At 39.4% G+C, this 72,089-nt stretch overlaps 3 protein-coding genes across 5 annotated transcripts; all 3 read left to right on the forward strand.

The window, feature by feature from the left end:
• The first annotated feature begins 11,374 nt into the window (after positions 1–11,374).
• Positions 11,375–27,097, forward strand: LOC307028465 (sorting nexin-4-like). The gene is made up of 14 exons (XM_079663509.1): positions 11,375–11,533; positions 12,308–12,432; positions 13,192–13,333; positions 13,533–13,682; positions 14,205–14,252; positions 14,475–14,530; positions 14,691–14,763; positions 15,063–15,124; positions 17,548–17,613; positions 17,731–17,820; positions 23,886–23,985; positions 24,413–24,558; positions 25,025–25,139; positions 25,322–27,097. Exons 1-14 carry the CDS (start codon positions 11,441–11,443, stop codon positions 25,367–25,369), a joined length of 1,314 nt encoding a protein of 437 aa, XP_079519635.1. The 5' UTR covers positions 11,375–11,440; the 3' UTR covers positions 25,370–27,097.
• Positions 27,098–28,533: 1,436 nt separating this feature from the next.
• On the forward strand, positions 28,534–48,717 carry LOC307028308 (uncharacterized protein). Its single transcript, XM_079663225.1, has 11 exons — positions 28,534–28,823; positions 36,261–36,529; positions 37,295–37,427; positions 38,245–38,354; positions 38,516–38,615; positions 41,045–41,125; positions 42,440–42,466; positions 42,872–42,892; positions 44,697–44,813; positions 45,501–45,560; positions 45,809–48,717. Exons 1-11 carry the CDS (start codon positions 28,760–28,762, stop codon positions 45,835–45,837), a joined length of 1,011 nt encoding a protein of 336 aa, XP_079519351.1. The 5' UTR covers positions 28,534–28,759; the 3' UTR covers positions 45,838–48,717.
• Positions 48,718–50,074: 1,357 nt separating this feature from the next.
• arsh (arylsulfatase H) lies at positions 50,075–57,190 on the forward strand. Of its 3 annotated transcripts, none has more exons than XM_079666546.1 (11): positions 50,075–50,196; positions 51,344–51,484; positions 51,783–51,904; positions 52,022–52,156; positions 52,578–52,780; positions 53,764–53,984; positions 54,109–54,245; positions 54,506–54,643; positions 54,858–55,017; positions 55,489–55,610; positions 56,298–57,190. In XM_079666546.1, the coding sequence occupies exons 1-11, from the start codon at positions 50,192–50,194 to the stop codon at positions 56,705–56,707; spliced, it is 1,794 nt and encodes a 597-aa protein (XP_079522672.1). In that variant the 5' UTR covers positions 50,075–50,191; the 3' UTR covers positions 56,708–57,190. The 3 variants fall into 3 exon arrangements, with proteins under 3 accessions (XP_079522672.1, XP_079522673.1, XP_079522674.1); XM_079666547.1 differs by having other exon boundaries at positions 52,034–52,156; XM_079666548.1 differs by lacking the exon at positions 50,075–50,196 and having other exon boundaries at positions 51,349–51,468.
• The last annotated feature ends 14,899 nt before the right edge of the window (positions 57,191–72,089 follow it).

A 72,089-nucleotide genomic window follows, 5' to 3' on the forward strand; every position in this document is an offset into this window, starting at 1 on the left:
TGGCAGGTCCGTTGGCAAATAGTGTGTCAGTTTTCAAAATAAACAACACATTTATACTGGAATCAAAGGATAGCAGCTCTGTGAGGCTGTACTTATACAGTGACATTTTATCATGTTCAACATCCTAATTCAGCATGCCAAATGTGCTAAAAAGCACTGCACATACATTAAAGATTTAGTGGTTTTTGGTATTTGAACTAGTTATTGGACACATTCATTTGTTTTCCAGTTGATAGATGCTATATGAAATGTCAGGGGGTCACCAACATTATTGCAATATAATGTATTATAGGGGCAAGTTGGATGTCATACAGCAAAGGGCGACAGGCATTATTTAAACCACACTGCTGCAATAAGGATGTAGTCTTTGTACATGAGCACCTGAGATATAAAACTCATCTCTCCCGACTCCACTTCGAGCGATAGAATTACTAACAAAGCACTTATATACTAATAAAGGGCTGGCTTATCTAAAGCCAGTTGAGTAGCACTTGAAATGTTTGTCTCTATGAAACCTGATGTGCTTATATGATTCTGTTTTCTTCAAGGTTGTATCTTCCTGGTCGAATGTACTTATTGTAAGTCGCTTTGGGTAAAAGCGTCAGCTAAATGCAATGTAATGTATTGTAATAATGTAATGAGATGAGACACCCCTCAATCATAAGGTATGTTTTTAAGAAAAATTGTTGAATTTAATAAAAACTATAAATCTCTGTCACCTACTCTGAAGGTATTGTAAAAAACATAAAATAAGCAATTAGCCATCTAAATGAAAAACGATTTCATCCACATCAAATAAAACATAATTTTTTGGTTAACTGTCCAGGTAACCAACTAGCTGCCATGTTTGTCTGGATTAGTAAATGGAGTTGCTTTGGAAATTGAGTGTTTTATATATATATACATTTTACACCAAATGGTTACTTAAGGTCTTCAGATAAATGTATACAGCATATAGCTGATATGTGTTTTTCAAAGGAATCTGACAAAATAAAATAGATTTGTAATTTGACCTTGTTTAATACGACAATTGAGTCCCTAAAATACATAAAACCACCCAAAAGTAGATTTAATTTAACCATATTTATTCCTGTATGGGTTTCGAAATCCACATTTTGTCGTCATCTATTTGAGACCCACAGAAACATCATGTTTTCATATGTTGTTTGTAGATAGCGTGCTGCTCTTGTTTACGCTCTCACGAGCATCTTACATCATTACGACCACAGCAACATAATAATAGCATGCGCTTCAGACACACACACACACACACACACACACACACACACACACACACACACACACACACACACACACACACACACACACACACACACACACACACACACACACACACACACACACACACACACACAAACAGACATCCACACACACACCTCATCCCATCCTTTCATCGCAAACCACATTCACACTTCCCGTAAAACCCTGGCTTCTTAAACGATGGGACAGAACCCAAGATGGGTTTCAGCACTACTTCCGGTGGGTTGCCACATGATAAGCAGCTCTCATATTGTTTAATGAGGCTGCATCCCAGGCTATATTTCTCCTTTTGGCTTTAAAGGCAGAGAAGAAACTGCCATAAACATCCCCTTTTGGTCATAGATCTTTCTAATCCCCGTCTTCCGTTTATCCATCAAAAAGTTGTAGTCTCCAGCTTTAATTTCTTCAAATCTCTGTAATCTGTCCACCATGGAGATGACTACATCATTGTCCAATACACCTGGTATGGCGTTATTGTCCTATAAGTCTCATAATGGTAAACTGTACTCCACAACTGCATAGTGGTTCAGACTTCAGAGCTTGGTTCGTCATCAGACACTTTTTGGTAAACCAGCATGAATAATATCTCAGCTGGTAACATTTTCAATCAAAGAAGCGCTGTTTCTGAATCACTGGTGGAAATTGACTCATGCTGTGACAAACCTCATTTGATAAGCAGATGAAAAAGGTCTCAAGACAGCGGTGGAATGAAAATACAGTCAAACAGAAGAATACCTAAAGGGAACACTGATCCATTATAAAACGTGACTTTGTATATACCTTTAAATACTTTCTGAAAAAACATAAGAAATTATCTTAATAAAGCTACATGGATGGTATATATTTTTCGCACAGAGGTATACATTTAAAGAAAAGGAACAGTTATCCACATGGCATACATTTCAGAATAAAGAATTCCTTACTACACCAGTCTGTCAGTAGTCTTATTTATTCTTTTTGTATATAACAATAATTTGATTAACTTCACAGCAATTATGCTCAGGCTAGAAATTGAGACCATAACATCAAGGTCTTTGTTCCTATTTTGGAGCAACTCAGTAATTTCATGTTGAAGAAATCAGAGATTCAAATGTATGTTGTAGGGCAAGCAAAATAAGCCTGTGACCAAAAACAATCCGTCAACTCCAATTGTATCCGCTCAATCATTGCGATTTGAGCTTTCTAAGCTTAAAGATGCCAACACTCAGTGTAATTGTAATTCTCCACATTCCCAGGTCTCCTGAAATATCCTGCATGCTCAGTGCAACATTAAAGAAAGAGGTGGATGAAATTTTTCACTATAAAAAAACTTGCAGAAGAGCCTATTTATTGGACAGGTAGGCTAACTGTGATGTAGCTAATTTTAGCTTGCAATATTGTATTTGTAGATTCATCATAAACAAAGTCAGTTTGGCACTTTTTTTATTATTAATTACCACTGGTTGTAATTACATTGCATCTTATCTTGTCAGCTGGATAACTTCTGTAGGAATTATACAACTTTGAATGTAACGCTAACGTTAGCTTTTATTGTTTTATGTATCTGTGGGGGTTACCTCAAGTAAATAGAAGGCTAATCATTGAAAGTGTCCATGCTTAGCATATCATTTTGCAATGTTGGTAGATGGAGTAAACATCAGGGATGTTCTTTAAATCTGCAAGAATTATATCTCTATACATTTTCACAAGAATCACTAAAGAACAAACTTACCATCACATCTTTAGAATTGACTCAAAACTACAAAACAATGCTTGCATCTGATATGTATCTCCCTATCTCATACTATTTCGAAATCACTCAAACAGATCTGTAAACTTAAACAGGATGCCAGGGCAGTGTCCCTACATGCACATGCACATACACACACACTTACATACATCTTGCTCTCAGCAGATGTTTCGTCCACCACTGCCTTCCCAGAAACCCACAAGTGAGCGTATTTTCCCGCCGCAGGGTCGGGGAGCAAAACCACTGAAGAAGACCGCTGCACCCCAACATAAAACAAAACACCAGAGGGAAAAAAATGTACAGAAAACCTTTCAAAAAGGAAAGGAAGGGAAAAAGCAAAAGATTTTCTAATCCATCCTTTATTGAGGTGGCTGGTTTTCGGCAGCGCAACCTTTTTTATGTGTGAGAAGCCTGGCCTGTAATTTGGGTAGCCACGGCGACCAGAGGGACTTGTAATAAAACGAAACTCTATTCTGGGATGCTCTGTAATAATGGACGCCACCATCCACTCCTCTTGTTAGGGATGGAAGGACGGATGAAGGGATGAAGATGGATGGACAGATGGATGGATGGTAGCATCACATACTGTATGGACAGACTGAAAGACAGATGGACAGTGGATGGACATGAGCGCTTTATGTGGAATGACATACAGAGGAATGTAAAAAAGCAAAAACTTGAATTATTAGCAGTATTGAGTCTTGGAAGACGAATAAAAAGATTGAATTGATCGAAAGATGAATGGACAACTGGATACTCAGCGTAGAGGATAAATGATCTAATCACTAACTGAAGCTCACACCAACACTCTAATTCACCCCCAGCAACCCTCTCAAACGCACTAAGCTACCTGTTGTGATCAATACTTGGCAGGACTTCTGAGTGACCATTCGCCACTGTTACAAGTCCTTGTGGTTGCCGTTCTGCATTCAGACACCTCTCTATAATCTCCACGCCATGTTAACAGTCACCCATTATGCCAAGGCCATAATTAGGAAATCACATTGGCATATACATCCTGTCATTAGAAGTGTCTATTGCTATTGCATTGTAATTACATTTTAGTAGGTTGTTATTACACCATTTAGAAGCTGTCCGTTTTACCTCAATCTCCTCCTTAATTGGTCATGTTGGTCTGTCCCGCCCCCCGGGTCCGCCCACCTCTTTGACGGAACATTCCAGTGGTTTTAGCATTTTAAGCTGGAGAGTATTACAACTGAGTCTAATATGCCACAGAATGAAAGAAATGAAGGAGGAAAAAAAAGTGGGCAGAGAGAGAGAATTTGGTGAAAGACAGAACTTGGGAAGGGATTGAGAAGAAATTAAAGAGGGAAAAGGGTGAAAAACACAGTTTTCTTGTTGCATGACAGATTCCCTCCCAGTCAACCAAGGCTTGTCCTTTAATACCCAGAGACCTTCATGTGGCTTCTCAACGATTGCACATGGGGAAAAGCTGACCACATAGCTGCCACGCTGCTTATTATACTGCATTGCTCACACTCTGCATGTGTGTTGGCATGTGTGTGTGTGTGTGTGTGTGTGTGTGTGTGTGTGTGTGTGTGTGTGTGTGTGTGTGTGTGTGTGTGTGTGTGTGTGTGTGTGTGTGTGTGTGAGACTAAATGCACACATAATACAGTAAATGAGTACACATTCAAGTGTGCATATTGGAGAGCAACATCAGTCATACAGAGAAGCATTCAATGATTCTTGAACGTCTTAATTTGTCAACACTCTGGTGATGGATGGGAGAGAAAAAAAAGGAGAAACATATTTTAATGTTGAGGCAAAATGGGAAAGATGTGACACAAGTGAAGAATATTATTTTCAAGGCAATTTTGATTTGGCACAACTATTACAAGTGCTTAACACAAGAAAAAAATGTAAAAAGACAGGTGATCCACCCTCTTATGTAGCTAACTATAAGCATTTTGTTGACCTAGTCTTCTTATTTAAATATCACAAAGGTGCAATGCTGCTGTAATTAGAACATTTAACTTCGAAATATTAATTTGTTAATTTATCTGGATGTTTGTGTAAAACGTCATTTGTAATAACTACAAATGTCTTCCTAACTTGAAGGTCATCCTATGAGCAGGAGGCCTAGGTATACAGCAAGTTTTGGTAAAGGTAAATATAAAAGAACCAACCAACCTTCATTTCTGCATTTCACTCACGTGCATATACTACACCAGCTCACCCACACAAATAAAGGAACACTGGACACACTGCATGAGTTTTCCACCATGGTCAAAGGCAAGAATAGATGATTGAAGGAGAGGGAAATGAAGGAGAAGGACTACGACATGAAGCAAACCATGTGTTCCTTTCTACTGACCGCAAGGACTTCCTCTTTATGACCTTCGTGACCAGCCTCGTATGCACACACATGCACACATACTGTAAACACGCACATAAAGTTGACTTTCAAACACATCCTATATTTCAAATATCTGATAAAAAACACATATCTGGATTATGTTTGCACTTACAGTAGCTCATATTTGTGCAAAGTAGTGTTAATTGTATTTGACATTACTCTGTTAAATAAGATAATTGGCATATATTTGACTTATTGCATTGGTTCTTTAATTGTTCAAACATATATATTTAAACATTAAAGTATTTTTTCAATAAAATACATTTAGACAGGAAGTCAGGAAATAAAATGAACGATAGCAGAATTATATTAGGCTGCTTTATTTTTAGGGTCTGGGTATTGTAAACGCTGGCTTTGTGTCATATTTTACTGGAATAAAAGATTGGTGGTGGTATAGGTAACAAATTGTAATGGCTTTGAAAAATACCCATTATGCCATTATACAATTTATACTAATAGTATAGTTCCCAGACCCTCACACTGTGCTGCTGTGCTGCCCACTGCTGGTGAACATGTTAAAGTTCATAACATTATTGGATTGTTGCTGCCCTCTGCTGCAGTCAAATATCAACAGACAGCAAGCAAGCCAGTCATACAACAAACAATAGTCAAATAATTCAGTGAACTGGAAGAATTTCAAGACTACACACCTGAAAATATACAGTTAAATGTTTAAAACTCATGTATAGAACCATTTTATTTGCTATTTGGCTATTTTAAAATTGGCATCTACAATGTCCAGTTGATCAGTGTCATCAGCAAAAGTTGTTTTTAGACAGTTTTTCAAAATTATCATGAAATATACATCCGCAGAATTAGAGTCACTCAGCAGCTGTAGCGCAGTACTCAAATATAGACAAGACAGGAAGACACACACACACACACACACACACACACACACACACACACACACACACACACACACACACACACACACACACACACACACACACACACACACACACACACACACACACACACACACACACACACACACACACACTTATTGTAGCTAAGCGTCCAAGAACCTTTGTCAGAGGGTTTGAAAAAGTTGTTAAAAGGACGTTTATAGTAAGCCAAATAGGTTATAGGTGTGTGTGTGTGTGTGTGTGTGTGTGTGTGTGTGTGTGTGTGTGTGTGTGTGTGTGTGTGTGTGTGTGTGTGTGTGTGTGTGTGTGTGTGTGTGTGTGTGTGTGTGTGTGTGTGTGTGTGTGTGTGCATGCATGCGTGTATGTTTGTGTCTGTGTGCCCGTATATGAGGACAGGAAGTGGTGGTTGTTGGTCTGAGGTCCGTGGCAGGAAAGAATGGTAACTATGCTGTTGCTGGGACGACGGCCGGGCACAGCACAGACCTTTGGTTTTCCTGACACGCTGCAGCCTGAAACCGCATCCAAGCATCAATCCATCAATTTGCCCATACCTGCTGCATCCATGTCATTAATCATTTCATAATTAACCATTATGTTAATTAATCTCACCTTCATACCTGTTTGTATGATTTCCTTTCATCTTTTGTGGGTATTTTTCTCATCCACCCTACAACACCCCATTCCTTGCCAAGTGGCATCTATATAAAATGCTTCCTTACTAAATGCTGCTCCACCCTTCTCTTTAAACATTAGACGCTGCACAACAGCGTGACCACAGGAACTAAAAGGCCGTGTTTCTGTGCTGTTTACTACCCTGGGGCGAACCACATCCCTCTTATTCAAATCTGGGCCCACAACCATCGAAAACCAATGAGAGAGGGGCCAAATTATATCAACAACATTTGGAAATTCATCACCTTTTTGAGAATTTTGTTTTCAAACACTGTGAAAGCATTGATGCAATTCTGAACAAAAATATAATGTGTGCTTTTTCATAAGTGTATGGTGTAATATCTGATTATTATGATAAGAGAAACTCATCATCATCATTCTAAAGGATCTCTGATAGCATGTCCACGCATCAATGTATAATGACTGTTTAGGGTTGGTTGTCAACACAGTTATCACTCTAAATCTGGTTTTGATTACTTGGTCATTCCATAAACTGAATCAATAGGCATGTGCATTCACAAACATTTAAGGGTCATTCTTTTTTCTAGAGTTGCCCACATAAAAAAAATCACACAATATCAGTTTTCTCGAAAGGCAAAAGGGAAAATAAAAAAATGTCAAACCAAAATCCGACCAGTAGATGTCAGCCTTGCCAGAGGAAGGCCTCAAATGAAGATGCAAATGTTGCCAAGGGGGGTAATGGGTTCACCAATTCAGCCCAGCTGCATGCAAACTTTCAGAAACCATCAATTGATCTTCAAACGGGAAACAGTTTAAACCACAATGATGTTGGCTCATCCCATACCTTTGTAATACCTATTTTCACAAGATAATTAATTTTGGGCTGAACGGTTTATACTATGGATAGATACAATAATGGTCATTTGTAAGGTTGCAGCAGTTTTAAATGAATTATTAGTATTATTAATATTATTGATATTATTATTATTATACTATGTAATAGTATGTGTGTTCAATTCAAGTCTATGTGTTGATCTATTGGACACTGATTTAGATGATTTAGTTGAATCAAAAACTAATTGTCTATAGCAGCAAGTCCTCAAAAAAGGCTTTATTTTTCGAGATACCCCTACCCGAGGTAGAACAAAATACAACAATGATTTTTCTTATCTTTGGGGTCTCCCATTAATTACATTAATTGATGTCAAATGTTATTTTGGGGGAAAAAATGTTTTTTGGGTTGTTCTTTAGAACTACCCCAATCCCTGAAAAAGAGCCAAATTAGGCCAGGACGAATATGGGAGAGGTGACAGAAAAGGATCACTCTTCTCCTCTTCAGATTTGCTGAGGTATGAACCAGGTGGCTATCCTACATCACCAAATAGTCAGACAATTATTTACCTAAAAAAATACTGAATTATATTCCTGTAAACTTAGCTTTAGTTTAGACGGAAATTGTACTTTTTGGTGATAGGAACTAGGACTCAATAACTTTTCTATTATTTATCAGAAAAACAGTAATCCCTAAAAAAAAAAAAACATTAATGAATTGTCTAGGGTGCTATTGAACACTAACCAGTAGTTGTATGGAAATATCTGGTACAGTTCTATTGCAAATGAGATTTCTTTAGACATAGGCCTACCTCTTCTCTGATACAGTCAAACTCTGAATGGGGGATAAGTGGCATAATAGCCTATAAGTTAAGAATGCTCACTCTGATGGTCATTATATTTGGAGAGGGAAATACCAGGTGGCTGAACTACATCACCAAATAGTCAGAATAAGAGTAACCCAATACAATAAAGTGTATTAGTTCTAAATGGCAAGCCTCTAAAACATAGGTGTAAATAGTACAGGTTTTATTGAAACTCGAACCTTAATTCAAAGTAGAGTATACAATTCATCAAATAATTCTGTGAGAGGTCAAGTATATAGATATTAGAATAGAATGTTAAATGTCAGGTTCCTCAGAAACGTTAGGGGACACATTTTGACATTCTGCACAGCAGGTGCAGAACTCCGTACAGGGAAGGCCAACAGAGGCACTGGCACTTTCCACTCTCTCCACACTTTGCATCTTTGCAATACAAGTGAGTAATGTGTCTCACTTCTGTAGGTGCTGGCGTTTTTGTAAATAGCATTGGTTTAATGGACCCATCTCTGACAATCCACCCCTTGCCAACAGGACTCCTTAACAAGGGTTTGGGTTCGGGCTGTGACACCATATTGCTGTCCTGTAGTTTGGGAATTTTTTTTTGCCAGTGATAACATGTGCAGGCCTTCCATCACTTGCACCTCTCCTTTGCCTCTCCAGGTCTTTGATGGGCTGTGGGCCGTCATACCTGCATACCATAACCACACATTTAATTTCTTGTTTTCTATATATATATATATATATATATATATATATATATATATATATATATATATATATATATATATATAATATGTGCCAAACAGTCTGTATGATTTTGTGAACGGGCGTGTCAATGCAGGTGCATTTAAAAAAGTGCAGACCTGTAATGAGGACCCAGCTCTGAAGAATAACAGAAGTGTTATAACCTAGAGCAAAACTACAGGAAGTAAGCTAAATCGCTTCAGCTGATCCAAACTACAGGAAGTACTTGAGGAGTAGTGGAAACAAGACTGCACTGTGCATGTTTGTGAGCAACTACGTTGTCACTGCTGCCCCACAGACACTACATTCAGGATTTGACGAAGGAGACGTGGTGAAGAGCATCTGCACAGCAGCAGTAAGCAGTTTGACATCACTGTACAGTGATCAGGAGGAGGCAGACACAAGGATGGTGCTCCATGCCATACATCTTGCAGAGTCATATTCCCGCATCATTGTGAGGTCTGATGATACAGATGTGGAAGTACTGCTCATATATTATGCAAGCAAATACATGTTTGGTTCATAGTGGACATGCATGCAGGCCATGGAATGAGAGAGATATATGTCCCCATCAACACCATATGTGAGAAAATTGGAAAATACATGTCTAACTGTCTACCAGCATGTCATGCAATCACTGGCTGTGGCACAACAAGTAGTTTGTGTAGAATAGGAAAGACAATCAGCATTCACCAAACTCAAGACCCATCTCAGCGAGCTCAAAGATCTGGCCCATTTTGGACTCTCTGCCAGCTTGGAAGAGTCTTTGCCAGTCGCAAGAGAATTGGCGCTTCTGCTATATGGAAAAAAGGAAAATGGACTGATGTGCACAAACTTGGATGAACTGAGGTTCATAATTGCATCACCAACAGATGCAGCCTCGGAAAATCTGCCGCCAACAGAGGATGCATTTCAACAACATGTACAAAGAGTAATGTTTCAGACAGCGATATGGTGTCACAGCCCGAACCCAAACCCTTGTTATGGAGTCCTATTGGCAAGGGGTGGATTGTCAGAGATGGGGCCATTAAACCACAGCTATTTACAAAAACCCCAGCACCTACAGAAGTGAGAGACATGACTCACTTTTATTGCAAAGATGCAAAGTGTGGAGAGAGTGGAAAGTGCCAGTGCCTCTCTGTTGGTCTTTCCTGTACGGAGTTCTGCACTTGCTGTGCAGAATGTCAAAATGTGTCGCCTAACGTTTCTGAGGAACCTGACATTTAACATTCTATTCTAGTATCTATACTTGACCTCTCACAGAATTATTTGATGATTTGTATACTGTACTTCGAATTAAGGTTCCAGTTTCAATAAAACCTGTACTATTTACACCTATGTTTTAGAGGCTTGCAATTTAGAACTAATACACTTTACTTTATTGGGTTACACCTATTCTGACTATTTGGTGATGTAGTTCAGCCATCTGGTATTTCCCTTTCCAAATATAATGACCATCAGAGTGAGCATTCTTAACTTGCTATTGTGCCACTTCTCCCCGATTCGGAATTTGACTGTATCAGAGAAGAGGTAGGCCTATGTCTAAAGAAATCTAATTTGCAATATAACTAATGGTATATTTTTTAGGGATTTCTGTTTTTCTGATAAATGAGAGAAAAGTGATTGAGTCCTAGTTCCTATCAACAAAAAGTAAAATTTCCGTCTAAACTAAAGCTAAGTTTACAGGACTATAATTCAGTATTCTTTTAGGTCAATAATTGTCAGACTATTTGTTGATGTAGGAGAGCCACCTGGTTCATACCTCAGCAAATCTGAAGCGGAAAAGAGTGATCCTTCTCAAGTTATGGGCTTTTTAGTCACCTTTCCCATATTCGGCCTGGTCTAATTTGGCTCTTTTTCAGGGATTGGGCTAGTTCTAAAGAACAACCAAAAAAATGATTTTTTTCCCCCCAAATAAAATTTGACAACAATCAATTTCATTAATGGGAGACCCTAAAGATAAGAAAAATCATTGTTGTGTTTTGTTCTACCTCGGGTAGGGGTATCAGAAAATCTGAGTGCCCTTCCTGTTAGAGTAGACTATAAAGTGATAACTGATAACTAGCCTGAGTGCTAGACGCGCATGCGCAGACCAAAGGAACCACTGCTCTGCCAGCTCAGCTGACAACAGCAGCAGCTCGGCAGCCGGGGGATGATGGCAGACTCTGGAAGTAACGAAGAAGTGGCTGTGATCGGTAACACCGACATCACTTCAACAGAAACCGAGAGCAACATTATCAACACGGTCGTACATTTTCTAATTCTCTTTTACAAGCATTGTTGGAGTTATGTCTGTTTTAACAAGTGAAAACTTTCCCAATCAGGCCTAACGTTCACGTTATGTTAGCTAACCAAAGTGGAGTTTAGTGATTTAGTCAAACGATAGTTTTCCACTTACCTCTACAAAGAGCATTTACAATGTTTATAACTTTACCTGGCTTCAAAGCTAAAACGAGCTAGTAGTTCTGCGGTTAAGGTAACAACGCTAGCCAGAGTCCTGTTGCTAACAGTTGTTTCAAGCTACTTTGTAAACTTTACTCCTGATGTTAGCTTGCAAGCTAGCAAATCTGAAGTTTAGTTTAGTCATTTGCCAGTACTATTGAGTTCAGTCTTTATTACACTGTTTTCAAATGAGAAAGGAGCATTTCCGGATTCACAAGCGACGCTTTTTTAGTACTAAATAGTGGTTGTATGTTCATGTCTTGTGACCTGCATACGCCTGTCATACCCTTTGTAAAGAAGCAGTAATATGACGTTACCTTGAGTTGCAAACCAGCTGTCTGTTGCTCTGTGTCCATCTGGTGCTCTGCTCGATAGTCTCTTAGGATGGGATTGCATATTACTCTATTGTCCACCAGAGTGAAAAGGTTTCTAATTTCTCCCTTAATCACACACCTTTCTGTTCACCTGATGTAGTTGTTTATGATGTTTCCCCTTATATTTGACACATACCTTTTTTACCTTTCATTGACTGCATTGTTTTCTAATGCTAACACATGAAATGTCCTTGTCTGTGTAGATGGTGGAACGAGGGACAGCTCTGTTGAGGAAAATGGAGATAAATGTGGCAGAAGCAGAGAAGAGAACAGGGAAAAACACCGTTAACATGCAGGAAACCTATACTGTCTACCTCATAGAAACACGGTAGGCCAACAGCTGTCTGGTTACTGCCAGCTTTTATGTTATTTTGTTGTTTCTGAAAACAAAAAAGTGGTATAAAGTTTCAGTTTATTGGTACTAATTGTGAAATTAGTGTAAACGCATATGCAAAAACAGCATAATTTGGTGATGCTGAAAGAACAGCAGTAACAGGAAGAGTGGAGTAGGACCGTTTACTCCTACACTTCATCAATATAAAAGCCCACAGGACATATTTCATTTATCTTCCATCATTTATTTCTAAGTGTCCTTAAAGTAATTAAGTGAAATAGTTCCCTGAAGGTTTGCAATTTGGCCACCACAAACAGGACTGGGCTTCTCTGGGTATATTTCATTTGATTACTTGATTGGATTTTAATGCTACTTCAGCTGTGAGTTGATTGCTCAAAGATAAAATAGCCTTATTTAAATGTTAGTTTAAAGAAACAAAATCAGGGAGCAGAATAGCTTTCACTGATTACTTCACTATCCATTTCATTACTTGACTGTTCTCTTGGCGCTAAGGTAGCTCTCTGAATTCCAATTAAGTATTTTATCCCCTTGTGCTCACGCTTTTAATTATAACAATGCCTATGACAAGATTATTCTCCCCCACCATTTCTCAGAAAAGCCAACAGGCAATCTCAAAGGTAGATGTGGTACATTGCTCATGCTATCTCAGGTTTCTTTGAACAAGAACAGTTGATCCATTTCTATGATGACGCCTGATAATACTACTGTTTATTCCCATCCCTCTGTCTGCAGGCCAGCTGAAACTGTTCCAGGTGGGGCGGCGCCTGCAGCACCTGACACTCTGTGGAGACGCTACAGTGAGTTTGAGTTACTCAGAACATTCCTCCTGGTCACCTACCCCTACATCATCATCCCTCCACTCCCGGAGAAAAGGGTAAGTGACTCATAATGTGGGTGGGAGAAACATTGTAATAAATAAAAAAAGATGAATTACATGAAATGATTTTCTTGGTTATCACTAAGGACTTTTGGTGGAAGTTAATGACATTTATTTAGTCTTTTGGCTTGTGTAACCATTAGCCAATAACGAACCAAGGTAACACACCTTTATTTCCTTTATTACTTGTTTTTAGGCGGAGTTTCAGTGGCACAAGCTGGCAGCAGACAACCTGGACCCAGACTTTGTTGAGCGACGGAGGGTCGGCCTGGAAAACTTCCTGCTGCGTGTTGCATCACATTCTGTCCTTTCCAATGACAAGATCTACTTCCTCTTTCTGACAGAGGTTAGCACTCAACCATGATGTTTTACACAACATCGCATTGAATTATTCTGCAGTTCCTTTGCGAGAATGCACTCTTGTAGTCTTACAGTCATTTCCATATTATTAAAACTCTTCTGCAAAATAATGACGGAAGATACAGACAAAGAAGTGTGAAAGGAAAACTCCAGTCAGAAGAGATATCACACTGAAAAACTGCACACGCTGATGTCATTAAAAAGAATGAGAGGAATTGAAAGGGCTAAATAATTAAAACTAGCACTTTCTAATTTGCTGTTTGGAAATGACGGTTGCCCTGTTAAACTTTCACATGCAAAAAATGCATTGTGTGCAGCATTTTGATACTTGATACACCTTTTAACTGAACTTCCATATTTGTGTTTCTCCCTTTAACCCGTAGCACCATGCTTAGTCCAGCGCAACATCTTGTGGTGTTTTGTTGTAGTGTAATTGTCTGCTGAAAAGCTCCATTCAGACACAATGTCGTTAATGTTTCTGTCATCTGTCAATCTTCTGTTCTCTCAGGAGAAAGGATGGAGGGAGGCGGTTTTGGAGACGGGATTCCAGGATAAGGTATGCAGTTAATTTACAATGTCTCCTCCACACTTGATTGGGATAATACATTGCCTAATTATTTTTACAAACACGCCTCAAGTTCCTCTTTGCTGGATTGCTTGACTGAGAATCGTTTTTTAGAAGTATAATTTCTGTCCTTTTTCTATTAAAGTAGAACTTGATCATATGTGTGCAACTTTATACATTTTCCGTTAACTTGTTTTATTCTTTTCCACCCAGGTTGACTCCAGACTAAAGTCTCTGAGTGCCATGTTCAGAGTCAAAAACCCTGACAAGTAAGTGCAATACAAACAAAGATGATTTTTTCTTTTTTTACTTTCATTGGTTTGCCTGTGAAAGATGTTTGCAGGATTTGAACAAAGAGTGAAACAAAAAGGAACGTGTGGTTTTGGTTAAACACTGTTTGATTTATGATCCATGTGTTGTGTTTTCCAGAAGATTCACAGCAATGAAACAATACAGTGATGAACTGAACACTGTCATCTCTCAGTTACTGAGGGTGCGGGCGGTGAGTTCAGCATGTGCAAAACACACACACACACACCTGCGTTTAAATGTCTGTGTAGGTTCAGCCAGTCATTGACATTTTTTTTGCATGCTCTTGTGTAACACGGGCATCCATATTTCACTGACATCTGCTGACACACAGTGTAGTGTCCGCAGCAAGCTAGATTTTTTACTTTCTTCATTTACTTCATCTCCACCTTTGTCTTATTGAGAAAGTAGTTTTTTTCAGTCGCTTCTGCCTCTGGATTATTTTTTTGACTAGCCATGACATAATAATGAATTCAATGTCTTTTATTTTAGAGAGTAGCAGACAGGCTGTATGGAGTCTACAAGGTCCACGGTAACTACGGCAGAGTATTTAGGTGAGAAACATTTTTTTTAATAAAGCATAAAGGGCTCTGAGTTCAAATTTAAAAGACCTTACGTGCACATCCAATGCCTCTTACCCCGCTGCATACACAGTTACTATATCTCAGGACTTGATTAATAACTGTGAAGAGAACTAAATGAAATATTCCTTTTTAAAGTTTGGGTTAATATTAAAACTTTTTTAATAAACTTCGTAGGGAACATTGTTGACCCAAACGCATACTGGGCATCACTGGGCGCCGTACATAATGGCAGCCCACTGCTCCTAACACTAGGATGCGTCAAATGCAGAGAAACAATTTCCCCAAGGGGATTAATAAAGTATATCAAAATACAAATAAATACTGACAGAGCCTTCCTTAGCAGCCTTAATCTGCATTATAAAAGCATAAATAAGCCTGATGAATTACAACAAAATACAAATTTCCTAATATATTCAGAGACAAATGCTAGCACAAAAAGCTGTGTTTTTATTTTGATTACTTGTAAGAAAAAGTACTGATTTATCAGGGTGTCCGTGGGGTCTTAAAAAGTATTAAAAGTTGATAAATCAATTTAGCGAAAATGAAGGCTATTAAAAAGTATTAAACGGCTTTTTCCAAGGTATTAAGAAGTCCCATGGCAACGACAACATGAAACACCCTTTAATTTACTGAAACGACATGTCGGGAAACCCCCTCAAGGCGGCGCCATGCATAGCGCGCCGTAAAATGCCGCTTCTTATTTTAAGTTTCGTTGCCTTGCTCCGCTCTGTGGGGGGGGGGGGGTCCCAAGGTGGGTAGACCGACATACGCAACGCTCTGGGGGTCCAACGGCTCGGCAACCCCTGGCACCGTAACCAGTGGCACACTAGGAATAAGTGGAATAAGTGTGCAAAATATTTAAATTGTATTTTTGTATCCTGAACGAGACCGCCGCCAGAGTGCGTCTACCCTTTACCTGCAGAAGGAAGCCATGCACGCAACGCAGCCCCGCTCTCTTTATCTCCAGGTGACTTTCTGCCGTTTTCCTCCGTGGTGCAGTGCAGATCCTTTCACCACGGAGGAAAGCGCTTCACTAATTGCACTACCCATAAGGAGCTTTACAAATGCCGCAGTTTTTTTTTTTTTAGTTGAAAGCCCAGTGGCGATCTGCTCATCTCTCATCGAAATAATTTGCTACAAAGGGGCGGACTGGCCATCTGTGTGTTGAACTTTCCTGTCGGCTCCCAGACCGTAGTCGAGGAGGGCAGAAGCAACAAGCTTCAGGTTCAATAACCCACTTTAGCTTAAATGACTGGAGAGAGGCGAGCTCTTCTTGGGAGGCCGTTGAGTTTATTTAGTTGTTCTTCTTTAAAAAGAAATTTAAATCGAAAAAAAAACATATATTTCTTGGGGGTGCTTTGGCAATCCTGGGGGGTGCTTCAGCAACCCCTAGCTCCCCCCTGGCACCGCCCCTCCTGAGAGATACAGCAGGAGAACAAGCCGTCCACCGCGGAGAATAAACAGAAGGGCAACCATGGCAACCATGCTCCGGGGTCGGCTTTGCTGCTTTTGGTGTATTTTGTGGCGGCAGCAGCGCCACTTACAGGCCTGACATATGTACTACAGCGTTTCCAGCATTTCCAGCGGTCTAGTGTGAACGGACACGTTAATGAATCGAATGCGTGTGAACGGAAGACATGTTTGCGTTTTACCGTATGCGTCCTCGAGGGGCCGGGGTCTAAGCCAAACTATATCCGGTCACAGAGATCTGCTATTTTAAAGTAAAGTCAACACATATCGACCCTAATATAGTCTATATTAAGAACGAGAAAAGTCTTAACATATATATCCTTTTTTGTAAACATATGACAAATGTGTGAGGGTGATGACGTCAGAGCATCGTCCTATCTGCCAGGGCTTAGCCCCGGACAGCCCCAGCCCAATTTAACCCCTGGGTATTTGAGAGGGAGCTCCTATATGGCATTACCCCGCTGAAGCTCAACAAAGTTTAATATATTTCATAGTTCAAAGTTTTGTCAATTGTTTTGTTTATTGGTCAAATACCGGTTTTTAATGGTTTCTGAGGAGTTTTACTGGAATGAAAGAGCACAGAGTACAGAAGCAACAAAGCAGCATACTGCATTAAACCTGACCTTCACAGAGAGGTTCAAGTTCATGTGGAGAGGAGGCTTCAGTAGTCTGTCTGCACTCTGTTTAGTTGTGCTATCTTACAATCAATATAGTCAATGTGAGGTAAAGTGTGTCGCCAGTCGCCAATGTAAACGGTTAGAACTCGAAGTTGCGATGAGGTCTTAAAATGTATGGAAAGGGTCTTAAAAAAGGTCTTAAAAGGTATTACATTTGACCCCAGGATTTCTGCATATACCCTGTTTATGATCTTAAAGAGAGAACTGTCGAGTTAACCACCTATGCCTTACTTGTTGTGTCTGTAGCGAGTGGAGTGCTATTGAAAAAGAGATGGGAGACGGGCTGCAGAGTGCTGGCCACCACATGGACACGTAAGTAGACTTAAGAAGCACTTCAACTAGTGTACCCTCTTACACACTCAGAGTATACCTTACATTCTCACCCATAGTGCTCTTTTTGCATTGGTTCATTTATATACACGACAACAGGTATGCTGCACAAATAGATGACATTCTGGAGGAAGAAGAACACTATGCAGACCAACTGAAAGAATACCTTTTCTACACTGACGCCGTCAGGTAAGTCTTGTTTAACAGAGAGATGTATCTACAGTGGAGGAAACAAGTATTTGATCCATTGCAGATGTTGTAAATTTGACCACTTACAAAGATATTAGCAGTCTATAATTGTAATGGTAGGTTTATTTTAACAGTGAGAGTAAAGAAAATCCAGAAATTGACATTATATAAAAGATAAAAATTGATTTGCATTTAGCTGTGGGAAATAAATATTTGATTGGTGGAGCCTGTGACCTAAGATTTTCATCGTTATAACTACACTATGTACGTATGACTAATAAAAGCCTTGAACCTTGAAAACATGTCTTAGTACTTGGTGGAGAAACCCTTGTTGGACAGCACAGAGGTCAGACGTTTCTTGTAATTGGTCACCAGGTTTGTGCACATCTCAGGAAGTATTTTGGTCCACTCCTCTCTTACTCAAATCCTTCAGGTTTTAAGGCTGAGGCTTGGCATCTGGAAGCTTCAGTTCCCTCCACAGATTTTCTATGGGATTAAGGTCCGGAGACTGGCTAGACCACTCCATCACCTAAATGTGCTTCTTCTTTATGTGCCGTTTACAAGATAACGCAAACAGTTGTATCCGCAACTTTTCTCTTTCGTTTAGCCCGTTCGTTCACACGAGGCCGTTACGGAAAACGAAAACGGGTCCCAAGGTGGATAGATCTGCAACCGGAACGTTCTGGGGCGGGCAAACAGCTCCGTGTGTACGCCCTATACCAGGGGTCTGCAACCTTTTTGACCAAAAGAGCCATTTTGCTCCTTTTTCCCAAAAATGTTTTTGTCTGGAGCCGCAAAACATATTTCATAGCTTGATAGCTAATAAAGTTGTATTTATTGTTATATCAGACAAGAACTACAGTTTTTTGCATTTATTAGGCTATTTATTACATTATATAAAACTGTTAACCTCTAATAAGAAACAAAGAACTCCTAAAAGGATCATTTAAAAATAATACACAGGCCTACTTTAAAATAAATTAAACACAGCACTTGGAGTCCTCTGCACATTTGAAGGAAGAACAAATATTATTAAAATGGGCCCACTTTGAAATAAATAAAACATATAGCTGCACCCTAAAAAGAGTTAAAGGTAGGGTAGGTAAGAATGGAGAAACCAGCTGGAGTGCGCTAGAATTTGGAAATACACAACCGGAAAAAATATGCCTCTTCCTTCAGACTTTCTTACAGAGTCCCTCCTCCAACACACACGAACGCGCATCATCAATGAGGCCACGAGATAAATTTGTGCTCAGATGGAAGGCTGACAGGCAGTTAGGCCATCCAGTTATTTTAGCCGGGCCGGCTAAAATGATTGGTCGTGCTTTTTACAGCGCTACGGCTTCCAGAGATTACTTTTTGTATGCATTTATTGTCAACGCATTTAATATATTCATTGCTATCGGGACGTTAAGAGCATTCCATGGAATATAACAAAAAGTGTTTTCTGAAATAAATTACATACCCCATTGAATTATGACGGAAGATTGTCAGCTGTCTTCCTCTCCCTTGTTGTTCCTCGATACGTAAAGGCTGCAGCACCGTTGACAACTTCTCTCTACATATCAAACATACCGGTAAACCAGCATCGTTTGCTGTGAAAGCATATAACTCAATCCACACAGAATTAAATCCTGTGTTCCTCCGGTACTTTACTTTGATTTATCCATAGTTCGCTCATCGAGCCGGGGGTCAGGTTATTCACCCGCAGGAAAAGGCGCAGGCGGGACCGTAGCAGGATGTGACACATATTTTAGTTGACCTAATTAAAACCGTTTTGTTTTTTATTTATGTGTCACAGTATCACCTCAAAATACAAGATACGAAACATTTTCAACCATGCAACAAGATATAAATAGTCCTACAAATACTTTTATTTTATTTCCTTCTTATTTTTGTCTAAGCTCAAGGGAGCCAGAGCAGAGGGCTTAAAGGGCCGCGGGTTGCCGACCCCTGCCCTATACGATCATTTTCCTGATAACGATGAGCCATAGCCTCGCCTCTCCCAACCTCTGCTGCTCACTGCTGTAGCATACAAGCATACATATGTTAGTGCAAAATCTACAGCTCCTCTACCACAGCCATCAGCAACAAGTGGACATGGAGAATTACATGAAACTACATGTTGCTAAATCCACTGCGGGGCATAAACAGAAGGGCAACCATGACAACCATGCTCGGGGGTCTTCTTCGCTGCTTTTGGTGTATTTTGTGGCGGAAGTTACAACGCCACTTACAGGCCCGACATATGTATTATAGCGTTTCCAGTGGTCTCGTGTGAACGGACACGTTAAATGAGCCGAATGCGTGTGAACGGAAGACTTTTTTGAAAACGAATTTGGTGCGTAAACGCAAACGTTCCCGTGTAAATGGGGTTTTAGCCACTCCCGTGTAAATGGGGTTTTAGCAACTCCTGTGTTGCCTTGGCCGTATGTTAAGGTCTATTGTCCTGCTGGAAGACCCATCCATGACCCATTGTCAGTGTCCTTGCTCGGGAAGGAGGCTATCGGCCAAAATGTCACGGTACACGGCCCCGTACATCCTCTCCTCGATGCAGGAAGTCGTCCTGTCCCCCCCCCCCCCCCCTTAGCAGAGAAACACCCCCAAAGCAGAATGTTTCCACCTCCATGCCTGACGGTGGGGATGGTGTTCTGGGGTCAGCATCTCTCTTCCTCCAAACACGGCATGTCGAGTTGATGCCAAAGATCTTGATTTTGGTCTCATCTGAACACATCATCTTCTCCTAAGCCTTCTCTTAATCATTCAGATGTTAATTGGCAAATTTCAGACGGGCCTTTCATGGTCCTTCTTGAGGAGGGGACCTTGCGGGCGGTGCAGGGTTTGAGCCATTATGGTGTTGTGTGTTACCAATAGTTATCTTGGTGACTGTGGTCCCTCCCATCTGCCTTGAAATCGTTAACACAGTGATGCAAATTAGTCGCTTTTCGGCGCCTCCCGCTTTTTTAACGCTACTTTGGGTGACTTGTGTAATTCGTGGAGAACCGAAGAGTGTTTTAGATAGTTCACTTTAGTCTAAGTTGTCTCAGTGGGTCTCAAACGGTTTGGTCACAATTTATGTAAATAAATATTTCCAAGGCACACCTTTATAATTATTAGGATAAATAAAAACCGGTTTGAAATCATAACAATAGGACAGTAAACCAAAAATATTGTTTAAATCTGGAGAGATAAAAAAATATGCATAAATAAATGTTAAAATTAGATATAAAGGAACCACAAAAATAAAATAAGTTTTAACATTTATTTTGTATTGGCTATGGTAGGTTATTGGAAATGTTCACATACTTATTTGATTAATAAAATGCAAACCGATCTTTTTCATGTGGGTGTTTAGAGTTGTAACCCCTAGATCAGTCTCTAGTAATTGGGTGCTCAAAGTGCACCAGATTGAAGCATTTTACTTTAAAATGATAAAAGAAATCTTCCCGGGGGGGACACCCGGGACCCCCCTAGAGGATGTGACGACTACCCCCCAATTAAAACATGTTCATACAATACTAAATACATTTGAAGCCTTTTTATATAAGCTGTCCACCATGTCAATACGTTTCTCTGTTTGTAGTGTATTGGTCTTTTGTAGAGGTTTTTCCATTGCTAGCTAAAATATTGCCTATATAGGGCAGCACATTGGTCAGAACCGGCCCTGGTGTCATCCCCACAGCACCCCCCATTTGAAACTTGTTCCCACGGCTATGGGTATATGCTAACGAATTTTAAAGAGCTTTTCTACAACCAGGTGGAAGAGAGCTCTCTCCTGAGAGGCTCAAATAACCTCAGCTCAGTGAGGTTAAGGCACACCTTGATATGATCATTATAATTATTAATGAGACATTAGAGACTAAATGAAAAACAGGTATAAAATACTATATGACAGTAACATAAAAGTTGTTAAAAATAAGTGATTTGTAAAATATCCAAAAAGAAAAATCTGCTTACAGTTCTGTTTCAAATGGGTGTTGAGAGATGTATCCATAGATCTCCTCATGTTGCTCTCAAAGTGCACCAGATTGATGCTTTTAACTCCAATATTTAAAAAAAAAATCTTCCCGGGGGAGCATGCCCCCGGACCCCCTATAGGAGGTTAGGTCCCCCCCACTTAAATCTTGTCCACATGGATACCAAATACATTTGCACACATCTTGTGTCCATATCTTTCTGTTTTGGTGGTCATGCCACACCGCATGCATGCATGCGCGAGTCATGGTAAGATATCTGGATTAAGAGGTTGCTTTTTCTTTGCACAGCATGAAAGAAAGGCCAAATGAATTGGCTGTGATTTTAGTTTTTTTTAAGCAGAGGTTGAGTTCAATAATTTGTATAATAATAAACAATAATCCCTCTGAGGCGGTTGTAAAAATTATTCTCTCCAAGCTGCTTTCTGATGGTCTTATAGCCAAATCCCAGCCTTATCAGAGGGTGCGGACCTCAGAGACACGTTCCTGAGGTCCTTAGATAGCTCATTAGTTTTGCCCATGGTGGAGAGGTTGGAATCTGATGTATTGATTATGTGGACAGGTGTCTTTTATACAGGTAACAAGTTCAAATTAGGAGTACTTTCCTAAAGGAAATGGACTTGTCTAACCGGTCTGTGGGAGTCAGAATTCTTGTTGGTTGGAAGGGGATCAAATACTTATTTCCCACAGTTAAATGCAAATTAATTGATATCTCTTATATATATATTCTTACTGTTAAAATAAACTTACCATTACAATTATAGACTGTTCATTTCTTTGTAAGTGGGCAAAATTACAAAATCTGCAAGGGATCAAATACTTGTTTCCTCCACTGTATAACTGGCCAATAGAATAGGCAGTCATGCAATATGAGTGAAATTTAAGCGATGCTCTTATCCAAATCAACTGTCTATCAAATAGTCTGCCAGCGCTCTTTATTAGCATTTGGTTTGAACAAATATCACCATTTGGGTACCACTTTACAATAAGACTACCCTTATAAAACATTCATAAAGGGTTTATAATTAGGTTATGAATTAGGTTGTAAACACTTTATTAATCATTAAGAACCATTTATAAACCAGTTCTAACATAGTTTTCATACATCAACACAGGCTCACTATTTGGCAAGATGACTAAGCCTTATAATGGCTACTTAGCGAGAATCGACTCAGTGAACAACAGATACCAAGGATGCTGGCTGATGAAGAAGACAAAGTCAGCTAAGTAGCCAATAGGCTTAGCAGTACAGATAAATGTGGGCTCACTATTTGGCAAGCAACCGGCCAGAGTTGTCCTGTTTATCTCATGTCTTGTAAAAGCTTATTCATGATTTATAAAGTGTTCACAACCTAATTAATAAATGAATTACAAACTATTCGTAAACCCTTTTATAAGGGTAGTCTTATTGTAAATTGCTACCAATGTTTGTTAAGTAGCTCACTTTCACCAACTATTTCGTCCATTGATTCAGTTTCTAACTAATATTCAAGAATAAATACCAAATGTCCAGTTGTGACTGTAGACCTTTTCCATAGTTTATAAGATCAAACAATTGATTGATTGATTGAATCAACAACATGAATATTAATACATTTTGATTGAAGAACTAGTTCAGGGTAATTTGAGGTATTGTAGAGATAAAACCCTGACTTTTCCACTAAACATTTGGCGTATGGTTTTATGTTTTGTTGATCTTTTTCTATGTAACGTTTTCAAGTAAAAAAATAAAGTATACTCTTGTCTGCTTCTGCCACATGTCGCCATTTGACTTGATATTTATTCAAAACAAAGCAATACGCTGCAGCACACATGCAAATTGTCAATAGCAGATGCAAACCATCTTTCAGCAGAGCACATAATGCAGACTTGTTCTGAACGAGCACTGATGTCAGTGATTGGATGGAGTTCAGTGTCACATGCTGTTTATTAAGAGGCAGATGTAACAATCGGCTATGTCTAACTTTTTTAGTGACGCCGATGGAAAGTCATATCTGTTGACTGTTAGTTGTCCTATTAGCAGCATAATGTAATAGGACTACACATATGGATGTTTTTTGAATGTTTCCATTCCTCTGCGTGTTTGTGAAGGTCAGTATGTAAGAAACATGAGCTGATCCAGTATGAGTTGGAGATGGCAGCTCAGGAACTCGTCTCTAAGAAACAGCAGAGAGAAGAGCTGGCTACCGGGGTAAAGCACTCATACACCCGCTTATTATCTCTCACTTTCTCTTACACATTCTGGGCACATACACATGTGGTACACACACAATGGCCGTGTCAAGTCAGTTGTCAAATTTCCGGATGATTGCACACAAACGATTTTGAACAGAATTAGGCAAGCGTTTAAAACACTTTTGTGGTCTGACTTGATGAAGACATCAGTAAATCAATTAATGCTATACGATACGATATAGTCCCCGTAAGGACATTTGGTCTGGACTCACAATATACAGACGCACATACTGACAATGATGCCCTATTGCACAGCCCTCATGGCCAACATTTAAAAAGTACATTTCATTACATGTGAGTGTTAAGAAGCTTAATGGACATAGGCAGGAATGAGTGCTTCTAGCGGTTCAGCCTAATATGTGTGTGTTTCTGTGTTTGGGCAGACAGTACGTGTGTTTTCCCTGAAGGGCATGACCAGTAAACTGTTTGGCACAGAGAGCCAGGAGCAGAGGGAGAGCAGGCTGGCTGCTCTGGAGCAGAGCATCCAGGAGGGGGAGGAAGCGCTCAAGGAGAAGAACACAGAGTGCAAGTAAGCTCCACGCTAATGTACCAATCTTCCACCTTTTCTAAATGATATGTATTCACCCACTCTTATTCTGCTCCTCTCACTATTTCCCTCCCTTTGAAAACACAGTATATCTTCTGGTTTTTAGTTACGTGATTTGCCCTTATTTCTATAATAACTTTTTCATGCATCAGACAGAAAACTATACATTGGAAGAGTTCCTAAGAAGAGACAATATTATCAATAAAAATATAACAAACTTATACATTTTCGGATCACCCATCGGTGGTTAGAGCTACTCCCTTATAGTCTGTATTTGTTCTCAGGTAGACCAGGGTCAAGAAACCAGGAATAATTGTGTATGAGTAATAACACATTAGTAATTTTGAGAACAAAAAGACAACCACATTGTTTTTCCCCCTATGCCATGCCTTCTATTCTCCCTTCCACCAGCTCTTTCACAGTGGTTCCTTTGTGTTTGTTTCTTCAGAGAGTTTGTTCAAATGGCCTGGGAAGACATTGAACGTTTTAAGGAGCAGAAGGACAAAGATCTGCGTGAAGCACTAATCAGCTATGCGATTATGCAGATCAGCACGTGTAAAAAGGTATGGGATTATTTTCTATAATGTATTTTTTCTTGTATAATTGCGTACTTGAAAATGCCAGGCATCTTGTGATGTTGATTTCTCTGCAGTAAAGCTCCCAATCTCTTTTTCTAATTAAAAAACCTGTCGTGTTTTTGCTTTCTTTCTCTCATCTGTTCTCTCTCAATGCACCACTTTCTCAGGGAATCCAGGTGTGGTCCAACGCCAAGGACTGTTTCAACAAAATGTGAGCCGCTTTCCAGCCATTCACTCTCTTGAAACAAAACAATAGTCAATCACAATTTCCAGAGTGGGACCAGCAACCAATCCTTAAACTGCCTTCAAATGGAGATGGAACACAGGAGCCTTAATACTGCCCTCACTTTGTTAGCTACGCTGAATGATTCTGTTTCTGTTTTTCACTCTCTTTCCGTCTCACACACATGCACACACACATTTATTTAGAGACAGTTTCCATGTCAGTCCCAGCTGTCCTAACAGCCTCATTCTCCTGGCATTCTGCTGATGTGGTTTTCAGACTCCACATGATCCAAGTTTTCAATACTTTTTTCCTCTTTTTTGAAAAACTCACATCACGAACAAGAGGAAACTCCTGCACTAATAATAATGCATGATGATTGCACATTGGGAATGGCTGTGCAATGAATTTGGGTTGTTACAATTATCTCTCATCCTTAAAATATGGAAAATGTATTCACAAGAAGGAGTATATTTCAGTCAGTTTGAGATCATGCTCTCTTATGACGATGTTTTAAAAGGAGGTAAAGAGTGAAAAATACAGCACCAAGCTTGTTTGAATAAAAAATCTAAAGGATATCCTATTTATGTTAATTAGAATGGCATTTAAATGTTCTTTCAGCAAGAGCATCTATAACCTATGTCCCTGGGCCTTCCTTAATGCAGCAGAGTTTTGCATTGAGATACAAGGACAGACATTCAGGTATCAATGTTAGAGTTGTTGCCAGGAATAATGTTTTTCAAAATACTTCTACCACGACTTCTTCTCAGCCTCGAAAGAAGGTGTAATCCTTTGAAGTTCATAATAATCTCAGTGGCAGATAAATCAGAAACAGGAAGTCAAAATTGTGACAAAAGGGGACAATAACCACACTAAAGGAAGTTACTACTCATTAACTTCCTTTTTCTTTTTCATTTCCATTTCAGCCTTTATGCTGTTTTTGAACGATAGCCCACCAAAGTGCTTATGACCAAGAGCTAGTCTGTATATTACAGATCACGGGTGGGGAGCACAGGAGAAGTGTTGACAAGCTTTGGGCAGTTTTTGTTATATTGTTTTTGTTTCATGTGCCAAACGCAAATAACCAATAATAACATACAGTCATGAAGGCCTCACTTAGGCTTTAGATACTCTGGATGCTTTCTTTGAAGACTGAGACATGGCACTGCCAAGAACTAACCAATCTGCAAACAATAGTGTTGTGAAACGCAACCGGTGCTGAAAATTGAATAATTGTGCCTTTTTCTTTGCTGTCAAGCTTTATTGCCTTAAAATGAACATGGGTTTTGTACAACAGGGGAGAAACAAAATGGGCCTCGCCCCTTTTTCTGATGTTAAGGTACTGCACTGAATACTAGACATGAGTTTTGATGCGCATGCCTCAGGTCAATGGTTCGGAAAAATACTGACCAAATATTGGAAACCTTTAACTACAAATACGTCAGTAACTCAAATTCTCGCTAAATACATATGCTATAAACAATACATGTGCTACTTTCAATATCTATCTAAGGACAGATAAGTGCAAAAGGGTCATGCAAAAGTTGTGCAGAGATTTGTTCTCTTTGCTATCCCTGCTCTTTCTTAACAAATTATCAGAAATACTCAAATTTCCCAAATCAAGGCTTTTTGTATTAACTTGTTCAATAAGAGATTGTTTTAATGTTTATGTAATCATTGTGCTAAGACACTAATAAACACATTTCTTTTTAAAAAATAATTTTCATTCCATTTGTATTACATGTGAAAATGAGCTGAGTGGGACAAAATGTGCTGTTGCTGGTTTCAAACTACAGACTACATAGTCATAGCCAGGTTGCTTGATGACTTCCCATGGGGCGTTTTGTTTGTCTTTGTGGATTGCAAGAAAAGAAACTGTTGCTAAATGAGTGTGTTCTAAAGGGCAAACTGTTGTAATTAATCTGTTTCGAAGTAACACAGCCTCACCCCTATGCAAGGCTTGCCTTTTTTTTCCATGACACCTGTGGTAACGGTGTAGGATTTAGATGGGCGTAACTGTGTGTTTACACTCATGTGATGGTGGTGTGTTGATACCTGTCTACCAATATGCAAGATATATCAAATCACACAGGAATAGTTTTTTTAGTTTACTAAAACAGTGAGAATATCAAGCAAAGCAATGCATCAACTACATGCATAATTCCTATGAATAAGGTTCAAGTTAGGTAGTAGGAAATAAATGTAACTTTGAGGTGTTGAAATAAGTTACTCATTTGATATGAGACCTTTGATTTGCTTTCTAATTTTAAGACACTAAAGTGTAACAAAAAAAAGGTTTTTATTTAATTAAACTTAGTTCAATGTGTTTAACCTGGTATAATATTACGTGGTAGATGCCTCCCCTACCATTTATGATACAATAAAAAAGACGGCAGTGATTCAAAGATAATTGTACATCACGAATATGTGAACACCCCTCGTCAAAGTCGTGATGTTTTTGTTATGTTTATAGGGATTTGAACGCCTCACATGCTTTAATGAAGGCGTGAACTGTATATCGCCCCCTGCCGATATATTCTGGTGAAAGCAGTTTAATGTGGCTCAGTTAACAAAGTGGTAATGAAAAGGAGAGGAGCCCGAGGAAAAGAACATGATTTTTTCAGATCCACATTCTGTCTGGTTTGTATGAGGTCATGGGGTTTTTACTCCAATAGAAACCTAACATTAATTCTACATTCGAACAGACCACAGCCTACCAAATCCAGTAAGTCCGTGTACTTTTGAGAAACCTGATATATTAATAAATCCGGGTAAGCGGTGAGGTTGTAAGAAAGTAATTAACTACAATAATCATTGTATTCCATTTTCAAGCCACGAAAAAAATGCTTAATTTCACCGAGGAACAGCCACTGTGGCTTAGTAGCTTATCTGAATAGACGATGGATGGCTTGATTGAAAGAATGCTTGATTCTGAGATTGTGCCAATTGAATGTTGTGTTTAACCAGGCGGTATCGATAAAGAAGATACAAATATTGTTGGCAGCAGTCATTCTAGCAACAAGATGGCAACGGCAAAAACATGTGTGTCATGCCATCACAGCCCGTACAAAGCCCTCCTGCCTCCCTGCCTGTGCGTATTTGGGAGAAGAGACCCGCCCACCTTAATAAAGACTGGACCTTTCTCTTCCAATCCAGACAAAAGGATAGGACGACAGATCCGCGAAGGCACGCACTGAGCAGAGCAATTGAGCACCTTAGAAACGCAACGGGTTTGATCCGACGCGCAAGAACGCACCGGCACGCCGACACGCACGCCCTCCAGATCTACCTGAAACCTCTGAGCCGGTACATTGTGCTGTTTGAAGGCAGAGGAAAGAGAATCTAAACCCCGTTTCAACCGCAGCCAGAACACCGTGTTCTAATGATGTCATACCTGTGGATTCTGCTATTAGGAAGCCTGCTGGCTACAAGCGCCAAGGCACAAGGTAATGATTACATTTCCAATTAATTCAGCCCAGCCTTAAGCTACATGCTCTTATTCACACACACACACACACACACACACACGCACATATATATCTATCCATCTATCTATCTATCTACCTATCTATCGATCGATCTTTCAGTGGGTTGATCATCTCCATCAGAATGTGTGTTTGTCTGAGGGCAATCGCCAGTGTCTTTTGCCAGTCTGTCTGCCTCCCCGTCTGTATGCCAATTCAATTCACCTTTAGCTATAATCTGCTTGTTTCAATCTGTTCTGGCTGAATGAATGGAGGCAGCTCTGCCTTCTTCTGCAGGCCAGGCATTAACAGTGAAATAGGTGTCATTTAATTTGGCCATATCTTTCTGGACATGAGTTTGGCCCAAAGGGGTGTGGCGGGCCCATTGTCCTTACATATGGAATTCCCCCCTCTTTTAATTGTTTCATCCATTTTTCCAGCTCTTTTTAGTCCCCTTCATTGAATCAATGATGCTTTGTGAGTCTCATTTTTTCTTCATATCTTCTTTTTCCATACTTTGATCTGTTCTTCCTCTTTCTTCTTCCTCATCTGGCTCATGGGCCCCTGCCCTTCCCCGCGGCACATGCAATGATTTCAGATTTCTCAAGAGCAATAAAACTCAGAGGGAGATAAAGGAAGCATTGAGAAAAGCAGAGACACTTGGAGAGATGGAGGGAGAGATAGGAAGATGTTGGAAGAAGATAAAAACTAAAATGTCGGAGCAGATTAAGAGGGAAAAACAGCAGATATACAATCAAGGATAGAGTGAGAGAGCTATTCATTGATACAGTGAGATTCATTATCATTATGCAAACAACAGTTCAGTTGGTGAACTACAATGAGACCTGATGTATTCTCACTCTACCGGTTCATTTTTTATGAGTGGCAAACCACAAAAGACGAACCACACACACACACACACACACACACACACACACACACACACACACACACACACACACACACACACACACACACACACACACACACACACACACACTTGTTCTCAACTTGCCGAACCGTAACCTCACTGTAAAACCCAATGTGCTGCTGTACTTTGACACAGAAAATGTCCACGGGTGTATTTGCTTGCTTGCATGTAAGGAGTTCATAGTTACACTGGGAAAAAAAGATGGGTCCTTGGGTCAGCGCACTAGGGATGTGCATCTCCATCACTGAGGCCGATGCGATGCGCATCTCGATACGTTACCACGATACGATACATTAACGATACCTTTGAAACACCAGGCGATGCGATGCGATACGATTCACCCCTGTTGCGATACAGTTCGATACGATTTGATTCAACATTATGCGATTCGGGGCGATACGATGCGATTCAACACGATGCAAAAATAATGATACTTCAATATGGTACGACAGAGGATTTTTGTTTTATTCCTTATATGCAGCAAATCATACATTAACAAAAAAGTGCTTTACATATTTGGTACTGCACATCCCATGATGCCGTTTATTTTTTTACCTTTAAAAGCTCTCCAGAGTACAATTGTATAACACCTCACAGTTAAACAATGTAAGGATGCATTGCTCATGATTAACAATGTGCAAATAACAGCTACCATAGAGCAATGCCCATACAGCTGCCAGCCTGATGTGCTTAACACTCAGAGGCTAACACACCAGTGAGCAGAAAGCATTGGTTTCTATCTGAACAATAAAGAAAACAAATAACCTTTCACAAACAGGTATTTCATAACTGCTTACAGTAAGGAAGACATTTAAATTATTATTGGCCGTCACAGGCTGCTGTAAGCTAAACACCTCTCTCTGACAGAACACCTCACTGAGTGATTTAACTCATATGTCTCACTTTCAGGTTTCTCTTTTCAGCCGCAGACCCCATGTCGCCTCTTTATGTGCGTCGCTAAGTTCCTCGTACTACTTGTGTACTTTAAAGCGGCTCGGCATCGTTAACAATTTGCGAGTGATTTTTCAAGTTGACCGTCTGTAGTAATAGTGCCGCGCACATATACCATCAGGACGTTACTGATGGGGTGCGGCTGCGGAGTGATACTGTGTGTATGCAAGTCCGCATCTAGGACGGATCTATGTATCATGGCTGTAGACCTGTTAAGTAATAAAGATACCTCATACAAAGGTCTACGGATACCTTATTACTCTCCATGACCTGCGGTCAACTATATAGCATAAATGACTATTACACCGTCTTTCTTGAACAATCCGAAGTGTTGCCAAACGTTTGATTTGTAGGTATTTTTCGCTGCGCTGTGTTTCTCTTTCTCCTCAACTTCTGTGTGTGTTGATAACTGAGACTCTCGTTCTCCGTAGTGGCGAAGCAAATATCAAAGATCGTCTCTGCTGAACGTTGACAAGATAAGGGGATTTTATATGAATGAATCGGTTTTTTACCGATGCAAAGACGCTACGCAATCGATGCATCGCGAGTTCAACCCAAACTGTAGCCGATGTGCACTCTTTCAACCGGTGCACTCGCATCTTGAACGTTTATGCCGGTGCACCGATGCGAATCGGTGAATCTTAACATCTCTACAGCGCACACATCACGCACAATGTGTGTAAGCTATAGAAGTGAAGTGTAGGGAGTTTCTCGTAACTAGATCCAGCTCCAGCTGTAGACAACACCCAACAACTCAACTAGTTTCAGCGCCTTACACTCCCCCAGGGCCCTCAGCATCTGTGTGTGTGTTTGTGTGTGAGAGTGTGTGTGTGGGGGTGGGTGTGGGGAATTACTTAAATATACAGAACATGTGGGAGTATGGGAGTGATCATTAATGTGAGTTTTTGTATGAGTCAGTTATAGAGCATGTGTGTGTGTCTTTTAGAGGCAGATGAAAGAATTGTGCCATGTGTGTACTGTGTGCAGACTTGTCCTTGTTTACACCATCAACTACCATCACATAAATCTCTCTTATGGTGGATAAGTGAAATCTACTCACACATGCACAGACACACTCTCACTCACTCTGCTCCCATGGGGGCTGTTTTAAGGTGTGTATGATTGGGGTAAACACGGAACTTTTTGTCCTACAAACACACAATAGAGCCATATCTGACAGAACAATGCACTGTGAAGGTGCTGTTGTATCACCTGACACACATGCACACACGGTTTCTGGTGTACTATTACGAGACAAGCATTGGTTATTGGTGTCTGTACATGATATAGTACCGTTCAACCACACTCAGGCGATCTCACACAATCTCACGGCAGGAAACCGAAAGTGTCATAAGGTGCTCTTCCTTTGTCATTCATAACTGGCCTCAGAATGTGAGTCATACAAATCAGAGGGCTTTGAATTTGAAAAAGATGAATGTCTTTGTTTAGTAGTTTGCAAAACAAAAGGTGACATGACATTTATTTTTTACTTTTTAATTATCAGGCGTACTCAGAAATGCTATCAAGTGCCAAGTTAAACAGTTTTATTATGTTTCACCCTTTGGCATCAATCATTATTACAGCACTAAGGCTTCCATGATGCCTGTGAATCATTATATAGGCTAACAATTTAAGTGTTGTCTCCAAGCTGTATTGGCTGTTGTCATAGTAGCTCGTAATGATGTTACGTGCTAAAAGTTAGTATTTTAGTTTTATTCAGTGACATATATCCCTTAAACCCTGTTTTAACTTGTCTGCAGGAACAGCTTTGACACAAGTTGGTTCCCAGACTAAGTAACCCCAAGTGATGTCAAAGTCCTGCTTGCTGGAGCATAAAGAACAACAAAATGGAAAGTTGTCTGCATTATAAGGGTTGTTTCAGCAAAAAAGACAGTTACAGATTAAGCTTGACTCTTGAGATGTGCAGCATATTCGATACAGGAGGTAGTGTAATGCTTAGCTTTTAAAACGTTGCTTAGTACAAAGACTAGAGACGGATGGAAACAGCAAGCCTGACTCAGTCCAAAGGTTATATAATACACTTACAGGCACCTCTTAAGCTTGTGAGTTATATCTCATTTGTTTATTTTGCACACGAAAAACAGGCAATTTGGAGTTTTAAGGGGGTTAATGTACTGGACTATTTCCTGGCTAGGACCATAGACTGTATAGGCGGGGACCAGTAACTCACAGTAATGACAGTGAGTGTGCCCGGCCAAGACATAGTCAGGCACCCTGAAACGTTCTGTAAAATGTTAATGTACTAAGCTACTTGTATCCTCCTGTTTTCAGTGTTAATGATAATGTTCAGTTCTGATTGACAATGTCGGAGAAGTTAAAGTTTCATATTTAGTTTAAGATTGTATATATGGTAAAATCGTAACATGGCATAAGTGTCTTTCCTGTTTTTAAAGTGATGTCATTTGAATAACTTACCAGAATGTTCTAGCTCCTTGCCGCCCAGCCCTGACAGGTATAGGTATACCTGATAAAGTGGCCATGGAGGGTATTTATCAATCTATCAACAACTTGTAGGCCAGTTTTCCTAAAGAACAGTATGTAACTGACAGTATCCTGTTTTCCCACATGCATAAACTGGTTTGTCTTAAGAGTCCGTCTTTGGGGACCTTTTCTTAGAGTTTAACTCTACACATGCTGTTCAGTCTCATACAATTGCGTGCAGCCATGTCAGAGACACACAGATGACTCATCAGCCCCTGGGGAAAGCAGTGGCAAAGAAACAAAGGGAGTTAAGAGTTTGGGAGAGGGAAAAAGAGAGGAAAGGGGGGAGGCAGTCTGTAAAGCAAAAATAAAAAGGAAGGTTGAGAGGGTTTGGATGTGCAACAATTTGTTTCACTGCTGCACTAACACAAAACAGGACAGCGCTTACTCAAGGGTGAGGGTGAATGTTAACTTGACTTTTGTGTGTGTGAACATATGGTTGTTTGTATGTTTGGACTCCAAGGGGGATGAGAAGGGTTTTTTATGGGTTTCTACACACACAAACACACGTGTGCGTGTGCGCCTGCCTGTTGTTGGGTGGGGGGATGTAAGGGGGTGTGTTTGAAGCGGAGGTAGTTAGAGGAGGAAGTGGCAAACTGATAGATGGGAACAGAATGTTCTATGGAGTGGCAAGAGAAAGAGTTTGTATGGGGGGCAGTTTCCCTCACACACACACACACACACACACACACACACACACACACACACACACACACACACACACACACACACACACACACACACACACACACACACACACACACACACACACACACACACACACGTTACATGAGAGCCACATACCTCACACACACATGCATGTCGGCACAATGCCATGGAAAAATGTGCCCACTCATTTTTACATTTACTGTAGGTGAAAACATATATACTCACAATCATTAAACACACAACAGTGATCCCGGTCTGAGGAAATAACAATTCAATATCAGCAGAAAGTTAATCTGCATATTTATTAAAAAAAAGGCGCGACATCTGGCGTCTAAACTAGTTCAACAAGCTGAATGTTTTGCTAAGGTACATCTTTGATAACACCTGTTTGATTGAGATACCAAAGAAAGTCATGAAGATAAAAACCTGAAATCCACCACAAACACATTTACTCACACATTCAGTCCTGTTTCTTCAGTTTGTGATAGGGCTGCTCAATTAATCGTATTTTAATTGCAATTACGATTTTGGCTTGCAACGATTATAAAAACAACATAATCGAAAAAAAACGATTATTTATTTATTTTGTATTGGTTTTTCAGTTGAATTATACTTAAAGTTCAGGGTAATCAGCTGTTAAAAACATACTGTTCAAATTTTGTTTTCAATAAATGGATCTTTTCAAAGTAAATGGATAATCGTTTTTAATAATCGTGATTTCAATTATTGACCCAAATAATAGAGATTATGATTTTTGCCATAATCGAGCAACCCTAGTTTGTGATACTGTCAGGTTCTTAATAAACCATGAATGGCACTAAGTATTGATTACCACTGATACAAAGCTCAAATAGAGCTTGTTTTTATTAGTGATCATGCAAGTCCACCCCTTCATGTTCAAGTGCATATGGTGTGTGTTTAGCCATGCTAGTGTCTGTATGGATTTGGGTGTGTGTTTGGAAGAAGCAAGGTTGTCCCCAACATTGCACGGCCTGCCTCCAGAGGTTTAACGGTGCGATGGGAATACTTCAGATGTGTTCTTGCCGCCCTCCCTCAGGGCGTCTCTAACTTTGATAGAATCTCACTTGGCAAAGGCAGCGATCCTACATTGGAAATTCACTTGACAATAAGCAACTGTCTTCAAAAGTGATTATGAATGATGTGAAGTGAACATTTTATGGAAGATAGTTGTGATACAGAGCAGAAAACCCCTGAAGACTCTGATTTCTCTTTATGTCTTTATGTTTCAATTTCTAGGTGTTTTAGTTTGCTTTTGGTCCAAATTGCTGTATATATCTTTCCACTATTTCAAACCACTTTTTCCAGCAGAAAGCAAAACATCACCCATACCATTATTTCTAGATGTTATATACCTGTTAAAGGTTGGTACTATCCCGAAGAACCAGCATCAGGGTGTTGCTGAAATCAGCTCAACTTTGAGCACAGTTTCGCTGTTTCAGCTTCTCACATCCAACAGGGGAATCTCACAGCACTGCCTCAAACACACACAAACGCCATGCTCATCTCACACACAGAATGACAAAGACATGTGCTTTGTATTTTCTCATTAGTACAGAGCTGCAATTTCAGTGCAGAGGTTGAGTCTTCATATGATGTTGAGGCAGGTGAGACGTGATCGATGCGTCTGTCATCCATTTGTGGCTGGAGAGTTCACATCAGGAACCAATCAGAGTGGGGTGTGGCTCTTTGTGTGTGTGTGTGTGTGTGTGTGTGTGTGTGTGTGTGTGTGTGTGTGTGTGTGTGTGTGTGTGTGTGTGTGTGTGTGTGTGTGTGTGTGTGTGTGTGTGTGTGTGTGTGTGTGTGTGTGTGTGTGTGTGTGTGTGTGTGTGTGTGTGTGTGTGTGTGTGTGTGTGTGTGTGTGTGATAATTGTAATTGTTTTAAATGGTAACAGATGGATTAAGGCATGCCGTTTTTCAATTACCATCATCAAAAATCACTGCCAGTCTTTTGTTCTATTGGTTCTATTTTAGGTCAGACTTGTAAAAGTGTGGCTTATTTGTTTGTGAATAGGCAAGGGCACAACATATTGGTCGATTCAGTCAATTATAGAGGTTGTAGTGCCAGGTTGCAAGCCTTCAAAGGCAGAAGAAACTCCGTATGAGTCATTGAGACATATTGTCATATTTTAGCCTGCCATGTCTGCCTCTTTTCTTCTTGAGAGAAAGAAAATGATAGTTCCTCAGGCTTCTGTCAGTCGTGTGATGTATGATTATTGAAGCACCAGGGTTTCAGGACCGCCCTTTTGTTTTGTTTTTCTGCCCTTTTTTAAATTGATATGTACTAGTAGTCAGCCTTTGACTGGATATGTGTTTCCTTCTTAATTATTCTTTTACATTTTGTGTAGATGATGCTGCAGCTCCTGAAGCAGCCGCAGCTCCTGAACCAGAAGCAGCCACAGATGTAGCTCCTGATGCAGCTCCAGAACCAGCTCCTGATTCAGCTCTTGAAGCAGAACCAGAAGCAGCCGCAGGCCCTGAAGCAGGCCCTGAAGCAGACCCAGAAGCAGCCGCAGCCCCTGAAGCAGACCCAGAAGCAGCCGCAGCCCCTGAAGCAGACCCAGAAGCAGCCGCAGCTCCTGAAGCAGCCGCGGAGGAAACTGACAAAGCAGCCGACGTAAAGAACATTTTTGTTTCTGTTGATTTGTTTTCTTTGGATGATCAATCTGTGTTTATCTCGCTAGAGTTCTCCGGTGATCAACAACCTCCAAAGAACCCAATATGGTCAAAAATTAAATAACACTTGCTCTTAAAGCAGAAACATATAAAAGTGACATAATTGCAGGTCCAGATGATGTATGGGTGACATATATAAAAGGGGGTATAGTTCACAAAGGTTATTTTTTATAATGTTACTTTCTTCATCACTCCAAACTCTTATCTTGTCTTGTAAATAGCACACAGGAAAATGTTTGGGTGTTCTGAAAACAGCATTACTGACTAAATATATACACATTTACAAAAAAGTGATCTGAGCTGTGCCGTGTTTCTGGATAACAGTGCCTCTTTGCAGCCTGCATTTAGTACATTGAGGTCTAGAGAATATACAGTTCTTAATCTTCTTCAGGCAGATATTTGAGAAGCTGAGTCATATCAAGTGGCTGAATGTTGTTCATGTACATTCAAGGTGGACATTGAAAGTGTTATGAAACATAACGTCAATGGCAGCTCTGTTTCTGCCCTTTTCCGACTGTGTTTTGTGTTTCAGCAAAGCTCCAGTTTGCATATCAGTTGTGCTGCTTGGTTAAAAAAACTGATATGGTGAAGCACTAACAAATATGCACTAATCTTAAAAACCAAATCACCTGAGGGCCTTTTATGTTTAAATATTTGTTTTTCTTTTATGTAAATGTATATATTTTTTTAAATATATATAATATAGGAAACAGAAGCCAAGCCTGAGCCTTCTGCTGAACCTGAAGCCGATGATACTGTGGTTCCTGAAGCTGGTGAAGCAGATCCAACGTCCGCTGCTCCAGCCGACACAGAGACAGAAGCCGCTGCAGCAACACCAGGTGATCCACTGGTGTTCAAATATGCACTCTTAAAAAAGGAAATACAGAAATGTTTTTTTCCGATGATTAATCTGACGCAAAAGCATATAATGTCCTCATTTTTCTTTACTTTTATAATAAACCTATCAACAATTCTACTCACTGTGTCCTGCTCCCAAATAAAAAGTTAACAATAAAATGTTAACTTAAATCAAGAATAAAATCAACACTTGATGTTTTATGTTTTATCAAAAGCCCGCTGGCGAGACATCTGCTGGCATCTAAAGTAGAATTTTGTGCTTCAGTGCACCTTTGATAAAGAGAGAGATTTTCCGAGGAAGTGGTGAAGATGGTAATTCAGAAACACCCACACACACCGAACGTTGCAAATACATGCAGACCTGTTTTTCCTTCTCGGAATGCTGCTTGATATTTGATAAACCATAACCAAGAATTTGCACACTGTTCTTTTCTCCCAACTAACAGTTTTTATTATTGGTGTTTTTACTTGTTGCAACTCTGTCTTGTTTTTCTCCTTCAATTCTATGCTGATCTCCAACATCAGCTTGGCTAATAATAATCATACTAAATGTAGTCAATGTAATTGATTGATAAAGAAACAGGTCAATTTCAATTTTGAGATGTCTTTCTATTAACTGTTGCTACTACACACCTTGTCAATGTGCAGATTAGGCAAAATGCTTTTTTGAACCTGACTGGCAACATGCAATAAAAAGTGCCACAAAACCAGCCATTCCATTTGATCCCATGTCATAAAATATGGATAATAAAAATAAATGAGTGATCTAAACTTCCCCCCCATCTGTTTCTCTTTCAGCTCCAGCACCTGCAGCTGATCCAGAGGTTGAGGCTCCAAAGGCTGAGGAACCAACAGCTAAAGAAGAGGAAGCTTCCCCAAGCAGTACTGAAGCACCCACCCAGGAGGAGGTCAGTAGCACCGTTACAAAGTCTTATTCAAACCTAACATCTACATTCTGATTATGTATAATTGCCGACAGCCAGTGTATAACACACATTTTTCAGAAGCTGCAATAATTTGAGAAGTTCCTGGTGCATCCTTTGTGTTTATATTTGATACATTTTAATAGAGTGGACCTGGGGCAGCAGCAGATACTGAGGAGAAGCAAACAGACCCTGCTGCTGAAGCAACAAAACCAGCCGCAGAGGAACCAAAAGTGGCGGACCCAGGTGAGAATATACTGTGGATTGTCTTGTGTGTATAACTTCATATGGAAAAAATGTAATATGATCCCCATGCAACTAATATACAGTAAATCAAGAAAGCAAAAAGGTCCATGCCTGTTTCTAATGACTCTGGTACAGAATGCAGCCTTGAGACTGTAGGTAAGAACTTAGAGATAGCTATTTGCTTCAAGTCACTTGGGACAGAGTAGGTATCTCGAGGTATGTATTAAGACACGATATGGACACTTGAATTCATCAGATGAGCTCACCACTTTAGCATGTGTGTCCTTTACATGGGGAACTGTACCAACTTGTTTGTACAACTTCCTGTTCCGGTACAATCTGTCTAGTTGTAGCATGTTACATACTGTACCATGAGTCATGATCTCCTTTATCAGCGTAATGCCTTAATGTATATAATAAGCCGTTTAATATGGAGAAAATAGATATTCACATATACCCTCTTTGTAAACACTATTCAGCAAGCTTTGATGCTTTTATTTAAGATGAAAAACTGATGAGTGTTACAGTACACATTTGTAGAGCTTGTGATAAAGGTGTGCAACTAGACAACTAGATGTTTGCATCAAACACTGATTCTGTTTTTTGTTTTCTGCCAACAGTTGAAGTTGACACATATATTTTGTTACTTGTTCTTCTCTCCTCTTTAATTTCTGCATTTTCCAAAGAACCTTACAGTATATGAACCTCCTATATAATACTTATATAAACCTCAACCTTTCTGGAGCTAAGTCTAACACAACTAAACAAATAACTCAGGCACACCACAAGTAATTGCTAAGTATGACTCAGCAGCTCTTCCATCAAACAAGAGCATTTCACAACAACATAATTAAAACCAGTTATTTTCAGTTACTGCAATAGATGAAATCCCCAGAACTAAATATTTAAATGTACACTTGCGGCAGCTGGTAGTATTGAAATCCCCATTAAAGCATTACATGTCATTAGAATATGAAAGCTAGAAAATCACAAAAAATGATTAGCAATTGTGTTTAAAGCGAGAATGTTTTCATCTCAGCCCAGTATTTAATCTTAACTGACTAAACATGTTTTAATATTTCCCATAACTCTGAACCTACTTGAATGTGTCCAAACGTATAAGATTCCCACTGTGTCACGACTGAACCCTCGAAATACCCATGAAATTGTTGTTTTTTTCAGCTATCAGTCCTTTAAACATACACATGACCTGCTTTCATGAGATGCTGTATCGTGTATCATGTTGCTGCAACTCCCCATTTTCTGAACATAGTAATGTAAAACAGATGTTTTAAAAAAAAAAAAGGTTATGAGGTGGGATTTTGGCCCCCACAATTGTACCTCCAGATTTAATTAGGGGTGGTATGGTTTGAGTAAAGAAAGCTGGAAGCGTCGCACCTACAATGGTATTTTCTCTGCGCTCATTTCAGCATTTCCTGCTCAAAGTATGCTTATTGTTTGCTTTATAGCAGGACATACTCCTCTTTGTCACTCAAGAACAGTAATTTTATGTTTGGCTGATCGTTATCTCCCCTCTGAGTCATGCTAACAACTAAGAAAGGGGGGTGCAGGAAGGGGCTGCTGTGGAAGGTTTCTTCCATATGATAACTGGCACCGAACGTTATTGCACGGTGGTGAAAGGAGGTAAAGAGTTGATAGATGGAAAGAAGGATTAAGAAAGGAGATAAATTAGAAAAGAACAGGGGGAGGGGTTGTTGTAAAAGGTAAAGTAAGAAAAGAGATGCAGGGGTATGCAAGGGCAAAGAGAGGGGAGAAGGTTGTGAGGTTAATAAACGCAGGAGAATCAGAGTATCAGAGTAAAGCTTGGCTCAACAAATGGTTTCATTACTTATAATATATCTGTGACAAAAGGTGCTTGACTATCACAGGGCAATTTTACTCATTATGTTTTCATATCAAGAATTATTTAAGGTGAGAGAAGGTCACTGGAAAAGGATTCCCCTTAGGTTCTATCTGAAATAATTAACTGATCCCTGCCCAGCCTAAAACGGTTTTGTAGTCCCACTTTGTTTAATACGTCACTTGGGGTTTCCCCCAGAAATATAGAGTCAGGTTAAGGTATTGTTCCTAACAGATAATATCCTTAAAATCTAAGTCAACACTTGTTCACAGGATAACAGTCACACCCTGAAAGCAGGTGGAGTTTCACAGTTCCTTTCCAGGACAGCTCTGCAGGGTATTAACTATAGGAGCCATGAGGGACTGAAGTGGGGAGGGTTCCCATTATAGCTGATGTTTTTATTAAGAAATATTATCATGCAACAGTGAAGTATCGTGTGTTAAAGAGATTACATGCTTTTGGTGAACATCTGGAAGATATCTCTCTGGGCGCGGTGGCGAAAAGTGAATTTCCCTACAGGGATTGAAATTGCATTTTCATCACCAATGATGCCTTAATGTTCTTTCAGCGAGTTTTGACCTGGAAGATGCTCTGACAGAAAATGCTGCAGAGGAAAACTCAGGAAAAAGCCGCATTATGGGACCTGGAGGTGAGTTATCTCCATCTCCACTCTGGTCAAAACTTCTACTGACATCAAAGGTTTTATACTTTGAGCTGGTAACCCTAAACTTCTGGTTTACAAATACATGTGAACAGGAAGTGGATAGGACATTTTATAATATACTGTATGTGATTTCTTTGTTTATGCTGAAAAAAAGCCGCTTAACAAAATGTGTTCGTAAGACCAGTCATTGCTCTCTGGGGAGTTATTGTCTTGTTTTCCTTTTTTTAAATACAGCAGTGTATTAAATCCATATATCCTGAGACATTGAGCTAACGTTTTTTTTATTGATACAGCACGTTTCAAAACTAATTTAGAAAATGCTTTACATTGAGGAAACAGGTTGTAAAACATTTTAGGATTGCAATGAAGTCAATACATTTTTTTAAACATTTACATTTTAAGTGAAAACTAAATACAATCAAAATCATAAGGCAAGAATATTATTAAGGTAAGACAGGTTGCGAGTAAAATGATATGCTAAGAGTAATTAAACGTTTTTTTTGTATGTATATGAATGAAAAGATGCCATAAAAAATGAAATAAAATGGTGAAGTTGCCACCAATCGCTGCACCACCTGTAGCCATCACATCTACAAAGTCACACCTCCACAGAGTGTTTCGTAGGACTAGGCCACTTGTGCCTCATAAACTGTGCCCTTAAACATATTCCCTTGGATTGGACTGTTTCCCACGACAAGAGAAAAGTTTGCTCACGATCCATAAAGCGTTTTAACAGCAACTGATTTTTCCTCCTTTTTCCCCATCTAAAAGCTGATTCATCTATGTCGTTATAATCATTATAATTCAGTTAAAGGGCGCTTTCCTTTAGTGCTCTGTTATTAGCGGATTTGTCAAGTTGAAGCAGGTAGAGGGCAGCAATGACATCACAGGCTTATACAGGCAGGCAGGCAGGCAACGAAGAAGGAGATAATGGAGTTTGTTTTGCATTATGTCACAGATCAAAGTTCAGCGCGGGCCACAAAGAGTGTTTGTTTGTCTCCCTCTGATATCATAAAGGAAACTCTATGAGTGTTTGTCTTCCTCTGATATCATAAAGGAAACTCTATTAGTGTACAGAAAGGACATTTCATATGTGCTTTTCGAGACTGGTTAGGACAAAACCCCAGGCCTTTTAATGACTCTGAGGAATAGACCACCTCAAAGAAAATACTCTTGATCCTCCCTTTTTCTTCTCCGCTTTCTGTGCTTAACCTGCATGATCAACACATTCAGACATGAAATTATTTTTGCCTTTTTCCCCTATCCTTCTCTAAACACTTGTCTTTCTTTCTCTTGTAGCACATGCTGCAGGCGCCTTAGGAGACGGTAAGACCTTTTTGTGTTCATGATCAAAAAATATCAGTCCAGTAGTTCTGGAAACTGGTGAAGCACACAGGATATTGCTGGCTTGCTACTGACAGTACAAACAGGATACTAGTCTCAGAGGAAAATGCCTCTCCACTATTATTATAGTTCGAACTGTTTGAAACCGTTCCTCTGCAAAAGCATTGTGAAGTCACGCTATACACACCTGTCAAAGTGTTACTTCTGAAGCTCGGAAGTAAGTGCGGTTCCCTTTTATCAGACAGTAGGAAAACAGGTGCATGTTTGTGCATGTTTAAATAAACAGTACCTAGGTTCACAGCCAATGTGTAACTCCTATAGGGTTTTACCAGTATGTACATGGTGTTTCATGTTACTAACGGTATGTATATGTTCTCTGTTCTACAGCGGGAAAACCTGAAGCCCAAGGTGAGCTATCCCTCTTTTTTTTTTTTTTTTTTAATACAGTTACCCAGCCACCCATTCACTGCCCTAAACATACCCTAAACAAGCAGTCCCCTGTTTTCATAACTTTAGGGCCCTAAGCAGGTGTGTTGTTGCTGCCAATGCTGTAGGACATTTTCCAAACTTTTCTTTCAACTTGAATAACTGCCTTTTTATATTTAATGAATGACAAGCAGGCTATTAGAGTGATTGGACCTTCAATTGGCAGATAAAATGCCAAATGGTATTTTTATTAAAACTCAACCATGATATAGATTGTGAATGTATGAATGAATGAGTCTTATGATAGTCAGAACACCTCTTTGACATTGTATTGATGATCAATGCATCTGTTTAAGTATTAAAAGCCATGGATCAGTTACTAAACTTTATTTATTTTATTTATGTATGCATTTTTAAAGTGCTCTGCTTTAGAAATGGTAGACAATCAATGATAACAGTTGTAAAGGTATCCATATAAGAGAAAGTACAAAAAGAAAGATAACACAGCTCAAATGTAACTTTTTATCTGACCTCTGGCCCCAGCCTTGTAGCCCGCAGTAATGTGATAGGGGTTGTGGCTGCTGACCCCAGACAGTTCTCATAGACGCGTGTTTCCGTAGGGCACGCTGTCTGTCAGTTTATCTACTGTATGTGTGTATGTACTTACTTGTAGTGACTCACTGTCTTCTCCCAATTTATTCCACTTAATTTCCTCCTGATTCATGTATCTCGAGTCACGCAGGTTCTCTGACTCATGCCACTCCCTATTTGTTCTCCTTTTTTAACTTTGTTCATCATAACTTGGATGCACTCCTTTAGTTGTCATGCGTACCTGTTTAAGTTGCTGACTCATTACAACATAATGTATCCCTTTGTTCTCTTCCACTCCAGCCTATCCTGATTTTTGAATTACTGTACCTTGTCTATTTTTTCTGATTTGATTTGTATTATTGTTAGGTCGAAATTGTAAATAATATATCTACAGATATAATTCATGCAACAAAGTCTCTAATCTTGAATTCTATCTTCATCATTTACAGCCAATTCAGAAGATTCATATAAGTCATCAAATATAACCATAATTCTGATGGCTTTCTTCTGGCAATGTATTAAACCCTGATGAATGCAACATAACATGTATTGTAACGTAGTGTAGAGCACTGACGTTTGGTGAGTTAAATCATTAGTTATTTAAAATACCTACTATAAACTGTATAAAGTATATACTATAAAATAGTAAGCATATGATTAAAATATGATTGTTATGCTATTTACACTAGAGCATCTTATGTCACATCATATACGTGCACTATAATTTGCCATTATTTGTACTTATTTTGGAGTTGAATTAATGGCTTTTACTCAGGGGTGCATTTGTCCGTGTGCCTTTCACAGACTATGAGAGGTATTTGCGATGACACAGCATGAAAACTATTCAGATCTGTGTTGGCATGGTAACTGGGTTACAGGTGCAGAGTGCAGACAGATTTATTCTGTAACTGTGAATGCTTTCAAGAGTCTTAATTATTGGGTAGGCAAGAGAAATGGAATCAGAAAATGCTGTGAAAAGATGATGCATCGCTCAAGTCTCGTGTCATTGAGCCTCACTGCTGCGTGCCATTTCTCAACTGCAAAGTGGCAGCCAGGTTTAAGGCTGAATATAACAATCTCTTAAATTGCTACACTGGCAAATAGTCAACACAGGAGTCACATTTGTATCATAAACACTAGTATGTTTAGTGTGCACTGTCATCATTATCTTTGTTTGTTTGTTTGTCTCCTACAGAGGCCAGCTCCGGCTCTATAGCAGGCATCCTGAGTGCAATCGGTGTGGCCATAGTGGGAGCTGCTACTGGATATTACACATACCAACGGAAGAAACTGTGCTTCAAAAACAGACAAGGTAATTATCACACTGACTAACAAATAATATGATGCCAAACTGCTGTAAACAAGGCTTGATATGTTTGGAATTACAGCACTTATACAAAAATGTCTTTAGACTCAAGCTACCAGCATATCCAGTCACACGTTTGTTTTAGTTTTTTCAAGTTCAGGACAGGTGGGGCATGTTAGTGTGTGACTTTGGGTCTGAATATCACAAGTTCTGGAGGTCAGCAGTCTTCCTCTGAGACATAGCAGACTCAGCTTGATCCCTTAGAGTGTCGTCAATTGCTGTCCACTCACACACATCCTGCATACCAATACTACCAATTCAGCAGAGTTTTAATTTACAGTCAACATCAGCAGTAGGCCATTCAGCTCAAGTGATGTAGGGCAAATGTCAGATTCAGAAAAAGGATTTTACTCTGGCTATAGTATTTATCAAATGTTCAAATAAAGTAAATTATATATTCCCCTTTTCATATATTTGGTATTTATGAATAGGAAGGATGCTCCCTCACTAAAGGGAATTAGTCAATTAGAGCCTAGAAATATTTACAACCCCCTGGGTGCTTTCACTGTCACACTATAGTTGTGTTTAACTTACTAAATGCTTGAGAAATCCAAACTGACGTGATAACTTTATTCCTTCACTTTTTTCTTACTGCGTTTTTGCTTCCGTCTGACTTTGTCAATCTGCGAATAGAAGCTGATCCTGAAGCTGTCCGCAAAGCTGATACTGAAGGGGCTCAGGCAGATCCCCAGGGTAAGACGCACACACACACACACACACACACACACATACACACACACACACACACACACACACACACACACACACACACACACACACACACACACACAGACACAAACACACACACACACACACACACACACACACACACACACACACACACACACACACACACACACACACACATACACAAGTAGATACAAAGATGAAACACATATAATCATCTGCCATTTTTTGACATTTTCTCTTTCTTTTTGCAGTCCTTAGCAACCTGCTAAACTCCTCCTAAAACAGCAATGGTCATGACAGCTTGGATCAACAACCGGCAAGAAAGTGGCAATCTCACTGTTAGGCTCTATCTGTAGAGCTAAATTACTGTGATGCCCGAGTAGAGCTGTGGGTGTGTGCGTGTGCGTGTGTATGTGCGTGTGTATGTGCGTGTGTGCGTGTGTGTGTGTGTGTGTGTGTGTGTGTGTGTGTGTGTCTGTGTGTGTGTGAGAGAGAGAGAGATTGCATTTGTATGTTCAGTCTTGTTTGTGCATATATGTGGGGAGTAAATATAAGAGAATCAAAGGGGGTTTTAGGATTGTTAATACAAAGGAAATTATTGAAACAATTAGACCATCTTTCCACTTTAAACTAAATCATGAAAGTGGACATAAAAGGGATTTAATCTCAAATCAACCATGAAATGGCAAACGTATAGAGCTACCTTTTTCTATGGATACTATCTAGTTCTAGTAATTCAATGTGAATATAAACCAGTGAAAGTTATTGATGTTGTAGAGGTCTAACCTTTTACTGAAATCGTATAAGTGGATTTTATTTAGCTTATTCTGTCATTGTTTGAGACACCAATATGCTTTTAAAAATCCATTGGCAACAGTCACTTAATTAAATCATTTTTGTATTGTCTGCGTTAGAAATGCAGGATAGATGAATAACAGGGGGCTTCAATAAGTACAACTGTATTTCCTGCCCTTGGCAAGGAAAATAGTGTATGATTATAATCCTAGGATGTATGGTCCAATGTGTGTTCAGGGGGCCACTGATGTCACTGTGTGTGTGTGTGTGTGTGAGTGAGTGTGTTCTTGTTTTGTCTGTGTGTCTTTTTTTAGTTGGTGATGGGGCTTAGTTTTAAATCCTGTTTGGGGACTACCACTTCTCTTCAGTCAGTTCGATAAATCAGAGTGAAAGAGTGAAATTATAAATCAAATACAAATGATACAAACTAATTAATGTCAAATTGATTAAACAATCAATTTGTATTACAATGTTATAAGATATTGTACAATTATATATAGATCTATATTTTGAAATGTACTGAGCTGAAGCGAAGTCTAGTCCAACTCTATTTCTGTCAATGGATGAATATTTAGCTGACATGGACAAATTCAAAGATGTCATGTAGTAATGTATTAGAAATTGTTCTGATGTAGTCTGTGTCAGTCTAGTTGTGATGCAGTAATTTCTCCTCTATAGTGCCTTCACTGACACAGCCTGGCTTGACCAATCTACAGACACACAGGGAATAGAGCTGGGATAAAAAAAAGTGAAAACAGACAAAATAGTAGTTGAATGTATTGAAAAGATACTAGACAATTGAGGAATGTATTATGTTATTTGAGTCGTAATCATTTTGGTGGTAGAAAAGCCTTACCTTAAACTGCTTGTGAATGTGAAACTGTTACGTTAGTGTGACAGCTGCTGTATACATATGTGGGTGGTTTGCTGTTTAATTTCCAGTATTTTTAACTAATAATGCATTCCAAACTCTTAACAGCCTCACATTTCAGCAGTCAAATCCTCAATGTGTGTCTTTTTATTTGAGCAAGCCAGTTGCTGTCACAGTGCTTTTGTATCATTCATATTTCCACATTAAGAACATCATTCACCTGTGATTTTTGTATATGAATTTTACATTTAGCAGCGGTCAACTTGTTGCTGTGGTATTTTGTGAATATCATTGTAAAATGCCCCAGAAACAGCGCTACTGCATTTTTAAAAAAACCCCCAAAAAAACAGTTATTTTGCGGCTGTAGCAGAAACAAAGTTAACTTCTGAATGTCTTTTTGTTGCCTTGCAGTTTTGTACTTGCTCTGCCCCCTTTAAACCTTAAAAAGGGTTACAGAGGTTGCATAGTGCTGCAGTTAATGTACAGTGTGTTACTTGTAAAGCACCATATAGCTGCAATACAGGACAGAGACTGTTGCTAACAGCCTAGCCTCAAGCCGAAATATAATAGTCTGTGATGTCACATATTGACTTATCCTACTGTGTAACTGTGGGCTGGATGCCGGGCCAAAGTTTGAAATGCCTTCTGATCTTGTTATCTGTGATGGAGTTTCTCTTGACACATTGGAGCCAAGTGAAGAGTGTGTCTGAAATCTCTTACTGCATCTGCTATAAGGATAATGCACAAAATACACACAAAATAACAGTACAAGCTTTCAGATAATAGCCACTGATGCCTTCAAAATAAAACATCCTCCTTTATAATGCAGTACTCGCCGTCTTTGTGCACTTCATTAAGTGCCACAGGAATCAACAAAAGCACTCTGCTGGCCTGCAGTGCACATTCAGAAACCTCACTGGGACTGATTTGATGAAAAGAAGACTAAAATACTTCTCTTAAAATTGCACAAGGAATGCGCGTGTTTTCAGCATCATGGTCCACGCCACATTTAGTCCCAAGAAGTCACATTCCTTGTTAGCAAACTATTGGAGCATAGTTTCCAAACCAGAATGTAAAATCAAGGAAGTTGTTGACTTATCGGGTCCTGAAGTGCACTTTGCAGATAATGCTAAGGCATCAATCATGGCGCTGACTAGTCCTGCCTTATACCGCCTCTTGACTATTTCAGAGGGAAATAAAGAACAAAATGTCACCATCGGAAAGTAAACAGTCAAACAAGCAGAGATGTTTTTGCAGGTGATTCAAATAACACAAACTATATAGGAGAAGCACTTTCCTATCCTGTATACATCTTGGTTTATTAAACATATTTAGACAATTCATTTTCGATATAGACTAGTGTCTTCTACTTTTATTTAAAGTTTTCATTTAGTTTTGGAAGAGTCTTTTTCATTTTTTGTCATCTGGCACTTGTTGTTCTTCTGGAATTGTGTAAATAATGTTTGAGGAGTCAATTAAACCGTTTTCGTGGGAGTTGGTGTTTTATTTCCCTGCCAAATATTTGTATCTTTTATGAGTGTGTATGACACCGTTTTACAGCTTTATGGGAATCTGATGTTAAAAACTGATATTTAAATAATGTCATTTTTACAGTTAAGATATAAATAATGCTTTAAAAATGTGTAGTTTGGATCAAAAAACATCTGAATTTAATATCTGTGTCTCTGCATTGAACTCTATTTACCTTTATCTTTGTGACTAAGTTTATTTCCTGTGGGCTGTTTGAAAGTTAGGTAAGCTCAGGGACAACAAAAAAGAGGCATCATGGGACATGACCTGAAATGCTTGATATGTCAGCTATTTATAGGAGGTAAGAAGTACAACGTTTCTAGCTTGGTGAATGATTGATGGTGACAGATTCATTGAGATGCACACCCGAGGCCCTCAGAAGAAAAATGTGGGAGTCTCAGAGATTTTCCTTGCCAACGGTATTCACACATAATACCTGCAGCTGTTACATATTCATTTCATTCTATAACAACCACACGATCAGTAAAGAATTCAATGAAATCCTGCACGGCATGATGCTTTGATTACTTGATATACTCAGTAATTGGGTTGATTTAATTCCAAGTAAATTAGATCTAATTATATTTCATGGTTGGATCAATAAATCTCTCTGGTGTTGGTGTCTGTGGGTTGACATACCGGAGGTGAAGCCTGCATTCGTGTCCTTCACGAAACCTAAATCCAGTGTATTGTAATTTGTTAAAAGTAAACGTGATATCTTTACTGTAGGGTAATTTAAACCAGTTTTCCCTCACTGTGGGATCAGGAAGTCCCACAAAGGTTTTGAGAAGTTAGTGGTGTGTTTTCACTCTCAAAAGAGCAGAAGAAGTTAAGTTGCACAAAGTGGAATCCTGAGTAAGATACAAATCATAAAAAAATCCAAACTGTGTTCAAGCAAGTACTTGAGTAAACCAACTTTGTTACCTTTCCATTTCACAATTCCATACAGTATGGAAAAATATAATACAATAGCAGGATGGTTTATAAGTTCATGATTAGATAACCTAAAGAAGGTTATATTAATTAGAATGAATATTAATCAGAATCAAAATCATAATACCTTTATTCGTTCCACAGAGGGGACATTTGCATTTGTTACAGCAATAAAAGAGACAAAGACAGCTTAATAAGATACAATACAAAATAAATACATAAGTAGCTAAAGAGGTTTGTGTTAGTAGTTCTCAAGGAAAACGGAAAATAAAGAGAGAGCTTCTCTCTTATTTGTAGTTTTTTTAATCAAAGTTGGGAACCATAAAATATAGCTTTTACATGCGCTTTTACAGCACACATTACGGCAAATTGTGTTGTGCGTTCATAAACCAAGCAATACTGTAGTCAGGATTTGCCAAGGGACTGCGCGCGCTTCCTTTGGCTTCAGCGGAGGAGGACATGCGTCACATTTGTGTAGTTCTATGAATAACTGTATTGTGCAGAGATGTGGTAAGTCTACATGGCAGGTTTGCCTTTGCCTTTTTAAAACAACACACCATGCAATGCATTGTGACTGAATTACCGTAAAACAGCTTGATTCGGTAGCCCACTAAATTATGCGTCAATCTAAAATCGAAGGCTTAGCTTTGAAGACATTATAAACTTACACACTGCTGTCAGCAATCACAATATAGGACTGAGTTTCTGGGAGAAATCATCCTGGGAGGTATGCAAACAGGTTATGTGAAAGTTCGACTTAAGCTGTGTTTTGTCTGTAAAGAGAAACTGTCAAACTAGAGGAAATATTTGAGGAAATAAGCGAAAACACTATTGCTATCGCAGTAAGGTTTGTTTTAGGTGGAAACCACGATGTTGTATTTTAGTGTTGCCTCTGTGTGTAGTGTCCTGTCTGTCTGTAACTTTGTGTGGTAGTGTTACAACTGAACAGGTCTCTCTTGAAAATGAGACCTTGTGTCTCAATGAGATTGTACACCTGTATAAATAAAGGCTAAATAAAATTAAAAATAAATACATGGGGAACATCAATAAATTACTCTTTGAATGACACAAAGCAACACCAATGTAGGAATAATACCTCATGTATATTTAATTGGAAAACTTTCCCATGAAAGAAAAAGGTGGACTAATTTAAAAAAAAGGAGGAGTGTCCTACTTTCCCAGTGCTGTTATAATATCTGCTGTGGATTGTGAGTCAGTTGGTCAAATGTCATGTTTATTGAAAAAACATAATTATCTTTATTAAATAAATCCATGATGCATCAGTAATCAAAAAACACACAAAACACATTTATCCTAATTTTATTTAGCATGCATCTCACTAATATGGGAAAGTTAACACCTATGGATTGAAAAAAAACATTGGTTTGGTCATTCAAATGGTAATTTATTGGGGTACCCTTAGTGAAATAATGTGGTCCTTTGACTGACAATCTGTGAAGATTAGACATCCCTGCACGCAGCCAGTCAATGACTGTTGAGTATCCAAACTAAAACCAACTTCAACACTGTATTGTTGCTGAAAGGTTTGTTGAACTCAGAGAATGTTGGATTTTCAAATGTTGTACTGATTATTAGTTGAGAATCGATGAATTGGCTGTTAGTTTCAGCCATAATACCTTTCTTTTTCCTCCCTTAGGTCTCCTGTGTTGGCACAGGTTCTATTCTACCTTGTCCTGGCAGCAGGGGACGAGGTAGACAGGAAGCCCAACTTTGTTCTGATGATGGTGGACGACCTTGGCATCGGGGACATAGGATGCTACGGTAATGATACCATCAGGTAATTTCAAACTTGAGTGTTATAATCCTCTTTCCTTTCTTGTTTGTTCACTTATTGTCTGCTTTTGTTCTCTTTTATTATCTGATTTCATTTATTGTCATAACTGCCTGTTGCATTTTCTTGCAAGACAATTTTCCTTTCTGTGATAACAAAGAACATCATATCTTATTGCATCATTTAGAAGGCCAAGGTCTGTTTCTTGTTTTACTCTTATATGCTGCCAGTCATTTAATGTTTATTCATCTAATAATTTAATATACTCTCTTCTACATATTAACTTTACCTATTGTGCCTGTAGGACTCCTAACATTGACCGACTTGCTTCTGAAGGGGTAAAGCTGACTCAGCACATTGCAGCTGCTCCTCTTTGCACCCCGAGCCGGGCCGCTTTTATGACGGGGCGCTATGCACTCCGATCAGGTAACTGATCATCCTAAACATATTTTCCAATGCAAAATGGGAGAAAGCTGTGCATATTTGTGCAGCAATGTTTGACAATATGTTCCATATTTATGTATTTATTCTCATGTAGTTTAGTTTGTTCACTAGGACTAGGAAGCATCGGCCGTGTGCAGGTGCTGCTGTTCCTTGGAGGTTCAGGGGGGCTTCCACCCAGTGAGACCACCTTCGCTAAAAGGCTCCAGCAACAAGGATACACCACCGGCTTAGTGGGTGAGAGAACATGGCGGGGTCAATTATTCTTTGGTCCTTTTCATCATCTAGGTGCCTAAAAAGGGTATGCAGTGCAGAATGGCATCTGCTTGGTTAATCAAAGCTAAGTGTGAATGTGTAGAATATTGAGTGTGAGCTTGACCTGTCTTCTATATGATTTATAAAGTATAGGAACAATGTCTAATCTCTTCTAACTTGCACACACAGAGGCAATTTGAGAGGGCATGTTAGGTTCAACAACCTAACAAGCATTGCCAGGTGTAGCACACATATGGTTTTGCATTTGGCATAAACTGTACATCGTGCTATTGTGGCTGTTCAGATGTAAAATGCTATAGTATCAATTTTCTGAGCTGTCTTTTTGTTTTTGAGTGTGTACTGCTTAATCTACAGTATCCCTTTGCTCTCTGTGTCGCTGCAGGTAAGTGGCACTTGGGTGTTAACTGCGAACAAAGAGGGGACCATTGCCACCATCCCAATCAGCATGGCTTCAGCTACTTCTACGGCCTGCCCTTCACTCTGTTCAATGACTGTGTGCCCGGAGAGGGGAATGATGTCTTGGCAGACCTCCAGCAAGCACTTCGAAGTCTGACCATGTTTCTTGGAGTTGGTCTTTTTACACTGGTGGGTGCTTTTCTCAGTTGGTTAGTTTTGATTTCTCTCCTTAGAAAATGTTCACAAATTTGTATCTGAAATGACATAATTAGACACATAATATGATAAAAAGATGGCTAAGATAGGATATGTATTGGTTGTCAGATTAACTGGAAGACATTGGAAGACAAAGAGTTGCTCTACCCTTTACCCTGAAGCTAAATAACTTATGCGTAATCACTTAGACAGGAACAACGTTAGACAAATAGATTGGGAACAATGGTGGCAATTGTGGAATTCAATGTCAGTTGGAAACCTGTTTTATGAGTGAGCAAGAAGAAAACAGTGAGACTCAGTGAGGTCTTGGCAATGGTATGTACCTGTGTGATTAATAGGAACTAGCTGTGCCACAGGTAGAGCAAACAGCTTCAAAAGAGGAAATGTAAACCGGTACAAATAGAGAACTAATTTCAGCAGGGAGACAGAAGTCTATAAAACTATTTTCAGACCTAAATGTAAATAGTGCACAGTATCTATGAACAAAGGACACAATGTTCTTCTTGTTCACTTGTGAAAATCAGTGACTTCTTTAGAAATGGTTTGTGACGTCATCTAGTGGCAACATCGCGAAATTGCAGATCCACACAGGAATACAAAGTGTATTACACAATTCCGTGTTTGATACAACGCAGTGCAACAGTCCTGAAAATAATCCTGCAATAGTGGAATTGACAATGTTTGCTATTGGTGGAGTACATATCAGAGAGATGTTAATTTAGTCATTAGAGTTTTAAATTTTAGGTTTTAGTTTGCGGTGTTGTTTGAATGAATTCTAACTGGACATATGTTTCCCCTTCCCTCACTGCAAAAGTTGAAATAATGTTAATTTCTCATACATATTTTATACAAATAATGTTTCATTCATGTTGTTCCTGTGTACTCCGTTACAATGGTTGAATTTGTTGTGTGTTTTCTAAACATATTGGGTGTTTGCATGTGTTATGTGTTTGCAGGTGTGTGTCCGTATGTGTGGCCTTCTTGAAGTCAGCCTGTGGATATTGGTAGCACTCTTCTTTGTCAGTATCCTAGCAACCTCTGTATGGTATATGCCATTTAAACTCCTGCGAACTTGGAATTGCATCCTCATGAGGGACCAAGAAGTGATCGAACAGCCTATGACGGTGGAGACACTGCCCCAGAGGCTGCTGGGAGAAGCACAAAACTTTATAAAGAGGTATGTGTTGACTGTTTCAATACATACTATACCTCAATAAAATACATACCAAGTAAAAAATGAGGAATTTCTCCTTATGCTTCATCATAATTGACCCTAAAAATGCATTTCTTCTTCCCTTCAGGAATGTTGATCAGCCATTCCTTCTCCTCTTCTCATTGGCCCATGTCCACACGCCACTCTTCAAAACCCCCGCCTTTGCTGGTAAAAGTCGCCATGGTCGCTATGGGGATAACCTTGAAGAAGTGGACTGGATGATTGGTGGGTATATTGGCAATTGGTAACAATTGGTAAAAAATACCAGACTGATTGGCTGTCAACAACCTTGTGTAACATTTCTCACAGGCACAAACATCCCATCATCACTGGGTTCTATACAGTATGTTAACCACTAGAAATGATCAAAACTATTGGAAAAATACAGAATTGTCCTTTAACCATCAAGAAAGTCCAAGCAATCATATTGTCTATGGAGTTTGAACCCTATCTTTTTTCTAATGCCATATTATTATATTTTCTAGGTAAAATGACGGAGACGGTGGACTCCCTCGGCCTAGCCAACAATACCCTGATGTACTTTACATCAGACCATGGTGGACACCTCGAGGATGCTGATTCCATAACCGGACAGAAAGGAGGCTGGAACGGCATGTATAAAGGTACATATCCTCTTTCACATCTAATCGTCACATTTGTGATAAAGACAACCATATTTAAAACATTATTTTCAGTATAGAAAGTTGTATTTATGATTGTTGACCAAAAAATGTGGTTTGTTTCTTGGTTGAAATGCCAGTATATTGTAAGCTACATTCATTCAAATATAGGGAGATTTTATGTTGTGTAATTTCTCTTGATTATGCACCTTTTTAGGTGGGAAAGCTATGGGAGCGTGGGAGGGGGGGATCAGGGTGCCCGGTATTTTCCGCTGGCCTGGCAGACTGGACGCTGGACGTGTAGTGGACGAACCCACGAGCCTCATGGACCTTTATCCAACACTGAAATATTTGGCCAAGGACACTAAACCAGACAGGTGAAGATTATGTCTGCCTTCTTTACATTGTGTGAGTCATATTCATTTTATTCCACAGTTTTATTGTGGGAAAGGCTAAAGCTTCTGAATTTGTTGAAAACAACAGTTCACCAAAGCATTGTTTGCAGTTACAAAAAGAGGGAAGACAGGACCACACAATTACTCCTAACATGAGCGTTATAATGTAGGTGTTTGATATCCAGATAATTACAGTGTGGATCCAAAAGTCCCTTGTTACCTGTAAACAACTACAGCTAGAAACTGATTTAGCTTATTTTTCCAGCATTGTAAGTGACATACAGTATTCTTTTTTACTTTTCTCAGTTTTCTTGATAGTTATAATATGATCAATAGAACGTCTACAATCTCTTTCTGCATGTTTGGTTGCAGTAATACTGTCTCCTTTGCCCAATTGTATTTCATGCTTCCCCTCTTACCTCTTTTTTTATTTTTCTCTTCCCGCTCTCCCAGACAATCAGACGGCTATAACCTCATGCCACTATTGGAGGGGAAGGCAGAGCGATCAGAGCACAAATTCCTCTTCCACTACTGTGGAGTTAATCTGAATGCAGTACGCTGGCACCCAGCTGGAAGTAAATTCACACATGTCGACATACTGTAAAGATACATTCAATAAGTTAGAAGGGCGATGGAAGTTTTATTCTGCAATTAAAGTTTCCTTTGTTGATGCCACTGAAATCAAACATTACCTTCAGGCAATAACAAATAGAATACCACAGAAGCAAGCTGGAATAAACAAACTTGTTAGTACTCAAACTAAATTTAAAGAGAAAAATGCACCACCTTTCTTGTGGATGCCCAGGGTCACTGTCAACCAAAAATATTCTAAGGCCAATGCAGCTCTTGCCCTTTTTAAAAAGGTATTTTCACAATAAATCTTACAACAGATCGAGGAAGTTCTGTATTTCAGCGGTATCTAGAGTATGACTCTGAAACTGAAATAATGTGTTGTTTCTCCTTGCATATACAGTAAGTGTGTCACTATCATGTCAAATAACCACGCTGGATGCCGGAAGAACAGCAGTTTATGCAGCTGTAAACAACACTTTATCAGTCAATATCACACCCACTGAGGGGTTCATTGCTCAACACTGATTGGATAAAACAACAAAGGAGGCAGATTTCCGCTTAAAGGCTATCTATGAAACTGCAGGGAAATATGTGTGAATGTTATATTGGTCTTTCATTTGTCACAGTACAATTTAACATACTGTTACAAGTATATAAGTTACAATCTTCTGTTGTGTGTTTCCATCCAGGTGACTCCGTCTTCAAGGTGCACTTTTTTACTCCCAACTTTTCTCCACCTGGAGCCGGTGGATGCTATGACACTAAGGTATGTCTTTGTCATGGAGATCATGTGACGCACCACAACCCACCGCTGCTGTACGACCTTTTCCAAGACCCTTCAGAGTCCAGCCCGCTGACCCCAGACACTGAGCCGCGATATGCTGAAATCCTCGAGCAGACTGCCAAAGCTGTGGAGAAACATCGAAATACCCTCACACACCAGCAGGTGTCTGGTGATACTCATTCAGAATCCAATTCAGAGGCACACAGCGTTCAAAATCAGATGACATGGGAAAAGATTCTGTGGAGACCCTGGCTTCAGCCCTGCTGTGGGACTTTTCCATTCTGCGGCTGCAAAGAGGACACAAAGAATATTTAAAGAGAAAACTCCACCAGACACTCTCAAACTGTTGCAAAAAAACAAAACAGCTTGGGTTTAGTGTTGCTCCTCTGAAATCTATGACAGGGTTTATACCTGTTTCAGGAATAGAGCCAGATGCTATTTAAAAATGTTAAAGATATTACATGGAAAGGTTTGGCCCAACATAAAAGTCAATGGATTGCACCATGCAATTATGTCACCCAAAATATTTGAAATGTATTGAAACAGAGGAATCAATTTATATACTGAGTTCACTATGTGCTATATTACACTGTACTGTACATACTTGCAATAGTAGCCAAAATAGATGATGCCTCTTTGCATACATGGATAGGAAGTCTGTTGTGTCATTCATTAACCGAATGATCTGTGCAGTTGGTGCTCTTATTTATTTCCATAAGTAAGGAACATAACATGCAGTGCTTTAACTTTGTGACATAATACAATTGTATAAAAAAAATGCATACTCGTTAAATATTATTTGAGTGTATATTTTTGACTTGCTTTGTTTCCATCTCACTAAAAAATACAGGGTAATATTATTCCAGAAGGTAGTTTAGCCATTAGAGGGCAGAGTCAGACTGTGTTTGGGTGACAGTTAGCTCTGCTCTGTGTTTGAGAGAGAGTGATAGAGGGGAGGGGAGGAGGTGTGTGAGGTTGAGGGTGAGATTGCAGCTCAGTCTTCTCCAGGCAGGTTTTAAAGCTCTGTTCAATCTCTAAATATCAGGATGATTTGCATTTAAAAAAAAAGGTTACATTGTCTTCGGTATACACGAGCAAATGTGAAGCATATCATGTTTTGATATTGCTGTAAAAATATAATATTGCATCAGTAGCGATAGCTGGAGGTTAAAAAAGGAATTCCTTTCCTTGTGCATTTTAGTTTTTTTTAGCTCTAGCCATCAAAAAAATATCTCCCAGTAGTGATCTCTAAAATTAATCTCTTTTTCCCTCCTTATTAGCTTCTCCCTAAAATTCTCCCTCGTCACTTCTCCCTTCCTATTCATCCAAATCGTTTTGGTAACAATGTGATACTTCTTGATCTCAGAAAGGGAATTTTTCTTTATCTCACTCCCCTTCAGGAATGTCAAAGTTCAAGGTCAGCATCATCGCTCAAAGACACGGAGGCAGGGTGGTTGCTGTCCACCAGGGTGTCCTAGTTTAACCACAAGGACATCCTGAAGCGTCACAGATCTTTAGTAATGAAATACTTTAAAGACTGGGTGAACTTCTCTATCATCAGTGTCATTATCGTTGATTAACATCATCCTCAGCGTTCACACTGGTCTCCCTCCAGCAGTGTCTGGCTGTCAAAACATCAAAGTTAGCTAGCTTACAACCGTTCTCCTTCCTCCCCTTCTCCGTTTCCTCTTCCTCCATCTCCTTAAACTGTTTTCTTCATCTCCTACTCCTTCTTGTCCTCCCTTCATCCTCCCTCCAGAAACGTCACCCGCATCTGCAAGTGAGGAAGGGAATGTCATCATTATTATCATCACTGTAATTGTTGCCATCACGGTCATAGTATTTACTTCTCTCCATCCAGCAGAGCACCGTACATCAAACACTCCGCAAGTTCATTACAGTAGCCACTCCATTATATCTCGAACAGTAAATCATGCAGCCGACCATACATAACGACATTTTGCTGTACGTCAAAGTTAATGATGGCTATGGGATAGAATGTTACTGGCTGTACATCATGTCACACACACGCACACCCACGCACATTGCCAGGTACACACATAACCACACAGAAACATGCATGTGTGTATGGACATAGATGCACATGCACGGTTGTGCATACACATGCACACAGTATATCATGTTGTTTTGAACCGATCAGGGGCTTTTTGTAAAGGTCACTGTTCTCGGGAGATGCCATAAAGCATTTTTACAACCCTCTGTTTGAAAACACATAAACGCACATACAGCTAGAAAGCATGGCGGCTTGAACACACTGAAAATACCTCTGTCATATTAGCCATGTCAGTAACAGCTTGGGGGCTGTTTTTTTTTAATTAGTTGTGGGTTTGTGCTCACGGTTCGGGTGATGCTAAGAGTAGCGTTCATTAAAGAGCCGAACGTTTTTAACAGCAACATTGCCAGTCATCTGTTGCAGTATATCTTGGTTGGGGGAAGTCTGTTTTCTATTTTGGAAATTAGTTTCACTGCCATTTGAATTTACTGAACATGTCAAAACTAGAAGATGTTTGTTGTGGTCAATATTTGAAGTTTAAATGATTGAAAAACATTCTGGTGTTGAATTTTAATGTCCAACAGACACACACACCGCAATGTTCTTTCCATTAGGAAGGATTAGTGTCTTTGAGTGACAGCAAACAAGCTCTGTAAACTGTTACCCTCTTTCTCCATCCTTCTTTTTCTGTAATTATTTTGCTGCTTCACTTTTGTGATTTAATGTTTCACCGGAAGTCACTCCATCTTAAAAATGAAACACTACAAGAATAGCTAAATGTTGCTTTCTTTTTGGGAGTTCAATGAGAAGATTGAAATCACTCTCAGGTCTTTGCTTGAAGTCTATAGTTGGAGCTGGCAGGCCATTAGCCTAGCTTAGCATACAGAATGGTATAAGGGGAAAACAGCTACCATGTAACTTAAATATGCCATGCTTAATGACCAAAGCTGGCAAACATACTGTATGTCCTGAGATGCTGCACAGAAGTGCCAGGCAGATGGATTAGTGGGCAATTTACCCTAAAAACACATCGTTTCTGTTTGTGTTTCAGCTTTAGAAATTTGAAGCAATATAATATGTTTGATTCCAAAAATGTTGGACTATAGCTTTAATATTGGGATCACCAATATCTGTAGTTCCTTTACATTTTACAATTGTTTAAAAATAGAAACAATATGTAGATTACTTTACCATGATTTCCCCAAAAATGTCAAACCAAGATATTGTGGCTGGCAGACTCTAATGGGGAAATACCCTTTTTAACTCACCATTCTCTATCTCGAGAGTACATGGGAGGACTATTTTAGTGTCAAAGTGAGAAGTTCACAAGCTAGTTAGAGACCTACAAACACAGGAGCGGTTTGTTGGCTGTGGAAATGTGGGAAGTAAAGAAAAAGAAAATCTATTTATATAGATGAAAATGAGGGCATATTCTCCATGGCCAGTCAGGAGCCATATTAGTGTTATGTTTGGCTGAGGTTTTCTTAAAACCACAACTGACCTCTGTGGTCAAGCCATCACACACCATTACAATCTACAGTCCATGCCCAACACAGCATGTACTCTTTGCCCTCTCATTCCTTTTATTATTTCCTCAAAATGAAAGCTAACTTTTCTGCAGTGGGTTGAAAGGCCCCAGAGAAACATAATAGGGAACTACACCAATTTAAAAAGTTTAAGTATTAAAGGAATAGTTTGCATTGTTCATCGTGGGGTTGTATGAGGTACTAAGTCAGTGTATCACAGTAAATATAGGCCCAGTTTGGTGAAAAATACAGGTATTATGGCAGGGAAGTGAAACAAGGTTCTGCTGTGGATAGGGACAGCAGCAACACTTTTTTAGCAACCTCAAAGAGAGTCCACGTAAAAATATCTCAGTTTGAGCCTATGCTATATTTTGATGTCAGAGCCTTTTCTGCAAGGGAACCAAACCTGTTATCTATCTCTCTTCAAAGCGAGCAGATTAATTTAGCAAGAACATTAATGTTGACTTGCACAAGTTACTGGTGCACTGCTGCTTAAAGGGTTAGTTAGTTTGTTTTATTGTGTGACTTTTGTGTTTTGAAGGGTTTCATTCTCAAGCGGTGAACATTTTCTAAATATTGCCTACGGTTAAAACTGACATTGATTTTTTTAGGTGGATCTTTTTCTAGGTGCGCCTTTTTTTTACACCAAAGACTGTCCACAGCTGTGCATTACGTTGGTTCCCTCACGGTACACCAGACAGCTTATCCAAACTGGTGGCCCTGAAGACCACCATGTACTGTAGGCATTACATTTTGGATAAATACCTTAAAAGGAAAATGATTTCACAGATGTAAGATTTCTGAAGAACACGCTGTATACAACTTAAATTCCTCCACCACTTATTTATCTTACATTCTTTAACAACCTGTCAAAGACACATTTTGAGCCACTATCTATTTACCAATATCTGTTTCTCTATCTGTCCAGAGTAACTTACTTTTTCTCACCTGCTGTACCACAATCGATTGTTTTTGCAAAGCACCATTGAGAGGGAACGAGACAGAGTGTGTAAGGTGGTCAATAAATTAAGCTTTTAAAGATCACAACAGAGGTGTTTATGCTGCTATTAATGCCAAATAGATTTGTGTGAGTGTGCATGCAGACAGTATACTTCTTTATTTGTAGGGACACAGTGAAGAGATAAGAATGTGTTTGCATGTGTAGCTGTGTGTGTATTTATACCATGGATGTCAGTGCAGCAGAGGCAGATGTCCCCGGCATATACGTATTAGTTTGTGAGATTATATATGTGCGTGTTTCCAGCAGCACTGGGACAAATTATTACAGTGTGAGATAGGCTCTGGGGGATGACATTTTTTCCCTGCTGGGGAACTTTCACTATACACAAACACACACCACTAACTGACTCTAAGCCATTCTCAATCTCTGCATGTCTGTCTTCTGCTCTTGTATCTAAATGTAGATCTAACTCTGATTTCTGAGACCTGTGGGGAAATCGTATTGCAGACCCCTGCTGTGTTTTTGTGTATTTGTGTGTTTAGTGTGGTGTGTCTTTGGTGTAAGTAGTAGTGTTTCATGTTGTGTACCATATGGTCAATATTAGCCCTCACAGGCGGACAGAGCCTCGGGACTGCACACACACATTTACACATGTACACTCCTTTGCAGATATAATCGAACTACAAAATGTAAACATGTTTAAACACCTTTTCTCACTTAAAGTAACACAAATGCACTTTCACAGTCACAAAAACACACACCACCCCCCACAAGCTTTTACATTCAGCCCCCCTCTTAACTGACAGGAAGTGTTTAGTGAGGTGGGGTTTGATGAGGAACAGATAGCTAAATAACAAGGCTAATGGGACAATTGTAGCCTATTATACTCATACGCCCACACCCACACCTATACAGAGTTCTCTCTTCCTGTCCTCTTAAACTGACAGAATGTGGCTCCAGCACCCTCATCTGTTTTTTAGTTTAGCACTGTAGAGCAACAGCTTTCAGGCATTTTGATGCCGGGGCACGCTTTGATTCAGAGGTTGAAAAAAAAGACCGACTGCAGCAAAATGCTAAATTACCCCCGGTTATAGGATGCATCAGAGCGGTGTGTGTAATTTAGGGGAATTACAGCTTTTTAAAGTGAGACGCACTCCCACATCTGACACCTCCATCTACAAGCACACACACTCAAGCACAGACACATTCCCGTCTTCTCCAACCTAGACTGCAGATGAACGGTGATGTTAGTCAATATGTACAATTGGCTTTTTGAACTACATGCATAGCCTGTATATCCACTCATCCTACAGAGTCATTACACAAGTTTTCATTTTCTTGTCTTAGACTTTTTCTTTGTCTGAGCACTCAGTGTAGCCTGACATGAATTATGTCAAAGAATATAACATGTTTGGTGGAAGTCTCAGGGTTATTGGTTGGATGATTTTGTACTGTAATGGCACTCTAAAATGAGAACAAAAGCAAATCTGATTAGCTTTCATGTTTGAACTCAGAAAGGGTAGGCAGAAGAAAAAATAAAAACTGGCAAGCTACACCACCTTGGAAATTTTTCAATGAAAGAACATACAGTACTTGAAAATGTGTGACACTAATTATTATTAAGCAAATTTGGATAGGACTCTGGGCGCAAAGTCTCACTTAAGTAAAGACATAATACAATTTAGTTATAGAAATTAAACCAAGAGGAAGAACTGAAATGTCTGCAGGAAGAAAAAGCAAACGGATTACATTTAAAAGTAATTTATTTGTTAGAGTTTGTATTAAAAACTGTACACCGGTACTTAACCGTATTATTACCTCAAGAGCGGAACGTTTCCTCTTGAACGGATTTAAATACAATTCAAATCAAACAGAATATTGAAAGATTAGCAACAAAAGCATATTGTTAACAGCAAAAGCACCAAATTCCTGAGAACATGTCTTAAATATAGACCTTAAGTGCTAGTAAGAACAGCTGAAACCAGTTTGAAGCACAGCTACAGGAACAGATATTCCCTCAATAACTCATCATGACAGGCTCTAGGCTGGTGAGGAGCCGAGCGATAGGACAAGGAGCAGGCATGAATAATGGAAACATGGTGCGATGGTCAGCGGAAGAGGGAGGGGTGGTGTGTGATGGAACGAATCATGGTGGGAATAAAAGGTCGGAGAATGGAGCCTGAGCAATAGGAGGAGTGCAGGGTGTGACCAACATTATACAGACTTGCTGATGACAAATTGAACCAAAATGTATTTTTTCCCTCATAGGAGAGTTACAGCGGGAGAGAGGGAGAAAGAAAGGGGAGGGAGCAAATGGATTCTTGTCATACTGTTTCATATCGTATGAAAGGGATATTGACAGATAAATGAACAGGTGGTGGAACTGAGAAAAACACTCACACCGCAATGATTGGCAAAGAAAATCAGAGGAGACAGGTTGAAGTATGTGAGCAGGAGGGAATAATTGCAAGACGCTGATCAAAACCTTAAGGGTCTGACTCTTTGAAAGTCGCAATAGAAAAGAAGAATGGCAGCAGGGGGAAGATGATGCTTCTGAGATAGACTGAGAAAAGTGTCAATATTACAATGCCCCTGGTCACACAGGGAGGTGTTTTATATATTGGTGTGGACAATCTTTTATGGCACAACCCTGACCTTCACCTAATGGAAGTCTTTGGGGATTAATGGAAGCACAGAGTCCTATTTCAGCCCAATATAACAAACCTCTGCAGGAAGGTTTCATAAATGGAAGCACTCCCAGATGGCCGGAAGCTGTTTTGGCAGCATAGTTATGCCCATGGCTATGGTTTGCCCTGTTCAAAAAGAGCATACATATGGGTGTAATATTTTGGGGTGCTAGACTTTCACCATGCAGTGTATCTGTGCGGGTCACTCTGTACAGGGGAAATAAAAGGACAGAGAGAAGGGATGGACGTTTGGACTGGGACATCTCATCTTGTTGAAGAAAGAGAGCTGACAAGAAAGATCGAAGGAGTGGGAAGGAGAAGCGGCGTACTTGAGAGATGGCTGAAGACTGATAGAAGTATCTGTCAGGAGAGATGTGAAGAGGAGAGGAAGATGAACCGAGGGATGAGGTAGACAGAGAGAGATGAGTGAGGCAAAGAGGAGAAGGGACATGAAGAGAGATAGAGGGGTTCAGAGGGCATAATAATGACAAAACGACAAGAGGATGATCGAAGCATGGGTCATGTTTACCCACCGGAGAGGGAGACTAAGAGAGATGGCGCAGAGTCCTGAGGGGGAGAGGCGACAGCAGGCTGAAGGGTCACTCTGTTTACGTGGAGAAGGAGAGATTGAGGGATATTGATGTGAGGGGAAGGAGAGAGATGAAGAGAGACAGCTTGGGATGGAGAGTGGGCCTCTGGCTCTGAGAAGAGAAAAGGATGATGAAGCGAACAAGAGACAGCAACGATGAGAGCCTGAGAGGGGGGAAATAGTCACAGATAGAATAGTTGCGAGGGGAGAGAAGGGGAGAGAGAAGTTGAAATCCAATAAGGACATTAAATCCACTGCACAGATGCAGTTCTTTGATGTCCAGAGTTTGCAGCAAACATACTATTCGTTATCCAGATGCTGGGATTGAAAGAAAAGATGGAGAAACATGAGTGATTTGTCTGTTTGTTAGAATGGACAGGTACAGATAAAAAGAGATAGATGGATGGATCGCAAAGTCATAGAGGGTCCTGGAGATAGGAAAGAAAGAGATGAAGGAATCGTCTACAAGTATTCTGTCAGATCCTCTTCTTGACTGTGAATGAGGAGAAGATTAAGATGAGGAAAAAAAGAAAAAGTCTGGAACTTGATGTAGAGACAATGCAACCCTTACTGCTACACTGCCAAATGGAGACTTAAGAACCAAGTTTCTTAGTAAAATATCATGTGAATCAAAATGAAACAGATTCAATACTGCTCGGGTGAAAACATTCAATGCCATAAAAGTAGGGTTTTAAGTGTGAGCATAAGGACCAAACTGGAAACAAGCCTTGGAGCTTTTTTGTCTTATCCTGACTTTTTATTTAAGCAATGCCCAGGATGAGCTAGTGTTGTCTTTAAAATAAATGTGTCTAAAATAATCAATCAATCAATCATTGTCAGAGCCCAAGGGAACATCTTTAACTAGATCTCCACAGTTTTCGCCTTAGGAAGCTGAAATGTGGCTACAACGGCCATTTTGTCCAAGTTTGTGCATGGATATATGGGCATACATGGTAGCAGCTGTTGTACATTTGCTCTTGTTTCTTACATACTAAGTTAATATATCTACACTGTTAACTTTGTGCAACATCCTTAAGCTATATTGCACTCATGGTCACGCCAGGAACGATGTGTCAGAGTAGTGACTTCTTCTCTGCAGAGAGAGTGAGTGAGGGCCTAAGGTGACAAACACATGAGTGAGAGAGACAACGGAGAAAGTGCTGAGTCACTCTGTTGGGAGGAAAATGGCGGTAATGAGCGAGAGCAAGGCAGCAAGGCGTGGGTGAGAAGAGATAAAAGGGATGAAGTGTGATGCAAGGGAAACGATGGAGCAAGAGAGAGAAAATGGGAATGGGAAAATGAGGAAAAAAGAAGAATGTTAATAGAGAGATGAAGGGAGTGGTGCGAGTGAAGTCAGGCTTTTTCTACCATTAAACAAATGTAGGTCATCCCTTTTTTAGGGCTAAAGGAACACCTGTTTCTTACAGATAATGACATGATGGAATGTGCCTCCAGTGTATGTGTGTGTGGGTATATGTGAGTGCTGTTGTCCTCTAAATTGAACAACCAAATAGCCTGTCATTTTCTTCTATATTAACCCATATGAACGTTTTTTGATCTCTTCCCCCTATTCCAAAACCTCCTGAAGACACACATCTTTCAAAAATATAATCATGAATAAAGTCTTTAATTTTGTTTTGGCTGAGTAGTTTCCTGAAACAGCTGGGATCTATAATTGTTATTAAATGTTTCTTAAATAGGAGCGGTAATGGATTTGTTGGGATTATTTTTCAGTATAAATAACCATTTGGTGAGCGAGTGAGTATTTATTGCAGTAGGACCAGTTACATATAGTCAAATAAATGACTCCAGAGAGGGAATTCATCAGGATAAAAGAGAAAAAAGTAAGGCCAAGATGGCCTCAGCGTAAACTCGCAGCCGTATACAGCAGTGAGTTTCAGTAAACAACTCAGGAGGAGGTACTTCTACATTTTTTTAATGTTGAACAATACTGGGCAAAGAAACAATTCTTCAATATTACATTACTTTCCTGAGGCCTTTTGTTTCATGTCATATTCATGCATTATTTTTCCTTCAGTGTGTCTTACTCTTGGACCTAAATGATTCTCTTGTACACTATGTGCAATGGCTTCTAGGCTAAATATAATTCAAATCTGTAAACATAATCAGATAGTATTCAAAGTAATGGGCTTAACAGATTTCCCCTGTGTTAAATTTACAACAGAGTCGTGTACCCGTGATGACAGCATGGAGAAATGTAAAGCCATGGTTGGGCACAGAGGTGTTATCACTGTGATCTGTTATCCTCATTAAAAACTAAACTGTATCATGTGGATTGTGGCATCTCTCCCTCATCTAACAACATTCAAATTGATGCAGTTCACTAGAAATACAAAATAAAAGTGCCTGGCAAGTTGAAAACTACAACCAACCCCACACAGTAATCACATTAAGTTTTAAAAAGGTATTTCCAGATATCTGTGAATTAGACCAATACTAAAAACATGGAAATACTGCCACACCTCATGCACCCTCTGTGTGAGACAAGAGCCCAGTCTGCTCTGATTGGTTAGCTGGCTGTCTCTGTTTTGATTGGTCAAACGCTTGAGCTGTCTCACCCCTTAGCCTATCAATGTGTTGGAGCGCTAGCCAATAGTAGTGCAAGTGTTACATAGCGATGTCATTATGTTACAGAGGTTAATACATGAGGGAACTTTGGGAATGTAGCCTTTGCAGACCATTTCCATGCACAACAAAATAATATAACAGATTAAAGGGAGGGGAAAACCTCAAAACGCATAATCGCCACTTTAACAACAAACTCATACATACATTTTATATGTATTTAGAGGGATTCCATCACTGACTCCCATTAGGCAGGAAACTGCTGCTGCACTGCTTTCTGTGTCAGGAACATTAAGGCGTGCCGCACCTCTGACCACACTATGCTAACACAGGTGTTTTTGCTATTGCCAGCTAATTAAAAACACTTGCCTCTTGCATCATTGGACTGCATGGTATGCAATGCACTTAGATATACAGTAATCCAAAGATTATAAACATAGAAAAAAGTATGCCTTGATTAATTTTGCATTGCGTACAGAATTTCAGGTAACAGTATCTCAGTGAGAAATGTTTGCCTATAGTAAACACAGTAAGGGGGTATGATTGGCTCTCATATCTAATTGCTATTAAAGACATTCATATAATTTAGAGTAAAAGAGCAAAAAGTCTTCAGTCATCAAATCTTTGTCATTTAAATATTGCCAATCATGTTCCAATTGTGTTACTGTTTATCTCAAAGAAATTCTAGTTTTCCAAATTATTTGTTTATTAAAATTGGATCAGACGAAGGCAATGTTTATGCATTTTATATAAAGGATAGACTCACAAACATAAAGTACATGTCTTTGTGAAGCCCTCTTCTGGTATGAAATAACTGCTTCTGCATATCATTTTTATGGTCCTGCAAAATACTTTCTGCCTCCTCGTGTAAAGTCCCAGCACGACTCAATAAAGTAGTTTATTTTTAACACCCAAGCACACAATGGAACTCACTTTAGTGCCTTTCACAAAGAAATTGGTATAAAGAAAATTCAATGATTGAATTTCTCTTTACTTTTTTCATTTTTCAACTGAATAGTGTTAAGGGCCTATGCAAGGGGCCGGGGAAGAGGAGGAAAGCTAAAGCATTATTTTGCCATTGTTCAATTGTTACAAAACAGATTGCAGAAGCAGCCTGGGGGATGTTATGAACAATAGAGCTCTTTGCAGTTGTGTTGAAACCAAGAAGTGTGACATACTGTAACTTCGAAAAAAAGCCATTTGACTCTTTTTTTTCTTACTGTAGGCGTAATAGTGTCTCATTATTACAATGGATGAATCAAAGTCACAAAGCAGCCACACTGTTGGGATGCTGGTAGTTTAGTCCTTTTTACTTTAAGACCAATATTTCAACTGAAAGCACATGAGGTGTAAGGCAAAGTTAGGAACGGCGGTGAAAGGTGAAGGGGTGGATTCTGTGTCCTAATGTAAGAGTATATGTTTGGACTTTTCCCAACTTGAAATGATTATGATCGCTTGATCTGTGCAGCATATGAAGTCAGCAGCAGCTCGAGAATCTGCTGGCACGATGACTGTTTGTCTGTCTGTCTAAATATGAGCTGAGCGCTTCAGGGGATTTTACTCTCCCCTTCTTTTTCTTCTTTGTCTTTTTGGGTCTTACCGTCTTCATCCCCCCCTTTCATCCCTTTTCCTCTTCAACTTTCTGACTTTCTTGTTTGCTCTCTGCTGTTCATTTATTGAGTGGTGTTTTTCTTTAATAGATTATTGGGTCTTTATGGGTCTATTTATACAATATTACACGTATAATATTACATGTTTTTAATTTATTCATATGAACTCTTAGCCGTCAAACACTGATGTGTTTATTTTCAGTTTTTTTTAAGGAATTGTTTAAAAAACGGAGGATGCCTCCTCAATTTTTGTGTGAGGTTAGATAAATGAACTAGCATATCAACTATATGCATGTGATGCTCTTACAGTGGCTATTCTATTTTTAAGAAAGCGTCCTGACATGACAATACAATCTTATTTGCAACATGAAACACATTTCCTATAGTTTAGGTTTTTGAATAACTTTGGAGGTTGAGGTCATGATTACAGTTTGGCACCAGATCATTATCATAAACTGAAACTGAACACATATGGTTTATATCAGATATGTAAAATCATTACCATTTGATTTTGTTTATATAACTAAGATCTGGTTTAAAGTGTATACGTTTTCTGAAGTGATAAAGATGAAACGTCATTTTACTCACAATCATCTTTTGCCCTTTCACGTATTGACATTTGGGCACAAACACGTGGCTCTTCCACACACGACATCACACTAATTGTGCACACAAACGCACACAAACGCACACAAACACCACCCACCAGTCAAAAGTTGAGTCAGAACCCCTCAGGTTTGCTGACTCAAAGACCTCTCCTGTTCAATCTCTAATGTAATTTCCTGCACCCCATAGCCTGCTCACACACCCACACACAAACACACAAACGGAGTCCATGGCAAATGTAGATGTGCTCATAACCCTATGGCCACACATAATAATAATAATAATAATAATAATAATAATAATAGATGTATTTTGTTAGCCCTTTTACAGGTGCTCAAAGACGCTTTACAGATATAGTGAAAAGAAAAGAAAGGAACAACAAATAAATATATAGTTAAAGTTAAAGTCAAATAATACAAAAACAATCACACATTAAAAGCCAGATTGAAGAGGTGAGTTTTTGTGAGTTTTTTGAAGGTGGTGAGGTCGGTGCAGTCTCTGATGGGTTGTGGGAGTGAGTTCCAGAGGGAGGGGGCAGTGACAGAGAAGGCTCTGTCCCCCCAGGTCCGGTGATTGGTGCGGGTGGGGATGGATAGGAGGTTGGCTTCTGATGAGCGGAGGCAGCGGGAAGGGGTGTGGTGGTGCAGCAGGTCTGTGAGGTATTAGGGGGGCCTGATTGTTGAGGGCTTTGTGAGTAATGAGGAGGACTTTAAAGTTGATTCTTTGACGGACGGGGAGCCAGTGGAGGTTCTGGAGGACGGGAGTGATGTGGTCTCGGGAGCGGGTGTGGGTGAGGAGGCGGGCAGCAGAGTTCTGGATATGTTAGAGTTTATTGAGGAGGTTGGATGGTACGCCGTAGTAGAGGATTCTATTGCAGTAGTCGAGTCGTGATGTGATGACATAGTTGGCATGCACTCAATAAAGCATGCTTGAATACGTCGTCATGCCAATGTATTGAACACACAAAGTTCATGCATGAACAAAAATGCAAACAGACAAAACTATACCCACAGACACATTGATATCTTGTCCTTTAAGATCCTCAGTGTTGAGTGCAAGAATATCACTTATGTGGTCAGCAGTGTATTTGTCTATCTAATGTAGATCTTTCCCCTTTGCCATTTTTTATTGTTAAGCCATGCTTCATGGTGTGGGGATTTTATAAATACTGAAGTCACCCCAACGTACCTCCTTAAAAAATCTTAAAATCCTTTACAACTTGTTCTTATTTAGATTTTTTAAATTATTAATCAATCAAGTTATTTCAATTATAAAACTGTCTCTAACTGGTATTTCTTTGCAAACATCTGAATACAAATAATCTACTAATATTGTCATCAAAATACCTACGAAGTATTTATATGTGGAGTATAAATCCACATATGTTGATAAAACTCGCAAATCCCCAGAGGTCCTATACTGTAGTTGCTCCGGTCTAAAATAAGTCCGATTTCAGTACTGAGATGATCTGATTAAAAAAACACATTTAAGATTGTAATTCAATAAAGCAATGTTGTTTACAGTATCATAAAACCTCTAACTTCACAGGGACCAAACCATACTGAGGACATGACCTCTGTGTCTTTGATTGTATCTAAAGCTCTGGACCGGGTCAGCAAGAAGTCGAGGCTAAGAATGTGCTTGTGTGAGAGATTACATGAATTCCTTTTGACCCAATCAGGAGAGGATCTCATACATTCAGCGGCCGGTTTTGTTTGGATTTTATATCATATTATAATAAACATGTAGCTAAATTATTAAAACATACATGTAAGAAACGCAGATAAGCAGAACATAGATCAGTGGAGTATGGAAAACAGTAATGCAAAGATCCTGCCCTTCATAACATTTTGCCCTCATACACAGATTGCAGTGGAGTGCACCCTCATACACAATCACAAACACTTAATCTGCATTTCTAATCAAAAGCAGAACATTTCACTCACAGGAGGTCGAGTAGTTAATTTGAGTTGGTTGCTCTTTTTATTTAATACTAATTAAAAATCTTTGCCAAGATAATCTTAATAGCACTTCGGCACACACACATACTGTGCAGAATGACGGTATACTGCGAATCAGTTTCAGCACTAAACAGTTACAATCTGCCTTTACTATATTGTATGTGCCATTAGAAACACAAGTCCCTACTGTTCTGCAAGTTGCTGAAGAAGAGGCTGTCAGCTCTGTGCCAATTATTTGAAAGTATTGTAACATTTAAGAATGAACAGACTCAAGGGGCTGAGGGTATATTTAGTATATGTGATGCTCTCTATAAGTCATTGTACAGAGAGGAGAATCACTTCACTGACTAATGACAGAAACTAGGGAATAAGAATACATCACCATAACTGAGGATTTATAATTTCCTGCCTGAAATGGCCATCTCTGTCCCTCCATTCCCTTTGGTCCATGTTCTTTCTCTTCTTTTTCTCATTCCTTCCCTTTGTTTTTTTCTTTCCTTTTATTGCCTCCTGCCTCCAAAGAAGCTAGAATTGCGATGACATTAGCGAGACCTCCTTTCTTGTCTCTCAGAGGAGAGGAGCATAATTACTGTGTCTGGGCTTCGGCAAGAGTCCCTTGGCCCTTATTGTGTTGAAAGAAACCTCATTTTCACAGCTGCACTGCCACACTTTATTTAAACTATTTTAAAAACTTCATAAAATCTTATACAGTTAACTTAATGTAAAGAGGGGATTAGAGAGTGATTAGATAAGTGTTTAACACGTTTAACAGCTTGGGTTTAAATAGAGCAATCTTTAGGTCTCCTGAATGTAGCAAGAAGAGCAATTGGTTGCCTGAACTGTAAACAGAAACGTTTTCGGTTAGTTGAAAGCAATAATATTAAGTTGAACCTAATGTTTTGCTTTCAACTAACCTTATACAGTCATGAGAAATATTTCGACATTTAGTTAAAGTCAACGTTTCAGTTTTCCCAATATGTGTTTCATTTGAAAAGAAAACAAATCAAGACCAGTCTTTGACACCTGAATGCTTTTCTCCTCCAGCAGTCTGGTGTTTCTCCTAGAGAGTTCAAACGAAAGAACTGGAGACAGGAGGCTTCTGCAGGGATATAGGGCACTAAAACCGCAACCACAATGTCTGATACGAGCCTTCTGCA

This window comes from Notothenia rossii (genome assembly GCF_949606895.1).
Source record: "Notothenia rossii genome assembly, chromosome: 2".
Lineage (NCBI taxonomy): Eukaryota > Metazoa > Chordata > Actinopteri > Perciformes > Nototheniidae > Notothenia > Notothenia rossii.

Excerpts from the sequence above, each read along its gene's own strand:
- LOC307028308 (XM_079663225.1), top strand. The coding sequence starts at position 28,760 with ATGATGTCATACCTGTGGATTCTGCTATTAGGAAGCCTGCTGGCTACA. Across the intron at positions 38,616-41,044 it reads ACCAAAAGTGGCGGACCCAG|CGAGTTTTGACCTGGAAGAT; the intron begins GTGAGAATATAC and ends ATGTTCTTTCAG. Across the intron at positions 44,814-45,500 it reads GTGCTTCAAAAACAGACAAG|AAGCTGATCCTGAAGCTGTC; the intron begins GTAATTATCACA and ends ATCTGCGAATAG.
- arsh (XM_079666546.1), top strand. Across the intron at positions 54,246-54,505 it reads AGAAGTGGACTGGATGATTG|GTAAAATGACGGAGACGGTG; the intron begins GTGGGTATATTG and ends TATATTTTCTAG. Across the intron at positions 55,018-55,488 it reads AAGGACACTAAACCAGACAG|ACAATCAGACGGCTATAACC; the intron begins GTGAAGATTATG and ends CCGCTCTCCCAG.
- LOC307028465 (XM_079663509.1), top strand. The coding sequence starts at position 11,441 with ATGATGGCAGACTCTGGAAGTAACGAAGAAGTGGCTGTGATCGGTAAC. Across the intron at positions 12,433-13,191 it reads GTCTACCTCATAGAAACACG|GCCAGCTGAAACTGTTCCAG; the intron begins GTAGGCCAACAG and ends CTCTGTCTGCAG. Across the intron at positions 17,821-23,885 it reads TTCTACACTGACGCCGTCAG|GTCAGTATGTAAGAAACATG; the intron begins GTAAGTCTTGTT and ends GTGTTTGTGAAG.